This window comes from Coenobita brevimanus, chromosome 93 (assembly GCF_032717465.1).
Source record: "Coenobita brevimanus isolate Jiangsu-jjx chromosome 93, ASM3271746v2, whole genome shotgun sequence".
Lineage (NCBI taxonomy): Eukaryota > Metazoa > Arthropoda > Malacostraca > Decapoda > Coenobitidae > Coenobita > Coenobita brevimanus.
In genome coordinates, this window is record NC_137046.1 from 63,190,874 (window position 1) to 63,262,962 (window position 72,089).

At 41.1% G+C, this 72,089-nt stretch overlaps 6 protein-coding genes and 4 pseudogenes across 6 annotated transcripts; 9 read left to right on the forward strand and 1 right to left on the reverse strand.

The window, feature by feature from the left end:
* Positions 1–7,811: 7,811 nt before the first annotated feature.
* On the forward strand, positions 7,812–9,539 carry LOC145412466 (cuticle protein CP14.6-like; annotated as a pseudogene).
* Positions 9,540–13,455: 3,916 nt separating this feature from the next.
* LOC145412467 (cuticle protein AMP1A pseudogene) lies at positions 13,456–15,135 on the forward strand (annotated as a pseudogene).
* A 3,578-nt stretch (positions 15,136–18,713) lies between these two features.
* LOC145412468 (cuticle protein AMP1A pseudogene) lies at positions 18,714–20,268 on the reverse strand (annotated as a pseudogene).
* Positions 20,269–22,630: 2,362 nt separating this feature from the next.
* Positions 22,631–24,079, forward strand: LOC145412469 (cuticle protein AMP1A pseudogene; annotated as a pseudogene).
* An 8,202-nt stretch (positions 24,080–32,281) lies between these two features.
* Positions 32,282–35,248, forward strand: LOC145412470 (cuticle protein CP14.6-like). The gene is made up of 3 exons (XM_080282351.1): positions 32,282–32,290; positions 33,958–34,193; positions 35,035–35,248. Exons 1-3 carry the CDS (start codon positions 32,282–32,284, stop codon positions 35,246–35,248), a joined length of 459 nt encoding a protein of 152 aa, XP_080138477.1.
* Positions 35,249–38,532: 3,284 nt separating this feature from the next.
* On the forward strand, positions 38,533–40,059 carry LOC145412471 (cuticle protein CP14.6-like). The gene is made up of 3 exons (XM_080282352.1): positions 38,533–38,541; positions 39,000–39,235; positions 39,870–40,059. Exons 1-3 carry the CDS (start codon positions 38,533–38,535, stop codon positions 40,057–40,059), a joined length of 435 nt encoding a protein of 144 aa, XP_080138478.1.
* Positions 40,060–45,883: 5,824 nt separating this feature from the next.
* Positions 45,884–47,522, forward strand: LOC145412618 (cuticle protein AMP1A-like). The gene is made up of 3 exons (XM_080282536.1): positions 45,884–45,892; positions 46,401–46,630; positions 47,333–47,522. Exons 1-3 carry the CDS (start codon positions 45,884–45,886, stop codon positions 47,520–47,522), a joined length of 429 nt encoding a protein of 142 aa, XP_080138662.1.
* Positions 47,523–51,584: 4,062 nt separating this feature from the next.
* LOC145412472 (cuticle protein CP14.6-like) lies at positions 51,585–52,930 on the forward strand. The gene is made up of 2 exons (XM_080282353.1): positions 51,585–51,850; positions 52,717–52,930. The coding sequence occupies exons 1-2, from the start codon at positions 51,585–51,587 to the stop codon at positions 52,928–52,930; spliced, it is 480 nt and encodes a 159-aa protein (XP_080138479.1).
* Positions 52,931–63,113: 10,183 nt separating this feature from the next.
* On the forward strand, positions 63,114–64,338 carry LOC145412473 (larval cuticle protein III/IV-like). Its single transcript, XM_080282354.1, has 3 exons — positions 63,114–63,122; positions 63,584–63,798; positions 64,143–64,338. The coding sequence occupies exons 1-3, from the start codon at positions 63,114–63,116 to the stop codon at positions 64,336–64,338; spliced, it is 420 nt and encodes a 139-aa protein (XP_080138480.1).
* Positions 64,339–67,560: 3,222 nt separating this feature from the next.
* On the forward strand, positions 67,561–69,120 carry LOC145412474 (cuticle protein CP14.6-like). Its single transcript, XM_080282355.1, has 3 exons — positions 67,561–67,569; positions 68,281–68,492; positions 68,925–69,120. Exons 1-3 carry the CDS (start codon positions 67,561–67,563, stop codon positions 69,118–69,120), a joined length of 417 nt encoding a protein of 138 aa, XP_080138481.1.
* Positions 69,121–72,089: the final 2,969 nt, after the last annotated feature.

Consider the following 72,089-nt stretch of genomic DNA (forward strand, 5'->3'; position numbering starts at 1 on the left):
TCATCCTGTGGTTCATTTTTGCTCCAGGGCTATAGAATTCGATGCATTTACGCTTCAACATTATATATAAATCGCAGTATAATATTCTGCGTAATTTTCACCCTGCTGAGTCAAAGCAGGAAATTATCACTGTCAGAATATATATGCTTTAAAACTGCTAATGCCTACATAACATATGCAGCATATGCAGTGTTTACCTCTCCCATAATTCAAAGCACAGACGTAAAACAATAGTGATATATGACCTCACAAAGGGCTATATTCATGAGTTCGGAAGCCGGCCTCACCCAGCTATTGCGTGTCTCGCGGCTGCATCTCTATAAACTGTCTGCCATTATGCTATCAGGCGAATCGTCGAACGCAGGCACTCCTACTATGAACATGAATCTCCATATACTTTAGATAAATATGTGGTATCATTTTCTATACATACAAGATCGTCTTGTTTAGCATATTCTGGCCGGAGAGGGACGCCCTCATGTGGTGGCAGATATATTCCTCAAATCTCTCCCTATATCGCAAAAGGGTGATGGTGGACTGTCAGGGAAGGGAAATTTCAGCCTGCAGTTCACCGGGTTCACGTTTCAGTTAACTCTAGTGCTACAGCTGCTACTGCTGCTGTTATTAGCTGGTTCCAGACGATTCTAGTTGGCTGGAAAGAGACTTTTTGAACTGGAGGGAGTTAAAAACAGCTTTCTGTAATCGTCAGATCCAGAGTGTTCTACCCAGTTACAAGTAAAATCGTCTGGGGTTAGCAAGAGTAAGGTGGGAGAGTCACCCACCCCTTGGCCTGAATAAGGCTTAAACCCCTCACTGCCTGCGTATTCTCTACGCTGAATAATTATCGTTTGGAAGCAGGAAGAGCAAATTATAAAATACGTCCTCGGGTTGACAGGGTTAAATAAGCTGTGTGTGTGTGTGTGTGTGTGTGTGTGTGTGTGTGTGTGTGTGTGTGTGTGTGTGTGTGTGTTGGTATGGGCTGGTAGAAACGGCTGGACACTTCTCCCACTTGGTCTTATGAATATATTAGAGACGTATATTCATAGGTTACCGGTATGTGGTAACATATGTCACTGTTGTGTATCAAGTTTCTATTGCACTGCAAATATTTCTTTGTGCATTATTGAGCAACTGAACCTTTACATGAAGCTACACCCACACTCACAGGCACACACACATACGTACTTACACACACATTTATATATATATAATCTCATCAGCCGTTTGAGTGTCCACTGCAGGACAGGCCTATCCCGACCGAAATGGGGATGATACAGCCAATGTATCTCTACCAAGTGGCTTGTGGTGTCTGGTAGAGACTGTATGTAGGATGAGAAGTTCCTGTAAGTGTAACTGTTGTGTTGGAGTGGCTTTGGATGTGTGAGTAGTCTGTGAACCAAATATAATCAGCTCGCGCAAGCAGACTGGGTGCAAACATACTTTACAGTATGAGACACTGGTTCAACCACAGCACCCCCTGTGTCCGCCAATGCAGTACGTGGCCTGAAGAACTCTCCCAAAGTTTATTACCCTGGCAGGGCGCGAACCCTCGTTCTTCAGTGTACGAAAACGCACACAGTAGCACTGTACCACAGAGGCTCCTATCTATCTATCTATCTATCTATCTATCTATCTATCTATATATATATATATATATATATATATAAATATATAGTCAATAATTTAGCGATACTTGTTCCTTTATCTTGAGCACCATTCTTGGAGGGTTGTTATCGAGGCTAAACTGATTAATAATATGCAGTAATATTCATGCGATCATAATTTAGGCGCCAGTAAAGGTGATAATGAGGAGGTGATTTTAGCAGGTTAAGAGAATATCATATAATATTTTGGCCAGCAACCTATATTAGCCGGTTCAACCCCAGTTAATCTTTTTGTAGTGCTGTTGATGGACGCCTTCACGTCGCGGCATGGGTATGACTGGGCGGCGCCACTGCCCTGCTATACAAACATCCCTCAACTCCCTCCCTCTTCCCAAGAAGGAAGATGGTGGACTGTAGATAAAGGGCAACTTAAGCCTGTTGTCCATTGGGTTCACGCTTCAGATAAGCTTGAAGCTAAAACAGTAACAAAGTCTTTTTGTATATTTAATCTTGCTCCCTCCAGGCGATTTAAATTTGGCTTAGAGAGACTTATCGAACTGAATGATTTTCACATAAACGTTTTATCTGCAATGACAACCATACGTTTTCCTTCGCTGAACTGATTCGTATAGAAATGATAACAATAAACTGAAAAAGACGCCCCACACTGAAGAGGTGAACAAGAAAATAGGAGAAAGGGTCATGCATGGGTGAACAGGGTGTTTCGAGAGCCTTCTGAGAAACTTAAGGTTATTCTAGAGCTCGATTTCAGTTAAAAAAAAAAAAAAGGCTATTTGAACACGAGTCTACTTCTCTTTGGTTAAAGAACCACACTTACCCATGATTTTATGGGTTCATTAAGAGGGAGACAATTATCTTCCATAACTGTAGTTCCAGAGAAGCTGAGAATGGATCCAGGCAGATATAGCATTTTTTAAAAATGGACCTACATTAACCGAAATTTTAAAACACATCCCCTGGGACACCCTATATAGCTATGCATTCCGCTGGCTAGGTCCTAAATTGTACTGTTGAGTGAACGAGGTCAAAGGGAAGGAGGGGGGGGTGGGAAGGGAACAAGCTGCTTCCACCAGTCTAACAAGTTCGAGAATTAAACACGGGTTATACCAGTTTCAAGTTGGATGTGCTAAGCGATGCAGCACCGGATGTGTCAAGCAGAATCACCGTGACGAATCAAAGGGAACGTGGATATGAATGAATTGCTGGAAAAGCTGTCCACCTTAATTTGGTCTAAAATTGCCATTGTTATCTTGAATACGATGCTGTAACGAGATTAATAATGGAATATGATGTTGGTTAATTAGTGATATGGAAGGTATGCACAGCCGTAATATTGCCTTGCTCTACCATTGAGCCGGGGGAAAAAAAAAAAATATCAGAATACGATGGTAGGCACGAAATAGTTACATGGATGGGAAGTAGGGTTGTACTACTGTTTCGTTCTGCCACTGAACTATGGGAAAATAGGGTGCAAAAGGAGGAAAAATTTTAAAGATAATTTGAGGAAGTATGGACTATGGTGCTGTTAATGAAGAAGTGTTTAAAAGAAAGAAAAAAAACTAGAGCAGTTAGTACTGCCTTATTCTGCCACTGAGATAAAGGAATCAACTGCAAAATGACGAAAATCTCCGTCAGGTTACGGCAGACGACCGGACTAGTTTTTTGTGTTCTGTGACTTTGGGCGTATATTACAATGAGGAAGCGTTGTCATCATCATCCACATCTTACCGCTTCACAGGTGCGTTTTCTCCAGCATTTTATTCTAGCAAACGCCAAACAATTTTATTCTGTTGAGAGTGAATCAATGAAGCATGAAAGTATTAGTCCTGTCACCATTATACTCTCTCATGGTCATGTAATATCTGAAGTCCCGTTCACGCTAATGCTAGATGATTTTATTCTTGTGCGATTCATATGAGCCTGAAAGTGTTAGGCTAATACTGTCATCATTAACCTTATCACTATCAGGAAAATAAGTATTAAATTCCAGCTAATACTGGACGGTTGTATTCAGATGATAGTGAGACAGAGGAGCATCAACTTCGTAATATCTCTCCCTGTTCTTGAAACCAATCTTTGGGTGGGAAAGATTCAGAATGATGGTGATGATTACGACTTTTTTAAGACATACTCCATCACCACTGCTGCAGTCGTGGTGTACCCATCAATCAGTCTTAACCTTTTACTGTCCAGAACTCTTTTGCAAGAGCTGATCAATACTCTCAAGTCTTTCATGTATGAACTGGTCAACTTTGGATCTGTCCTACTCATCATATTTTCCCATGCCTATGATCTCTTGTCTTTTAAACGCAATGTGTCTCGCAATGGACCAATATTTATTTTGGCCCTCTTTTGCGTATTTTCCCTGCAGGCTTTTAGCCTTTGAATATTTCATTTTGCATATTAAGGAAGATATACCTCAGCCCCACGCCCTCCCCACGACGAATTCCTTCAGTCTGAAAATGTATTTTCATTTTCTCTCGCTATCTGAAGATATAATTGCTTAACGTGGAATTCTTTTAGTAAAAGTGTTGATGAAAAATACCTCCTGAACTGGACATAATCGTCTGCAGACACAGAGAACAAAACACAAAATGAGTTATCGGCATGGAGTGGTTAATCCCTGATCCCGTTCAATGCCGTAACTTCTTATGATCTCTCTCTTGCTTATCCCGTTAGCCTTGTCCGTGACCGTGGCCCAGCGGGCGTTCTTAACCTTGTCCGTAAACAGTTATATTTACTCACTCTGGTTACGGTACACATGGCACTGACAACTGCCAAGTCTGGCTTTTCCCTAACGCTGTGCAGAATGAGAGTATGTTACGAGGGGGAGGTGGGAACTCGTGCGTGCGTGCGTGTATGTATGTGTGTGTGTGTGTGTGTGTGTGTGTGTGTGTGTGTGTGTGTGTGTGTGTGTGTGTGTGTGTGTGTGTGTGTGTGTGTGTGTGTGTGTGTGTGTGTGTGTGTGTGTGTGTGTGTGTGTGTGTGTGTGTGTGTGTGTGTGTGTGTGTGTGTGTGTGTGTGTTCAAGTCGAATAAATATGCCCACATGTGGTCTTTGTTAGGTTTCACAGGGAAAGATATAAAGACAAATTCATGATTATAGGAACAGGCAAAGGTCGAGGATGCGAGGATACAATCACAACAATCTATCCACCTGGCCCTTCATCGTCAGACGCCTCCATCCCGTAAGGGGTGGCTACGAACGAATCGCCTCTGTGTCACCTGTCCATCGCCAACTCACACCCTCTCTTTCAGATACTTCTCCACCCCATCCCTTCATCTCAACCTCGGCCTCCCCACCCCCTTTCACTTCACTCACGTATATTATCTGTCCTATTCAGTCCCCTACTCTCCATCCTCACAACAAGTAAAGCCCGAAAACGTATGAACGCTGGTCAGGTCCGTCGTAGAGGAGGTAACAGATGGACAACTCGAGTAATGGAGAGGCAACCCAGATATGGAGTGAGAGGCAATGGTAGACAGAAGACGAGATGAGATTAAAATATTTGCTGGAACTTGATGGAAAGAACAGGTAAGAACTGAAAAAAGACGACAGAGGCCTTTGTTCTGGACTAACTCATGATGATGATGATGGATATTGTGTCTGTTGAGAAAATACAGCAGTCGTGGTAGATGGGGACACTCACCATCCACTCACTCGATGTAGTGTTGCCTTCAGGTGACTCTACATTGAGTGACAAGCAAAATGGTTTCCTGCCTCCCAGGGAACCATTTATTAGGTTAGATGGTTATTATTTAACCAACTGACGCCTGGTGGTCTCGTGAGTTAAGATGCTCCAACCGAATGGGACCCGCTAGGTTAAATAAGCTGTGTGTGTGTGTGTGTGTGTGTGTGTGTGTGTGTGTGTGTGTGTGTGTGTGTGTGTGTGTGTGTGTGTGTGTGTGTGTGTGTGTGTGTGTGTGTGTGACAATCGTACTTCCTGTGCAAAAGCTGGTAAAATGACTATACAGTATATAATTTCATACAGGATTTCTTTTCCTGCCGCATTAAATTAACCTTTACAGGAATACTATTTGCTGTAGCATTGAAATTTGAAATTCTTACTTTCCTCTTTCTGTGTGTGTGTGTGTGTGTGTGTGTGTGTGTGTTGCAGATCAAGTAATTATCTATTGGGATATTTTGTTATAACAAAACCTCTCACGGTCAGTACAGCTCCAGTATCTTAATCCAACTAACTCTGTACCCCTCTCTTGGACGGAACAACTCTAGTTCTCGACTCCAGCCATAGCCAGACGATTTTGCTTAGCTTAGAGTGAATCATGGAGGCCTGAAACAATAGTATCGCCATTAACACTCTCATTGTGGAGATGAATTTAACATCGTATTCCAGTGTTAATGCCTTGATATTTTGTTTCTTCTCAGTTCAGTGAGTCACTGGACAAGGAGAGTGTTACTGTAGATAGTTGTAGTACACTTTGGAATTAATGATACGAAACATTTATTCCATCAAAACATTCCATTAACCCACTGACCGTTTCGATTTCTTTCAACTAAAGAAAAGATTCTGCCGTTTGTGTAAAGTCCTCGGTGCAACAAAATGGACGATTAGAAGTAACTGGGGAAGCCTCTGAGTGCTAGGACTCCTTTCAATGAAACAAAACCTTCTGGTGTTAGCCTAAATGAAACAAAGGAGAAACGGTAGTGCACCAACCCCAGCATCAGTTGACTCTTTCGCCCCGGAGACGTATTTTTTCAATCTGGTCAAGCTATCGCCAGTCAATTAGATTCAGGCTACAGTAAAGGTTCTTCTGAGAGGGACAGATATAGCCATCAACATCATCATTAACAAAGGTCCGTCCCGTGTTTAATAAAGCCACATGGTACAGGAACAGTAATAATACAATAATATAACAAAATCGTACTGAAGTAATTAAGCTGCCCACACTAAACAGTATTGCTTTCAGAGTTTTATCATCTCGGATACCTTGGCATTTCTAACTTACCCCCTCTTTTGCCTTGATGCTATCTAGCTATAAATAAACTACTTTCACAGCCGTACGCTTCACCTTGAGAAAACAACAGTTAGAAGCGCTTGAAAGGGAGCACCTGACTGCGACTAAGACGCTCCGGTGACCTTGATCTTTAAGGTTAGAGTCTGAGCGGCTGGAGATTCCAGAATACTTATTCATTCATCATTCATTCCACACATTACACCTCTGAGGTCTCATCTACCTTACTGATGTAAACTATGTCGATATGTACCCCTTCACTCCAGCGATATTTTAAATTTCTTTCCTGCTGTCTCCCAGCAAGAAAGACTCAGAATTAAATAATTTATATGAAGCCATCCCCTGTTCTTTCGCTGATAGAGAGCTTCTAAAATCTGAAAGAAAAAAAAAAAATCAACTTTGTATTGCGGGAATAAAACTGGAAAATGCGTAATCAGCATGGCCTTAAACCGATAAAAATAAAATACATGAAAATATTATGGTGTAATACGCAAAATATATCCCTGATAAGAGGTGTTCCGAGGCCTCCTGCTCACCTTAGTTTGGGAAAAGTTAGGACGTATAGGAAGGAAAAAGCTTCGATTTAAGCCTATTAACTGCACGACGGACTAAAAAAAGACAGTCTATCAATGTATACTAAAGTTCAGTCTTCCCCTAGGGACCCCAGTAGTTGGTTTACATCCAGGTTCCAATTTTTACTTCCAGATGAATAGGGACAAAGGGAAACTATTTATTTTACAATCGTCTTTGGAATGCCTGTAATCGCTAGACGTAATCATCCTGCCTCCCAAATTACCAAATATAGTCAGGAATGAAAAAGAGGGAACATTTATCTACTATCACCATTTCAGGCTTCAAAAATTATCACCAAAAACTGCGAGATATTTAATACCGTCGCCTTTATCATTTTCACAGTTGACCATCAAAGTCTGACTGGAACGATAACCGAAGTCATATACTTCTTACTGCCAGCCGGACATGCTAACTTCTGCTCCACAGGGCCCACTTTCGCTCCCCCACCCCCCCTTGTCCGGTCCTTGACCTATAGTGCTGAGGTCAGAGGCGCAATTTTGCTTAATGAGAGACAGGTAGCACTTCACTTACATGCAAAAAACACTGTAAAAAGCAGCAAAGACTCTTGCATCCGAGACCTTAACTAAATAAAAGGAAGCTCGTAACACTGCTAAACACACCCACAACAGCATCAACATACATGAAATTCGTACGTATACTTTTAAGATAATACTCATCCTTATGCTAACATGAGCTACAATTGCCGTGCCTCCCTTACATGCTGAGTTGTACAGAAACTGGTTAACATTAAATTATTATCTTACTCATGAAGAAGTGCTACAGGAAGGATGCAGAACCCTAGAAATTCTCAATTTCCGCCACTGAGCAGAGCAAAAGAAGCTAAAACGGACGAAAATGGGAGCTAAGTTAAGGAGAAAGAACTATAGCAGGCTGAAAACCAGTGAGGTTGGCTGTGGTCATTCCCAACACTACGATGATATATTACGTATTTTATTCTGGCTCATGAACAGATTTTTATACAAGTTTGAAAGACCTCCAGTACTGAATGGGTTAATAAAGACTGCATCCAGCTTATTCAGTTCCAAAACGACCATAAAAGTAACTAAAGTCGTCTGAAGCTAGCAAATATAAGACAATACTACTGTATGCGTGACTTGATTGAAGGAATTAAATGGGATTAGTATAAAACTTGAACACTTGTGAGCTATAGTTTTGCTCAACCTCTAGCCACGTCCCTGACTGAAAAGAAGTGCCAAGGCGTCACACTGAAAGATGACCTGTTTTTCTAGACGGCACAAGTAACAGTATCACTGTGAACTCGTTCCTCGTTTAATCTCTAATTTCTCCGATTACCACCTAAAAACTGGAGAACAGGGCTTCGTTCCGTGTGATATCTTCATCGCGATTCCCAGCCAGGAGCAAGGGTAGAGGATGAGTCACTCTGTCTTATATTTAGACCTTTTTCAATGCTAACCCCTGTGTGGAGTGCAGTTCTCACTTGTTGTGAGTTCACACACATACGACTCTCTCTTTCAAAGGGTGGAGTCAGGTTTTCATTTCATTAACTCCTCTCCTGTTACTGACTGTCTAACCTCTTCCTATTCGCCAGTGTGCATCTCCCCCCTCTCCACTCTCTCAAGCTGGATCAACGTTGCTGCATTAAAGAGATTACTATTAATGGTTTTTGGCACAGGTTATCTTCGCCATCATGGCCGCCGTGGCCGCCGCCGCCCCCGACTACGGACGACCTCGCTACGACAGTGCGTCCCATGAATCTGGCGAGATCCTCAGGATTGACTTCGATATTCAGGACGACGGAACATACACCCTCGGCGTGGAGACCAGCAACGGCATCGTCGCTTCCCAATCCGGTCAACCCACCGGCCCCGATGACTGTTGCCAAGACTGGATACTTCTCGTAACTATTCAATGCTGGAGTGGCTAGTGTTGTCTAGCGGATTAGAGTGCACGGTACAGACCAAAGGGTACAGTGTTCGATCCCATCTATCGACTAGTGGATGATGTAAGGAATGACATCTACTCACAAAGGGCTACATACTCCACTAACAGCAATCAAAATAAAAGTCCACCCAAAATGGGTGTGCTACTGAGGAATACTGTATCACTGTCTTGCATGCTTGAACACAAGGTACGATTCCTGGGTGACACAAACACACACTTTCCGCCCTACAGCTGGACTGCCCCAGATGGCACCCCCGTCCACGTGAAGTTCGTGGCTGACGAGACCGGCTACCATCCCGAATCTGACCACCTGCCCGTGGCTCCTGAGTTCCCCCACCCAATCCCCGAATTTGTTCTGGCCCAGATCGCTAAAGCAGCAGAGGAGGACCGTCACCGCTCCAGCGAAGAAGTCTCCAGCAGATATGGCCCTCCACACTACAATTAAGTAAATTAGAGTAGTCTGGATACTTAGTCGATGATTATTAATGAGATTCTGTGAGGTGTATGAAACTAGCTAAGTTATTTATTTATATTCGTGCGGCATGCTACTCAGTAAATAAAGATACTGCAAAACACTTCTCGAAAATACTACGACCCTAATAACATTCGTCATCGAGACCTTATGATTAGGAAAGAAAATGTACTACTTGGAGTTATTATTTTTAAAATCAAAGGAACACTCTGCCCCGATAAAAACAAATGAGTGAAATATCAAATACTTTGTTCCAGTTCTTTAACATGTTTTTAAGGAATAGCACTGTATCTTATGACTGATACTAGCAAAGCAAACTCGACTACTGAAAAAGAATAATGGTGAATTAATAACCGGCTTACAGAACGTAAATAAAGTGTTTCAGTTAATAAGAATAAGATTGCATGTTATATGCTGGTGAAGTACCACAAGCTTCAGTTTTTGGTCCCATTCTGTTATTAATTAATATTAATGATACTAACACTAATGATCCAAAATTCACACCCAGCTGACGTTATAGGGAACAAAACATTAGAGTAATGACGGCCATTAGAGAGTTATATGAGACAGGCTAACCTTTATTAACTGAAGATTTGCCTAAGATATTAAAAAGAAAACACACGAACCCAAGTATAGTGCTGAGGTGCATTAGCTCATTTGCATAGATTAAGGTCATAATGGCAGAAGCACATACTTATGAGGCCCTTAGAACATAAGCTATATTTCAATTAGTCACTTGTTGCATTTCAGGTATCACAGTTTTTAATATATTATGTAAATGTTCTATTCTCCTACAACCAGACGACTTTATTCAACGTAGGAATGAACTCTCGTATTGCAGGTTTTAATGAAAGCTATATCCTTCTCCTCTGCTTCGAAAAGTCTCTCAGTTGAATAAAACCACTTGGAAGTGACAGGAATGCAACGAAAATAAATCCTCTGGCTAGGGATTTAAAAGGGATAGGCAAATGAGAGATATGACCTGATGGAGAGAGATGTGGTGTGGAAAAAAAAAAAAAACTAAGTTCATTAGTGCGCATAAAATTATCCAGCGATAACTAGAGTATCTAAGACGTCACTGCATAAAGAATTAACCCCTTCAACACGGTGACTTTATATTTTGCTTTTGCTACCTGCAGATGGTTTTATTCAACGTAGGAAAGACTTCTTGCAACTGAAGAAGTTATAAAGGCTATGCCCAACTATCTTTCCAAAGTTGAATAAAATCGTTTGAAAATATCAATAATAAAATACAAAAGAAAAAAAAAAAGTCCTCTACCTGAAGGATTTAACGAAGACTGTTTCTTGTCTCTTCATTAAGAAGGGTCTTCCCTAAGCTGCATTATTATCGTCTGAAGGCAGCAAGAATAACGGGTGGGGAGAAGGGGGGAGTGGAAACCTTCAAACGCCTTCAACAGGAAAGATCATCTGTCGTTTGAAGGTAGCAGGGATAAACAAAGACGTCGTAGCTAAGGGTTGTGCTGAAGGCTCTTTCTAACCCCTTACTGCAAGGTGTGGTGCTGGAGTTGGTGGCACCAACGTGACCAGGTGGTGAAACAGCCCAGTTATACAAAAATCTGTCTCATCCATGTCCCAACAAAGGAGGATGGTGGACTGCAAAAGAAGCGTAACTCAGTCTGCAGTCCACTGGGTTCACATTCAAATGAGTTTGAGATTAAACTTCTACTACTACTGCTACTACTACTACTACTACTACTACAACGACTCCGAGTAGTGACTGCTAAGTTGTAATTTATCTTCATAATTTAGTAGGACTGTGTATGACTGACCACAGTACGACGAGTCATTGCAAAGTTGAGTTACCGGTTTACTGTCTGGCCGTATAATGAAAAAATGACATTGCACTGCCTCACTAATGGAATCTTTCATATTCTAAATACCACAGAATAACAGTACCAGGAACAATGCAAAAAATGTGTCGCCGCATAAAAGGTGCTAAAGAAGACTAATGAGGTGGTATGGATGTGGGACAGTTAAAAATATACAGTAGTTGTCGGAATAGATGTTGATGGCAGGAATGAGGGGGAGACCAAGAATAAGAAGGAAGAAGAACAAGGCTTAATATATAACCTACCGACTGTACACTACAAGGGTCATTAAAGCATTTTTTTTTTCATTATCTTCTCCTACAACACGATTCGCGGCAGTCGTCTTACATCTAGGTCCCCAACTGCACCGCTGGGTGAAAAGGAACGCAGGGAAAAATCATGATAAAGCAACAGAGAACATGATAAATGAGGCTTAGACAAATGGGAAGAAGTGGTGATGAGTTGGTTACTGATAACGTGCTTAATCCCCAGTCCTCCTCAATTATCCCTTTCTGACGTATAACCTGTTTTACTGAATAATTCTTGCTGCCTCCAGACCATTTTAGTAAACATTTGGGAGACATCATGTAGCAAAGAGGTTGAGTTACATCTAATCTCCCCAGCTTGAAAAGTTTCTCCTGAACTTAATAATAATAATAATAATAATATTAATAATAGCAATAATAATCTGTCACCGCACTGAAGGGATGAAGGGTGTTTTATAGTACCTCTTCCTAACCAGTTCATTTCTGTATCTGATTCGTTAATATATTCTTGCCCGCTGTTTATGCAGTCACTATCGATATGAGGGAGATATGATTAACAAATAAAAGAATATCACTCTGCACTACAAAAAATAATTTGCAAAAGGAGAGATGCAACGAAGACTCCTAAGCTTATGAAAATACAGATTTTGGCGATATTTTTGTGGAGGTCACGCTGGATGAACTTTGGAACTGGACATTTAATAGAAGGCAAAAATTGATAGATATTTGCCTAGGTACACCCTCTGGACATCCACAGTTCATTTTAGGTGTAAAGCACATGACGTACTTTGTCTACCTTTTTTCTTCTTTCGGCGTTACAATGGCCATTGCTCGCAAACTGCTTGCTTGCCTCTCTCATCCATGAGGGCGGGCGCACAGTACCCGTCTAGCAACGTATTCTTACCCTTTTTCTGTCCAGCTCTTCAATGCTAGAGTTAATCGGTACCCTCGGCTCTTCATGCACGTTCAGTAACAGATCAGCTCGGGCACTATCTTCCCCTTTCCGTCTTTCCTACTATCTATGACTTACATTCTTTAAAACGCATGAGTCCATGCATCTCAAAGTGAACAGATAATGAATGAGGCTTTTTTTTTTTTTTGTTAAATTTTCTTTGGAAGCGACAAATTTGAAGACTCCTAACTTCTGAAACTTTCTTTTTTCAGTAAAACATAGGAAAGTGCATAAAGTACCCATAATAGGTCGCCCAAGTGGCAGGCAATGCCTTACTGGAAATAATGAACCAAATTTTCGGTGACAAGAGGCTAGCTGAACAAGACTGCTTCTCGGTAGTCTGTATACATTAGCCAAATAAGCTGTGTTCTAAATCAGTTGATCTGTACATAATCAGAACTGGAGCGCACTAACCTGACTCCAAGCAGAACTGCCCTTGATCTACAACCTTACGGAGGTCAAGGGTGAGACAAATAATAGTCATGCCGGCCAACCATCAAAAGCAGAAAAAGTGGAAGACATCTGGGGCGGTGTTTATAAAGATTCATAGCCAGATCCTACGACAAACACGTCTCAGTAACAGCTTTGTCAGGAATAACATTGTTTAATCAGAGGTTACACTTCGATTTCACCTTTCGTTTATTTGGAAAGTGTTTGGGAGCTCAATAAATCAAGATAAATGCAAACACTAGCACACTTATACATAACCTAGGCTAATGGGATTTTATAAATACGGTCACTGATGCAGAGGCTGGCTGGCAACTGAAACTAGCCAGATATAAAAGTCGGTCCGAGACGCTAAGCCTCACAACATATTTGGGTGATTTGCTCGTCGCATCCTCACACCACCAACACCACCGAGCAACATGAAATTTGTGAGTGACGCATTTTGATCTTCGGTTGTTGAATGATGTGGCATACCTATAAGCTAAGGTGTATTTTATATATATATATATATATATATATATATATATATATATATATATATATATATATATATATATATATATATATATATATATATATATATATACGGCATATTTAGATAGAAACATAGATAGACAGATAGACTGACAGACAGATTTCGTACAGGTGGTATCACGGGCGAAATTTCGTTGAGAATCCCCAGCCTTCATCTTATCTTTGTCTTTTAAAGCCCTCATTATCTCATATAAAGGTAAATTTTATATTATTCAACATCCATCGGCTGGCACGCAAGTATCGGCGAAGTGTTAATAACGATAGTACAAGAGGAAACCAAAAGCCACGACGCTGTAACGTATGGTAACATAAGCTAATTTGTGTACAGGTAATCGTCCCGATACCTGTAATGGAATGGTTGTTTTGTTTAGATTATGTGAGGGCAAAATGATGCCAGTATTAACACAAACTCCTTTAACTCAGTCTCAGCTGAATATAATCGTTTGGTGTTCATTATTAGTAGAATACACACGTTACCTCAATCAGGTTAGTGGGTAATGGTACTTGTATTAATACGACGAAGCTCCTACCACTCACTCTCAACTGAGGAGATTCGCTAGCGTTAACTGTAATAGCCTGCATGTACTATACTCGTACATGAGTTGTCCTGAAAGACGGCGTAATGGTGGTAGTATTAACATGCTACGGTTCCTACGACTCATCCTCATGTGAAAACATTAGTTTTGCGTTACCTGACTGAGAATACCCCTTCATGTCTCGACCCTGTGAGACTGACGTTCATGATTCTTTTTATAGGTGATCATCGCCGTTCTGGCCGCCGTGGCAGCCGCCGCCCCCGACCACGGTGCCCGACCTCAATACGGCACCTACGGCAGCGAGTCCAGTGAATCGGGCGAGATCCTCAGGCACGACTTCGATATTCAGGACGACGGAACTTACACCCTCGGCGTGGAGACCAGCAACGGCATTGTTGTCTCCCAGTCTGGCGACCCAAGCGGCCCAGAAGGCTCAGTTGTCAAGAGTGGATCTTTCTCGTGAGTGTCTGTCTTATTTTTTACCATATGTCAATATGTTTTATGGCTGGCCAAAGCCTGGTTCTATTGTCTCTTTTCCTCTAACTCAGTAGCAGGGAAAAAAAAAAAATTCGGCTCTATATCACTACCATTGTACTTCCTTGTTAGTACCATCATACATTAGTGACAGTTTCATGTTAAAGTTCAGATTTGAAGATGGGCTTAAAGTCACAGCAATTTTAGGGTAGGTTCAATTGGACATAAAAATTGTATTGTGTTCTTAACAAATATTATTGATTAGGTATGCAGAAGTATTTAATCATTCCATTTAACATGCTCTTCCTTCCCTGCAGCTGGACTTCCCCTGACGGCACTCCCGTCCATGTGAGGTTCGTAGCTGACGAGAACGGCTACCAGCCTGAGTCTGACCTCCTGCCTGTGGCTCCTGAGTTCCCCCACCCAATCCCCGACTTCGTGCTGGCCCAGATCGCTAAGGCCGCGGAGGAGGACCGTCAACGCTCCAGGGAAAGTCCATCTGGCAGCTACGGGGCTCCACGATATGACTAAGTTACTGTTTATGACTGGGAACCTGAACTGTTGATCCTCTAGGAAAGTCTGTGCAATGTGTGACTGGGATTATATTAATAAATTATTTGTGTGTGTGTTGTGAATAAATATACTGAAAACTTCACATTATTTTTTCAATGTGATCCGGTGGAAACCTATTGTCCTTCAAATATCACATTAAAAGAGAAGCAGGCTTAGCTTGATCCCTATTGGCTGCATAAGAGATGTTAAAACAGATTATAAATTTTTGCTAAGTCTGACTCTACTCCTGGAACAAAATCTACAATGGCAAATGTTACATCTAGGTTTCCAATTACATTACTGGGGAACTGGGGCTTAAAAAAAAAAAAAAATCCACCAGCTATCCACGGCCGCAAATTGACGTCGGGTCCTTTCATTAGCGAGGTGGACGTGCTACTCAGTGTACAGTGGTCGCCAAAAATCTTGTCACCTCTCCTGCTTTTCTCTCCATGTACTTGGAAAACCACGTGGTGAATCCGAAACAGCCAACACCAAGGGCTTTCTTGCATCACAGATCAGTGTCGTCAGTATCAGTTGCCGAGGATTCGCCACACTGATTTTTAAAGTTCAAGGAAAGAAAAACAGGAGAGGAGACAGAACTTTTGATGCTGCCTGTACCACTTGCTCCCATTGCCTGAAAACAACCCTCAGGACCCTTTCTTACTGGGTCAGCGTTCTAACTGTCATAGAAGACCTCGCATGGCCTTTTTTAGCGATTTATTTAGCATATTACCTCAACATTCTCTTGCCTGTCATTTACAGCACGTATTACCGACACAGTCTGCCTATGGAACATACAAGAGGATACTGAGGTGTAATGTGCAGATTAGGCCGCTAGGGGAGAGGTGCTACGAAATCTTCGATACCATTTAGAATTCGGTTTTATATCCGTATTTACATAACATCACGGTCACAGGCCTTATGTCACCTGCAACTTTAACCTCACAGGGAACTGTTAATATTATGAGAAGGATGAATGCTTTAATTCCTTCCCCATTTGGCTATTTTTTTTTTTTTTTCCGCTGCTGCCTCCAGCTGATTATATTCAGCTTAGAAACTCTGTAGCGGGAAGGTAAATCCCCTGAATCTAAGTAAGGTTCATTTTGTTTTTGTTTTTAGCTACTTACAGACGATTTTTCATAAATCAGGGAAAGCCGCTCGTATCTAAAGGGTCTGTCAAGGCTAACCCTTCTAGGTTTGTGCTTAATAAAATCTTTAGCAGACGACAAGAATGGAAAAAAAAAAAAAATCCGTAGGTTTGGTGAGTCACTGGACGCTGTATATGACTCCTCCAATTCAAACAAAATATCTCCGAAGCTGATTATATTACCCGGAGATAACAACATTCATAACAGGCATCGCCGTATTCAAGAGGCTAATTCTCTTCGACAAGGAGAGTATGTTCTCACCCATGTTTGTTTGTGTGTCTGTTAGCAGGATTATTCAAAAACTAAACGAGAGTTCTGGACCAAATTTGGTGGGCAGACAGCCTATGTCCCTGAAAAATCGACTAACTTTTTCAACGGATCCAGATCGTATTGTTTGTCTGTTATCAGGATTACTCAAAAACTAGAAGAGAGATTTGGACCAAATTTCGTGGGTACATAGCTCATGTCCCAGTGAACAATCTATTAACTTTTGGGACCGAACTGGATCGATTTACAGATTCTGGATCCGGAAACACTTTTTGCGAATTCCTAATCAGTGATGAGAAAACCTTAAGAATAGTTTGGAAATTCCGCTGCCCTTGTCGGAGAGATGCGCTCCACTGAGTGCCCCTCTGGTTATGACTGTATCTGACCTCTTTAATTAGCAAGTCCCTCTTCACGTGAAAAGAAATCTGTTAGGAAATAGCACGAATAAACTGGTAAGGAAGAGATACTGAGAATCCTCCTTTACCGATGAGAATGCCATCCCCCATGAATGAAGTGATATTGATGGTCACATAGGAGAGTTCAGGGTACTTTTTATTCAGCGACTTACTCTGCCTACTTTATCTTAACAATTTCCTGTGTCTTATATCGTTTCAGTATCGACAAGTTTGTATCAATGCCACACAAGGATACTGAACTATATCGTGTAGAATGAATCGCCCAAGATGAGGTGTTGTGAAATCTCTAAACTTACGTATAAAGTGACACTATGGTGTGGTCGCGTTCCACTGCGTAACTGACAGGGAAAAAACCCAATAAACATTCTCCGAGAATACGATACGCAATAGTCAGTTCCAATTTCAGTTAAGCTGCTAACAATGGTTCAGTGACCCGAGTCTGTTCTGAATGTGTGGACTGCAAACTTAAGCTGCCCTTCTGCGGTCCACTATCCTCCTTTCTGGGGATAGGGAAGTAGTTAAGGGAATTATGCAACAGGTAATGGAGCCGCTTGGTTATACAGTGCCACCACATGAAGGCATCCATCAAGGTTTACCAGAGAATCGGCTCCATTTCTTCCTTCTGTTCAGCTTATAGATGTTATCCCCTTCATTCCGATGAATTTATTTCTTTAATTTTTGAACCATCAAACGACTTTGCTCACCTTCGGAGAGACTTATCAAACTGGAGGTGTTAAATATGGCCTTCATTAATCTCTTTACTTCCCAGTTGTTTTTTCGAACTGAATGAAATCGTTTGGTAACAGCAAAGAATGAAACAAAAACTAACTCATCGGAGGGAAGCGCTTAATAATCTTTCTACATAATCGCGTCACTCTGACTATCGTTTCCTTTTTTGACACATATTGTAAACTACCTGATAAATACTGACAAGGCCAAATTGCGGGTCAGATGCAGGTTAGATTACCTGGCTAACCTTTCTGTGATACTGTTACACTAGGAAATATGCTGTTAAAGGGTTAAAAACTTATTAATTTTTAGTAATATTGTATCCAAATGAAAAAGCAGTCCGTATAAATACAGAGTAACCCAAAACTATGCTATGTAATTCATACATTCAAGACGAAGGACCTATGCACGCTCCCTTGAACTGCATTACATGAATATCCCCCAGCCTACCCAAAGATATGAATTCCAATGGACCACATGGGGTAGGTGCATCTTAACCAGTAGACCTATAAATGTTCAATTGTTGGATGTGTGGTTACTACCCAGCGTACAGAATGCCATCCTGGGCTGCAAGAAATGCCGCTCTCTGTAGAATCACCTGAAGGTAGCACAATATTCAGCCAGTGGATGCTGGGGAACAATATTGCTCTTCGGGAATTTTAAAAAGTCAATTTGCCGATTTTTTCGAGCCGAGCTTCCTGTGACGGTGTGAATGAACCTAGCGTAAGGACATTTACACTTCAATTAACATAAATCATATTTTCCGAGGATGGAAGGATTTTACATATACAGTGGCAACGAAGGGTAGTATAGCTAAATAAAAAATATTTCGAGAACCGGAGACCTCCTGGTGATGCATATTAAAAGAACGGAAAAATCTAAATATATCTTTACTCACAGTTCACAAATAAATAAATCATGTACAATACCACAGACATACGCCATACAGACACACCTAGAAAATCAACAGTTCAGGTTCCCTATTACTCTCAATTGTTTAATCGTATCGTGGAGTTCCGTAACTGCCAGAGGGACGTTCCCTGGAGCGGTGACTGTCCTCCTCCGCTGCCTTAGCGATCTGTTCCAGCACGAAGTCGGGAATTGGGTGGGGGAACTCGGGAGCTACGGGCAGGAGGTCAGACTCAGGCTGGTAGCCGTTCTCGTCAGCCACGAACGTCACGCGGACGGGAGTGCCGTCAGGGGCAGTCCAGCTGTAGAGAGTGGAGGGCATGTTACTTTTAACCCTGATCATTTGCCAACAGATGTATACGAGTATTCTGTCCACTTTACCTTGACTTAAATTTTTATTGAATGCTTAGCTGCATCAAGATTCTTACGTTAGAAAATTATGTGGGTCAGGAAGAAGTTTTGTGGAAAGATGTAGAACCATATTATAGTCTTTTTTTTTTCTGCCATTGTGCTAAGGGAAAAGGCTCATGAGACTGGCTTTGACTACCCGTGCTATATGCTGACATAAGTAAAACAGACACTCACGAGAAGGATCCACTCTTGACAACAGAGCCTTCAGGGCCACTTGGGTCGCCGGACTGGGAGACGACGATGCCGTTGCTGGTCTCCACGCCGAGGGTGTAAGTTCCGTCGTCCTGAATATCGAAGTCGTGTGTGAGGATCTCGCCTGATTCACTGGACGAGCTGTCGTAGCTACCGTAGCGAGGTCGAGCTCCGTGGTCGGGGGCGGCGGCGGCCACGGCGACCAGGGCAGCGATAATCACCTGAATATAGACCCGCTGAAATATACTTCACTTACTAGCACTCGAAAATTTAATAGATATGCTGTAGGAATATGGAAGTTTGGATCAACACCGAATCTTTTTACACTGAATGGAACACTTCATTTTCACTCGCATATTCGAATGCAGTCACTCATGCTGTTATTAATGTTGTAGCCCAGATTCCTCTGGATGCAAACACGGTGAACTAAAGGATTGAGTTGCTGATCTCTTTTTCGGTCCACCGTCTTTCTTTTGGGGATAAGGAGGGAGCTGAGGGATGTTTGTACAACATGGCAGCAAAGCCGCCTCGATAATGTATATCTGTGCCACTATGGGAAAATGTCCCTCTCCAGCACCACAGTTAATCATGAAAATTATAAATAAGTGGATATGTTATAGGTACTTGGAGTTCCGATTCATCACCATATTCTAATAAGACATACACGGAGAGAAATATGTCAGTCTAACCCTTATCACTAGCATGATGTCATTTTCTAGTTTATTCTTGCTACCTTCAGGCTATATCACTCACTTCAGGAGAACCCTCTGATACTGAATGGAGGATGTACCCAACCCCTTCAGTTTGAAAATATTCTATTTTAAGCTAACTCAAACCATCCGGCACTAGTAAGAATTAACTAGGCTACTAATGACGTCTTCGAGTTGTAGATACTACACAGAGCTTCGAAACATCAATGGATCGCAGTATAGCTAATGCTCAATGGTACAATCCAGCTTCATCCATATTACTTGATATAGTATGTTATGATATTCACATAAACAGACTACTTTACCTAAGGTACCACGTACAAACTTCATGATGCTCTGTGTGTTGGTGTGTGTGTGTCGGTGGCAGTGTGAACCACCTTATATATCGGCCTAGCGCCACGCTTCCAGACGTCAACATAATTGCAACTTTTTGCTGACCATTGTGTCGTTGTACAGTACCTGCCAATTCGACAACTTGACTCTAGAGATCAAGGTTAGCTCATCTTGAGTGTCACCGGTGCTCTCACTAACTTGTACATAAGTAAAGTGATCTTTATATATTGTTTAACTGATCATTTGAGAATATTCTTAGTGTGTGATTCTGATTTGCATAATCCGTAGCTCAGTGTTTTAATGTGTGGCAAGATAGCCTCGACTTGGTACAATCTGGCTAGTTATCTGTAATTATTCTTTTGCTTTAGAACACCCATTTATTTAATAACAGGAGTGATATCTGCTGCAAGGTGTAACTGAAGCCTTATGATAGTAGTTATTACGTGGCACTTACGTCAAGACACTTCAGGTTTGAAAATCATGCCATTGGCCGTGCACAGCTCTGTCTGCCAGAGCACTGTAGCAAGCATGATACTTGCAACATACTTGGCGCCTGATTTCCTATAACTGTAACTTTAACTGTAACAACTTTCACGACCAGTGTAATGACCAACTACCATATCTACTGTTTGAACAATTCACATTACTGTGAAATTTGGTTTAATTTTACATCACCAACAGTTACTATAACAACAACTACACCAACAACAACAGTAAGGTTAACAACAACAATAATTACAGTAGTAGTAGCAGGAGGAGGAGGAGGAGAGGAAGCAGTAGTTGTAATTATGATGATGATGATGATGATGATAATGATGGTGATGATGCTGATGATGATGACGATGATGATGATTATTAATAATAATAATAATAATAATAATGCAACTACCAAACCGCTCGTACATATCAAGATTAAGAAAGCTTAAGGAGCTTGGAAATACAAAAATCACATGTAATTGTTATAATTCTATATACGTGTGGAACGCAAGAGGAATATTACTGCTGTGTGAGGATGCCTTCTTTACCATCCTTTTATTAAATTCACAGTATATTAAAAAAGGCATACCTATTAAAACGTCAATGGTACTTTTGTATTCGGTATGCAAGTTCCATCAATTCACAGAACCATTTCAGCGGAAAAAGTATGATATTTTGGAGAATATATCTCACTGAAAACAATGATTGACTTTATCTATTTATCCACCTATCTGTCTATCTGTGAAATAAATTTTACTCTAAATAACGTTCAAAAAATTCTTTATACATGCAGTGGACTTTGATGTATCAGTTTACTTATAATACTGAAAGTAAAATCTTCGTCTGCTGGTTTTAGCCCCCTTGATCCGGTGACGCATTTCTACTCTATTTGTTGTCTCAAAACGTTTATATTCATTGGATAGACTCTTAGGACTAGAGGGGGGAAGGGGTAGATAAAACCATCATCAGCTACACATGTGCCAAAGGATTTTCCCAAATTGAAGAAAATCGTCTGGTGGTAACCTTATTAAAGACGTCATTGTGGATAAGCGGTTTACTCTTGGAGGACACAGTAGTACTTCTAAGCCAGACGATATCGTTTTGTGTGGCGATTTCCACCTTATTCCCCAAGAAGGGAATGGAGGACCGCCGGAGGGCAGATTCAGCCAACAATACACCGAGTTCATATTTCAGATGAACCTGGTGGTACAATAATTCCTAGTACCGTTAATAAGAGACTGTTCCTATTTAAACAGCAGGAGTAAACTACGAAGGATGTAGTTTAGGTCCCAGGGATCAGGTAGTAAACGGCTGATCCAGGACAATAAATATTCAGTAATAAGTGGCCAAATTATACTCGTCGCGCGTTTACTCTAACTTGACAAAGACTCCTAACCCCCATCTGCTAAGTTGATGGCCAAGTGAAGCCAGACTGAAGGGTCGATTTAATTAACAAAAGAGACTAATTCCTTCGTCATAAGTAAGGCTCATCGAATTTCATGCAACTACAACATAGTATCCAAGTTTAAGGAGAGGTCCAGTTCCGTCAGATGAAAACAAGCGGACTGTGGTAGAAGATATCATGACATACTTTAAGACATTGGCTTGACGGATGATGCAAATTATAATCACACACTACAAAGTTACGCGCAGGATCGTTTCAATTAAACCCAACACCAATGACACAAGATGAGCCGACCTTGATCTGGTGAGTCAAGAGGTCGTGCTGGCAGGTACAAAGATTAACGATGTAGTGTCCAGCAAAAAGTTGTAAATAATTGCTAGGTTGACGGCTGGACACGTGGGGCTAGGCCGATGTATATAAAAGCTGGATCACAAGTGCTACTGACACACACACACCTACCAGCAGCTCAAGTGCAACATGAAGTTTGTACGTTGTTCCTTTGAGCTTGTCTTGTGAATATCATGAATTACGGCATATCCTTAAGTACAAGTGGAAATTGGTGCCTGAGAGGGATGCCTTCACATGATGGAACTGCTATAACTGGGCGGCTTCACTGCTTGGTTATACAAAGGTTCCTCATTCCTTTCCCTATCCCATGAAAGAAGCGTGGTGCCCTACAGGATACAGACGACTTAAGCCTACAGCCCACAGGGTTTACATCTAGATGAATCGGGGGCTGCAGCTGCTTACAGCTACCACTCTGAGTGGAAATCACGTGCTGCACTGAGTAAATGTATTCGTATATCGTGATAATTCGAAGGTCCATATATATAAAAATTAATTTGTTTACCCATATCACGGTCATCTGTATCCTGTAATACGGATGAAACTAAGGGTTCTTCAATGAGTGCATATCATATTAAGATCTGGGGATAATTCAAAATTTAAAACTACATATACCTAAAGAATTCCTGTGCTAATGTAATTTCAACCAAACTTGGTCCAGATTTTTGGTCTTACGTGGTTTATTTCACGTAACTCAATGACAGAAAAAGATAAGGCTATGGCTCGAAATGCTTTTCACAGCACACCTTAGCGACAAGCAACACAATCTACCATTAATCAATTGTTACAGCTGGGCATTCAAAATAGAGGCATGGCAGCTATAGGTCAATTTATGATGTGATTAAAGTGGCTGAAGTATGTGTCATCTGGTTTGTGTACAGCTGATTATCGCCGTTGTGGCTGCCGTGGCCTCCGCCGCCCCCGACCACGGTGCCCGACCTCAATACGGCGTCTACGGCAGCGAGTCCAGTGAATCGGGCGAGATCCTCAGGCACGACTTTGATATTCAGGACGACGGAACTTACACCCTCGGCGTGGAGACCAGCAACGGCATTGTTGTCTCCCAGTCCGGCGACCCAAGTGGCCCTGAAGGCTCTGTTGTCAAGAGTGGATCCTTCTCGTGAGTGTCTCTCTCAGGTTATAAGTATTGTTAGCTTTAACACCTGTTAGGGATGTGAGATGGAATCGGGATTTGAATATTGTGTGCATGACTGTGTAGGTCATTTTCCTGGGCATGGTGCTGAAAGTTTTGCCACTTTTGCACATCTTTCCTTGTTTCTTGGCACCAGATCTCCGCAACTTTAAATGATTATAGTTAATACTCTTGGTCTGGTGTTCTGGTGTACTAACAGCCTTTCTCCTAACAGCTGGACTGCCCCTGACGGAACTCCCGTCCACGTAAGCTTTGTTGCTGACGAGAACGGCTACCAACCTGAGTCTGACCTCCTGCCCGTGGCTCCCGAGTTCCCCCACCCAATCCCCGACTTCGTGCTGGCCCAAATCGCTAAGGCTGCGGAGGAAGACCGTCACAGCTCAAGCGAACGTCCCTCTGCCAGCTACGGTCTTCCACGTTATGACTAATCTTTCAAACACTACCTCGGTGGCATGGTGGTAATAGTCTCGGCTCAGTGAAAGAACATGTGTTTATGAATTACGGTTCCAATCAAAGATGGGCCCAGAGTTTTCTTTTTTCTACCACGTGAATGGCGCCACGGACGTAGAATGGTATCCCGCAAGTTAAATTACCTTGACTACGATAGCCTAGCCTCTTGCCCTCATACACCCAGGGTGTAGGTTCTGAAAGGGGTAATATAAGATTTTCTGTTACCTTTTTCTCAATTGGAAATATCTAATCACTGACTTATACTGAATGGTTATATAGTACAATGTATAAATGTATGTATTTATTGAATAATTTATAAAAACAATAAAAATGCTCATGATTACACTGCCTTTCTTGTACACTTTCAGTCAGTATTAAGTTTCACATTGGAAGACATTTAGACAATAATACAGGAGAATAATCATGACAAATATGGGCCAATTTAATTGTTATTAGGCAACTAAAAATGCAGAAAAAAACATTACTCTGCGACACAACTCACGGTTTACCAGTCACATTTTAACTTTAGACTTTCCATGACATTACCTATGGATATGAAGTGCACATTTAGTTGTGGTGCGACCAGAGGGAGGGCTGGGGTGGAACTAGCCGATTCTGAAATATGGCTAGTCATCCCACATTTCCAAGGAAATACCCCCAGACCCTTAATAAGTTCTCTGTGGGCCATCCCATAATCAGGTTTGGCCACCCTTCAATCATCCCATGTTTCAAATCCTAGAGAACGGTCAAAGGTCATGGTAACACGACGTGATCAACTGAAACATTTTTATCATCACGATTAAATTTTGTGGAAGGGTTCAGGGTAAGGCAAGGATAAAGGTATTCAATTTTGAGAGGAGTTAGTTAAATGCTAAGGTCCCAGGTAGGGGTCAAATGTCAAGGTCACAGGGCTAAGCCAACTGAAGCAGTTTTGATCCGAGCTGGACCAAACCTAATTTAATGCTCACACACGAATGAAGTTATTCGATTTTAAGAGCGAAACGATATAAGGTCAAGGTCACAGGTCAAACTCATATTTTCGGTCGTCCACCAATTCCGTGGGGGGGGGGGGACGGGTACTGCACTCTCTGTGTGCATATAATGGAATATAGTTTACTGTCATTGTGGCTATACTCTCGTTATTCTAATTTGGCCTAAAACTGCAACGTCTCTCTTGAATGCTTTGGAAATTACGTGCCGCCGTAGTGTTGTCGTTTTTGTCACTGAGCCATGCGAAGCAAGTTGCAAAAGGATACGAGTCTGAGCCAACTTATGGTGAGAGAACGATGTTGTAACAAAACCTGTTAAAGCGTCTCAATCCGTTATTTATGATGACATCTTTATAATTTTTTTTTAACTACTACCAAGAGAGTGATGTATTAGTTTCGGGGCTAATGAAGCTTGAATCTTATCTTTTAGGTTTTGAAATGTCTATTTTAAGGCAAGAAAATCGGTTGTAGATAGTAATATTAAGATGTTATTTTTTGTGCAAAAAAACCCAATGGCTAAAAGCCCCCAAAACAAAGCTGATCTTTCGAAGAAAACCTAATGAGGGAAAGAACTAATATCGCTGGTCGCCCTAGACTGCAAGTACACCTTTTGAAAATTTTGCTGTCAAATACATACAGCTTTAGACAAAACTACTGTTTTTCTGGATTTAATGGCTGTTCTGGGAAAGTAACTAACTAGAGATAACCTTGAAGAGGCTATGTGTGGCATTCTCCTCCATTACTACTCTCGTTCAATAGACACTAAATTAAATGCATGGCGATGACATATATAATTTACCCTCTCAATCTTCACGGAATTGTATTCAGATCAAAGTAGACATTTTAGATTAAAGGTTTTATATACAGGTAGTCTTCATTAACACATTCTCTATCAGTTTGTTCTAAACTGAATAAAATCGTCTGCAGATAAAGATCAAAGACTTTTAGGTTGTACCCTTACACTGAATAGAATCGTCTAGAGACTGTGAGAATAAATTTAGAAAAGGAGGTCATCTGATTAAAAAGATTCAAATAACACGCGACAAAGTTTTCTTGTGAGGGGTGGGGGAATCAATTAGAGCCAAGTGCGTGTTGGAATGAGCGCCTGTGACCGCCAAGATAGGTTGATCTTGATCTGGAGTGCGAAGTAGCTGGAGTGGCAAGAATGGCGATTAAAGACGCAGTGTTGTGCAAAAACCTGGAAATAATTGCTGTGTTGACAGCAGGACACGTGATGCCAGGCCGATATATAAGGTGATTCACTACTGCCACTGACACACTCATTAGCAGCACAGAACAACATGAAGTTTGTACGTGGTACCTCAGAGCTTAGACGAGTGAATATCCTATACTCTTTTCACTTAATCTCGACTAAAATTGCCGTTCCTCTATTTTGAATTTTAAGTACCATCGATAAAACAACATTACTTTAGAAGATAATACTGTTCACAAAAAAAAAAAAAGCTAAGAAGATGAAGTACATACGTCGCATTATCTTTTTCAACCACTAAGCCACGTGAAATAACCTGCATAATTATAAACTGGCTCAAGTTAAGACGAAAAGAGTATAGTTAACGATGTCTTAAAGTAAGGGAGAGCTGAAAGTTTCATACAGTATAATGTAATACAAGAACAGGCCTATTTGGGCAGGTTTGTCCTCACTTCGGTTGGGGGTTGGTTGGTTCCGAGCCTTTGGCAAATGTTTTTTTGGAAAATCAGCAACGACTCCACCTTTATTTGCGGTTTTACAGGACAGACGTTCCTACGACAGTTCGCCCTATTACAGGACGTTCCTATTTCTCCACGATACGATTTAGTTTGATAGATAAAAGCTCTTGGTCCTTGTTGGCTGATGACATGTTCAGCGTTTGATTGAATTATCTGAGTTCTTTATTATCTAGGGTTTGTTTTAAATAAATATAACAGAGTCAGATTAAAAATCAATGGCCAGCAGTATGAAGAAACCTTTGCATTCTTCAATTCACTGACGCATATTCTAGTTTGTTCTTGGTTTCTTAAGACGATTATTTTGAACTTTCTACAATACTTCACCAGTGTACAGCTTAATGAAAGCAATATTTAACCCCTCCAGTTCGAAAAGTCTCTCGATTTGAATATCGTCTACAGATTTAAGAATGAACTAAAATATACGGCACGGGCTTGAAGAGGTTCAACAGTATTGTGATGATCTTCAAAAGTAGCAGCGTTTCCAACGTCTCCTCCTCACTCATAAATCTTTTTAACTGTTCCTATCACTCGAAAGGAGGATGTTGGCCTGCCGGAGAATGACAACTTCAGGCTGCAGTCCACAGGGTTCACGTCCAGATGTGCCTGGGGACACAACAACAACAACAACAACAACAAAACGACTTTCTTAGCATCCTTTCTTCTTAACTATATTGTCTAAGCAAACTCCATTCTACCCTGCAAGTTACAGGTTTCTGTACTCCACGTCTTTCACAGTCTCCACAGTCTTATCCTATTTAGCCTAAATCTATTCTTGACAATCCCACTTCCACTGCTCTCATTCTGCTCATAAACCCCTTGAATCTGGTGACGTCTTCGTATTATATTCTAACTTCTATTTCTAGACGATTTCGTTCAGGCAGGTTGCGGATCCTAGTTGTGAAGAGACTAGTTAAGGATTCACCTAACTCCTTCAGTGTGAAAAGTCTCTCCAGAGCTGAATAATATTGCCTGGAGATTGCAAGGATGAAATAATGATTACGTTCCCAATAACTAGGGAGTTAATCTTTATGCCGCACAGATATATGGACAGACAGATATTGCAGATAGATAGATAAGACAGACAAACAGATGGATAGACGAATGAATAGACAGATGGACAGATGGATGGATAGATAGATAGGGACAGCTAGACAGATGGACCGATGGACGGATGGATGGAATTATATGAGAGAGAGAGAGAGAGAGAGAGAGAAATAGACAGATAGACAGAGACAGATGGATGGATACACTGATAGTATATAGACAGATAGATTGATAGGGACAGAAAAACAGCTTGAAAGATTGATACACAGACATACAGACACACAGTCGCTTTTCTATTTTAGGATCAGGACCGCCATCAACAAAACCCTGTGAAGACGTACGTCATCTCTGGAAGTTTCGCATTCCTTCTGTGAAAGATGAGAGAGAGAGAGAGAGAGAGAGAGAGAGAGAGAGAGACTTGTTTCATATATCTGACTGACACACACACACACACGAACATATCTTTATACGTTTGAATTTATTGTCTCATGACTTGTGATTCCAGCTCTCATTCTTATAACTGTTGGCAAGAATTCAGCTAAAAAGTACGTCACGGTATTAAAGAGGCTTACCGCTTCAGCCAGAGGACGTCATTTTTTTACTCCTAATAAACATTTTTTATTTTTTTATTTTTTTGCATAGGACTGACATTTTGAACTCAGAACGAGGGATTTACCAAAAGATATTTATAAAGTTGTCTGGATGTGGCACGAATAAAATCAAACTGAAACCTGGAGTCAGTAGGCCAGACACCACAATTGTCAAGTCATTTATGGAACACCTCCCTGCGAGCATAAGAAGTGGTTGGCCTGCATGCCGTGATTCAGAATGCGTTCCGTAAAGGTGTGAAGGTCAAACACTCCTAATACTCATCAAATGACCGTCAAATATTAGTATTACGCTTTTTCCTTCGGTATCTGTTTTTAAATCCTCTTAAGGCGCTGAAGAGGGACTCGTTCACGTGATGGCACCGATATAACTAGGCAACTTCTCTCCCCGGTTACACCATCTCCCGAAAGGAGGATTATGGACTGCAAGATAAGGGCAACTTCGAGCGTCACCAAGTTCACGTTTTAGGTGAGCCAGGGACTGCAACTACCACTTCATTCTCTTGTATATGAATGATAGTGGAGTGAGTTGGAGGGGGGGACGGCAAGATGGCAGTGGATAGGGTGACACAGGCGATTTTTCTGTGGCCAGCTTCTCCGGGATTAAGGCGTCTGGCGTGTTTTAATTATTTATTCCTTCCTATTTCCATACGGTTCTGTTCAACTTAGGAAGAAGATCTCGCCATGAAGGGGTTATAGAAGGCCGTATCTAGCCCCTCTAATTCGAAAAATCACTCCAAAACTACATAAAAATAGAAGGACAAGAACGAAATGGAAAGACATCATCGGACTATAGGTTTTAATATCCACTTAGTCTGTTTTAATTACATATTAATTCATCAAAACAATTTCATCCAGAATAAGATAAATGTTTTCAAATTATAGGGGTAAGATTTATCCTTCGTCAATACTTTCACTACTATACGCTTTTCCAAGGTGAATAATATCAAATGAAGGTAATAAGTTTAAGTAAAAATATTACGTCACAGGAGTTAAAAGGCAAGGTCCAGCGCTGAGTGCATTAACCTCTTCACTACAAGAGGTTTGTGTAAGTTTAATATCATTTTTTTGACGGCAGAAAGAATATAATAAAACCACCACCTCCATTATCATCATCATCATCATCATCATCATCAATATTAGCATAGTCACTGTCCTCCTCCTCCTGCTCCTCCTGCTCCTCCTCCTCCTCCTCCTCCTCCACCACCACCTCCTCCTCCTCCTCCTCCTCCTCCACCACCACCTCCTCCTCCTCCTCCTCCTCCTCATCATCATCATCATCATCATCATTATCACGGAATTAACTTCTCCATTTTGAGAAATGAACCATAAGCTAAATAAGGTCTTTGAAAGTAGCAAAAAGAAGAATGACGCCATAGTAAATTCATTTATCCGAACACCTGAATGAAATTCGTCTGACAATAGCAAGATAACATTCAACTCCTTCACTCTCATGACATATTAGTTTAGCTTATTCTTGACACTTCAGGACAGTTTTATTTACCTAGGGAACATCTCTCGTACTGAAAGGGATTAATGAAAGCTCTATACAACACTTTAACTTTGCAAAAACCTCTCCTATAATCTTTTTTACTCTAACTTAGCCTAAAGCTGTCTCTCTCTATCCTGGTGACTTGTAGTAATATATTAACACAATGATGCTGGTCACAAAGAAGTGTTGTGAAGAGGACAAAGAGCTTTAGCAATATCTTTTCCTGCCACTGAGCCCCATGAAATAAGGTACAAAATGACGGAAATCTAGACCAAGATAAAAAGAAGGAAATATGGACAGAATAAAAGCATCTGTGACAGCAAATATAAAATGTAAAGTCGGTCTTAGGGCTGAAAGAGTCTTTCGCGTCAGCATACTCAGTGGCCCAGACTTACACACCATCTTGCATCATAGCGGTCACCCTTGTCGTGTCTGTAACCTAGTTTCTCATATCCCCTTAATATTTCAACAAGTGGATGGAACAGGGTACTTGCACCGCTTTTAGATAAGGTTGAAGATTAATGATAATATATTGGAAGGGTATGTATGCTTAAGAGCGACCAAGAGTGTCTCCTTTCGCCACAATATCACGTTTGATTTATAAAACTCTGGCAGTGACGCCACTTCTAGTTATTGGACCTTGTGAGCATTTTTTATTTTCATCGCTTGTAATCAAATTTTCATTTTATATTTTACTGTTTGCTGAAGTCATAAGAAAATGGGATTTTGACTGCATGACACGTACCTTATTACACCGAGGTATACGCCAACGTGGAGGGTGTTTTGTGTGTGGGGAGGGAGGGGGCGGTGTGTGTGTGTGTGTGTGTGTGTGTGTGTGTGTGTGTGTGTGTGTGGACAGTATAACTCAGTTTTGAACCCATTTGGATCAAACTTTGGGGAAGGGTTGAGGGTCAGCCAATAGTTTAATATATTGCTTTTGAGAATCATAGGTCAATCCCCAAGGGCAAAGGGGAAGGCCAACTCAGTTTCAGTTCGATTTATATCAGGCTTGGAAAGGATGGGGGCCAGACAGGGATGAACCATGTCAAATTTTAACAAAAGTCAAAGAACAGGGTCATAAGATAAGGCTTAAAGTTTGGTCTTACGATTCAAACACTTTTGATTCGATTTTGACAAAACTTGATGGAGGAAAGTAGGGATGGCCAAGGGTGAAGTGATTCGAATTTGAGAATAGGTCAGAGGTCACTGTCAACTCAAAGGTTAAAAAAGTTTATTCGATTTGGACCAAATCTGATGTAAGTGTTGAGGGTTAGGCAAGGATGAAGCAATTATTACTTTTTTTCTAGAACAATCGGAGTCACAGGGCGATATAAAACGGTGGGATCAATTGTAAGGCCTGGATGTTTCACTCGCTGCATGTCCCTTCCTGTTTTTAATTTAATTCCCGGAACTAAGGGCTCCTTGTACTGTACCTTCCCTGCTAATGTTAACATCGGCTCGTGTACACTGCATCCACTACACGACTCCACCCCCCCGCCAAAAAAAAAGACACACACACACACACACACACACACACACACACACACACACACACACACACACACACAAATAAGCACTATCACTGAGTGTCTGGGATCTGGGCGTTAACAGTTGCTTATTATCGTGGATTCCAAGCTGGAAACATCGCACATGGAACACTCATATCATTGCTATGCTTCTTTTCTAGTTTAATCATTTCGTGTTTTAAAATGATGTTCATACCTACCAGAGCAGCAATGATAGGATTACATACTATAAAGCGCTGGTGAATTAAGATAATGAATAAGGCCACCGTTTTAAACCTTGTAGACGGGAAAAAGCATGATGTCTTTTTGTTCGCATTGTGCACAAATAATTTCTTATTCACGACGAATAACCCTTAAACCCTTCAATCCAATGGCCGTTTTATTATATTTTGTTCTTGTTATCTATAGGAGATTTTGCGGTGCTAAAAACCCTATCTTTGGGAAATGGCTGATAAGGTACGTACCCAACCCATACATTCTGAAGTCTCTCTTAAGGTGAATAAAGACATTTAAAGGCAGAGAAAAACGGTTTCGGGGTGAAGGGGTGAATGTAACTGTCACAGACTATGGCAATAACTGTATCTGTCTACAAGATGAGCCTACCCTTGACCTGAGATGCTGTAAGGCAAGGTGTGGCAAGAGCTCCACCAGCCTACTGGACCAGACGCAGGCATGCAAAAAGTGGAATATAATTGTAGCAAACACTGCCTGGCAACCGCTACTTTTGCTGATATATAAGCTGCTCCATTTGTGATACTCGAAGCAAACCCTCGCAACAACACCGAGTAGCAACATGAAGCTTGTACGTGTTATCCTTTTATCACACATTGTCATCCCACTGAGACCGGGGGCTTTTTTTTTTTAATTACATCCTTGTCATATCTAGGCAATTTTAACTAGTTTTGGATAGATTTTTTTGAACTGGATGGGATAGATATAGCCTTAATAAACATCTTAAGCACGTGAGGCATTCCCTAAATAAATAAAATTGGTAGCATCAAACAATTAACTAAAAAATATCACCCAAATTCAAGGGCTTATATGGGTAGATGTAAAATTGCTGAATGTAAAATTTTTCCGGTTAAATTCTGGCAGATATATTCGGTACAGGTCAAGTAAAAGGAAAACGGAAAATCGACGATATATCATTTATTGTCTAGGAGGATGGGATTTCGTAAAACATAATTTTTTTACCTTCAGAACCACCACTCACTCCATAGGCATTAGTCCCAGACTTTCTTCTTTTACCAGCAATATAAAGATTAATTAGCTGGGTAAATTTAGTTCTAGGCCCTTTGAACAGGTAGCTTTTTCCATAGTTAATCCAAACGATATTATGTGTATTTAGAACACGAAAAACATCCGCTTAATTTCCTCAGTATGAAGACGTATTTTTCGTAAATTTTCTTCTTACTAACGCCATATTTCATTCATTCATTCATTCATTGCCTCCCTGACTACAAGTATTAGAAACAATCTCCTCAATAGACAATTTCCTGTTATTCCTTTTAAGTTTATGCCAGACGATATTATTCAGTTTATGAGACACTGCTCTGACCGAAAAGCTTGATATGCAGCGTATTTTCTGATTCATATGATAAATTACTGCAGCCCGACACACTCTAAAAGTCACACAAGAACAGATGAAAGAGTCTGGTAACTAGAGTTTAATTCTCAGACCAGCCAGAATATTGGGCAAAGTTTTTTTTTTCCTTTTCTCTATTCACCCGAGTAAAACTGAAGACCTGGATATAAATTCGATTGCTACGTGTTGTGTTCTAGAGAAAAACACTGAGGCTTAGAAAAGAAAACTGTTGCCTGCATTACTGACCATCGTGTAGTTAATAGTCATTACAGGCGTACCCTTACTGCTACATGAGCCTTCGTGGCAGTTTTTTTTTATTATTTTTTTTTTTTTTTAGGTATATGAGGAAGGGAGGATGAGTTGGGGGGAGGGTAGTCAAATGGTGGGTGACAGAGCGACTTGGAGGCGTTTTGTCTGCGGCCACCCTTTGCGGGATTAGGGCGTCGGGCTATAGACAGATAGACAGATAGACTTTTCCCACCTAATAATATTTTGTACGTTCCTATGTATGTTTCAAATATCGATATAATTTTTATCAGTAACTTGTAATAGGATATTAATAATTAATAGGGGAAAGCAAACTGCTGAAGAAGTGGTATTATGGTCTCATTAATTTCACCAGTAAGAATATGGCTCCAAGAGTCGTATTTTCAGTGGGACATGGTGCTTCGTTGCACCTCGTTTTCAGCGGTTTTTATTGCATAATCCTAAGCGTTATCACGTATATTATTCATATAAATTTTAATATGGGTACAGTTTGCATCAGTATCCAGCCCGAGGATATTGAGGTGTAATGTGCGGAAGAAATGGTTACGAAAGACATGATACGAAATCTCCCAGGCCATTCAGAACATGGTTAATTTTAAGACTTCCCCTGAACACAGGTCATTCTCTTCGCCCTCCTTGCTGTGGCCGTCGCCGCCCCCGATCATGGCGCCCCCCGTCGCTACTCGTATGGCAGCGGGCCACGCGAATCGGGCGAGATCATCAGACACGACTTCAACATCGAGGACGACGGCACCTACATCCTCGGCGTTGAGACCAGCAACGGTATCGTCGCCTCCCAGTCCGGTGCCCCCTCTGGTCCTGGCAATGCCGTAGAAAGCTCTGGTTACTTCAGGTTAGTGTCTGTCGCACTCCAGCTTTGATAGCATCACCACTTACGTTTAAGCTATTTAACACACACACACACACACACACACACACACACACACACACACACGAAATGCAATTAGCATTCACCTTGTAATTATTCTTAAAGGGAAAGACACAAGTTTAATCACAGGGTAAATATATGCATTATTGGCTGTTTTCTCTCCTATTTTTCTCCTTTATGTCATGCATCAATAATGTTTGTTTTTTTAACTGCTATCTGTGTGTCATAAGCTCAAAAACAAAAACAAAATATTAATATTTTCTTTGTTTTTCTACACTGTCAAATATAATGTACGTATATTGCTAGCCTTGCAGATGAAAGCTATGCTTGGATTCACAACAATCTAGACTTATATAAAAAAAAATCATGAGCTTTCCATCGGTGAACTTTGAGCCTTGTTAAAAGCAGAAATTTTAAATATAAAACTTGAAACTTCAAAACCTGGCAGTCTTACACCTAAACCTGCAGTTTCTGGTGTGTCTCTTTTTACCCCAGCTGGGAGTACAAAGTTGCCAACTGTATCATTTTGTGGCTTATCTCTCCCAATATGAAGCATTATAATATGACGCCAACTGCCTGAAAAACTTCCCAATTAGAATATCACGAATTTGACACATCCCCAGCTTCACCGCAAAGTGGACCCTGAAAATATTTGATAAAACTTACTCAAATTCCGTGATGGGGGTAGGCATGAATTCCAGGCAAAGATGCATTTAATTTCATTCGGAAGTGAAAATTTCGCAGCCTCTCACGCATGGATTTTTTATGTTGTAAGATTAATATAATGTAACACCACACCGTACAGCTGGACTGCCCCTGACGGCACTCCCGTCCACGTGAAGTTCGTTGCTGACGAGAATGGTTACCAGCCTGAGTCTGACCACTTGCCCGTTGCTCCCGAGTTCCCCCACCCAATCCCCGACTTCGTGCTGGCCCAGATCGCTAAGGCCGCGGAGGAGGACCGTCACCGCTCCAGGGAACGTCCCTCTGGCAGCTACGGAACCCCTCGCTACGATTAAATACTTTACTAAGATGGCCTATATCTAATTCTATTCCTGCTTACTTTCAGAGGCTTTGATTCAGGTTACCAGATATTTTTTGGGACAGGAGATAGACAGAGCCCTCACTAACCCCTTCAGTACGAGAAGCCTTCCTAACTCCAACGATATTGTCTGGAAGTTGCAAGACTAAAAGAGATTCAACGGGGCTGAAGAGCCAACAGCTTGCTTCCCCTTACCCCGTGACTCCCGAATGTATAACAAACTCATACGCTATTATTCGACAGGAATGTGTGGTGTGAATGTGGTTATTTATTTTTATTTTTTTATGTAGTTTTTGTTTTGAATAAAAATATGTGAAACTGAACTTCTACGTTGTTTTTCACGTATCATAGCAATACATCCTTTTTTTTGGGGGGCGGGGGGTAAAATATTTAGAATATTGAAAATGTTGCACAGCATTGCACCATAAACAAAATAACAAATTTACACATTTGCGGATAAACCTCGAAGGATCTCATAAGACTCGGAATCGGATATAGTGCCGTATTCTGGAAGACACATGAGGCTTCGTGGCACCTCTTCATTGTTGATTTATTTTTTATGTTGATTATCTTTGCATTTCGTACTATCTGTGGCGTTCAAGTATGGACAAAATCTAAATTAATAACACAAAAGAGTATTGAAATGTGCAGAATAAATCGATGAGGAAAAGATGCTTCAGAATCCCAAATATCCACTTAAAATACGACCCATATTCTGACGCAAACTATAATGTCGTGTAAATAGGGAGTAGAAATTGAAATATGAACACCCTTTTCACTGGGTCATGTTTTTCAGCGACAGACGTAATGTAAGTGTCAGTGAGTAACGTTAGCCTCTGCCAAGAACGTGGCCTAATGAATTCCTAGTTTTACCTGACCAGCACGATTGGGCAATCAGAATCATGTTTACATCCAGCTCCAACTTCAATGTGACGATGTCCCTAGTCAACTCTCCCGATTGTATCCTATTGGCTAGCAAAGAGAATAAACTTTACTTCTATCAAGCTCTTTTAATTTTAGTACCTCATTATATTTAATTGCTTAATTAGTCAATATGGCCTCCTTTGACCTGTTGTGTTAAAATGTATTCAGCTACTCCCCACTATAGAGGTACTTAATATATTACCAGAGAAACGTAGTAGCACGACTGAACCTGGACGTTTTGTGTGTTTCATTAACGTTACCAATACTGTATAATGAAATACCTGTACTGTTTATTCGGATTTATAAAAGAACTTGTTTGCGGCTACGAACCTGAATTTATTTGTATGTTAAGTTACCTAGCTGTTTTCGATTGTTTTAGTTGCCTAATAATAATAATAATAATAATAATAATAATAATAATAATATTATTATTATTATTATTACTGAGATTGAGGGGGTGACGGTCAAGGAAACCAAAGATGAGATAAAGGGAATGGTATATAAATATACGGAAGGGGGTGGTATGAGTTGGAGGAAGAGCGGCCTGATGTAGGACTGGGTGACATGGAGCCGTTTTGATTGTAGTCATCCTCTCCGGGATAAAAATGTCTAAAGACAGACTGACAGATTACCAAAATCGTATAATCTATGTGTTCGGTGTACACCTTAATCCTATTACTTCTGTACATTTTATGGAAACGTATCAACACAGATCATGTACAGTAATTCTTTTAATAATTCTACCCCAGCTTACAGTCCAGATAAGAGCATTACGCAAGCTAAGATAGTGCGAGGTGCTCCGGGGGAAAAATTACTGACAACCTGACCTGACCTTTATAATGAGTAACGCAATCACTAGGCTGGGCAAGAAAGCACTGGGCATTGTACAGACAACCAAATAACCAGCCTCATTTCAATGGTCGCTGTTCTTGTTATGATGGAATCCAAGAAAGTTTTCTTTACTTTGTTTCGCCCAAATAAAAGTCATCCCACTGAACGGTTAAAGGATAATTGGGTTAGTCGTAAATGAATGGCACTGGTCAGTTCCTGTCGATTTACTTTCATTAGACAGAACTGGCCTACTCCCTCGGCTTGAATACTGAGTTGTAGCTGCATAAAATTCGATGAGTCTGAGTTTGGAGGTAAGATTCTCTTTGGTTACTACTCAAATAAACTCTTATTAGCCATCAACCAAGCTGAAAGGGGTTTGGAATCTTTGTCAGATTAGAATACACATACTATAATGAAAAAATATATAATTTTTGAATAAGTAAGAAGCACTCAAAACTGAATACATACAAAACTTATTCCTTCCAAAGAAAAATGGACAAATAGATGCTAAATTCAAGATCCGTCCCCTTCGAATTCATGTGCAAAGCGATCGAAATCTTAATTTAACTTTTCCTCATTGCCCTCCTTTTCACTAGCCCTCTCTACTGATCCTCTAGGTAGTAAAGTTTCAATGACTTTCTAGGCATAGCAAGCATGTTACAGGAAACTGACTGAATGAGGTATGTTTGGAGGAGCAGAAAGGATGCGACCTCCTTTTAGCTTGAAGTTAACGGATTGGCTGACAGGTGTATGTGAAGCCCAACTAAAATAAAAATATAAAAATAATATAGCTATGTTCAGCCAGTAAAGTCTGCGAAGAGAAGCCACAATTTACGGGGACTGAATATGTGGCTCATTTTACCTTTGTTCTTTCTCTTTCCTGTTTCTGTATCCTAACTCACCCCAACGTCAGAAGGGAAAGAGAATCAGGATGGTGAAAATTTATATGACTGCTGAAAACTAGTTACAGTCTTGAGATGACAGGGCTACAGCTGAACAGCATACATTAGCTTTTTAAATGCATGTCTCTCTGGATGTTGTTACTCCTCACCCTGCCCTTGTGTGGGAAAGGAGGTCCGGATGGTCATGATGATGATGATTATCTGACTTATTTCTTCTCAGCCGATATGGTACAACAGACAAAGAGCACAACTTTTGCTCCATCAGACTTCTTTTTTTCCGGTAAGTTGCTTTCACTATATTACAAGTCACTAAAACCTTGATCCCAAAGTAACGGAGTGACGGTGACTGAATGAGAGCACCTGTGACTTACTACAAGGTTAGACGACCTTGACCAGGTGTGGAAACAGTTGGTCAAAGACTGCATGCAAAAGGAAAAAAATCGAACACGATGCAAAAAAAAAGATTTACCACATCCTATTCGTCTGTGCAACTCCTACTACACACACACACACACACACACACACACACACACACTCAAGCTCATAATATATAAGGTGGCTCATAAGTGTTACAGAGGCACAGAACAACTACATCTCCAGCAGTATGAAGCTCGTTAGTAGATTCCCGTTTATTGCAGCTTATTCAGGTTTTTAGTCATGAAGTAACTGATGCGCTTTAATCACCGAAAGTGAGATGAGAGATAATTATGTGGGACAGTGTACAGAAAAAGTGGACTATACAGGTACTAATAAAATTGAATATATTATATTCTGCAGTTTTATTAGTACCTTACTATCCATTAAATTGTTTACACTTCTCACATACGGTAATTGTCGCTTTGAAGGAAACTGTCAATGCACAGACAACTACAGGATGTGATAAGAAAAGAAAGAGCTCTGTTGACCATACTGATGAAAAAGAGAACGCTAAAAGAAAGCCAAATCCTCAGATTTTGTGACAATACGTCAATTGACGCACGTGACGAAGACTGGGCATATCTAGAAGAGATGATGCAAAGTTTCCAAATCCACTTAAAATATGACTAATCTTAAGCTGTCCTTTCCATACAGGTCTTCCTCTTCGTCCTCCTTGCCGTGGCCGTCGCCGCCCCCGACCACGGCGCCCCGCGTCGCTACTCGTATGGCAGCGACTCACACGAGTCTGGCGAGATTATCAGACACGACTTCAACATCGAGGACGACGGCACCTACATCCTCGGCGTTGAGACCAGCAACGGTATCGTCACCTCCCAGTCCGGTGCCCCCTCTGGCCCTGGCGATGCCGTCGAAAGCTCTGGTTACTTCAGGTGATTATCCTCCCCCCTCCCTATTTTTTTTTCTCAAACCTCAGCTAGCTTTGCTGGGAATGGGTAGCGCCCAGCTTTTCTCTATGGAAGAGGAGGAGGAGGAGGAGGAGGAAGAGGAAGTATTTCTAATTAAAGCATTATAGAAAAAGGTCTATGTGTACCTATGGTACAATTACGGAAATCGTTTAAGAGCTAATTGTGGATTTATTTCAATTCTTGTTTGAGTCTCATGCTATGGAAAGATGTTGTTAAATTCTGCTGTGATTGTTAGATTTATATCAACCTCACATTGTACAAAAATTTAAAAAGGGGGGGGGGAATGAATCACTTGTGATATAAAACTATAGTCAAAACTTTTTTAAAGGAAATAGGTAATTGCTATTCGGGATCATATCAATTATGAAAACATTATATGAATTTGTACCTAAGCACGGCGCAAAACATAACACCAAAGGTTCCTGAAAGATTTACCGTAATTGATTCTTATTTTTCGTAAGCTCAATTCATAAAAAGGAAAAATAATAAAATTCCATTCCAAATCGTAAGAAATAAGCAATACTGAACAAACATGTAACATATATAAAATAAAGGTTCCCCATTCACGCAAAATATAAAATCCACTTCCACCTTGCAGCTGGACTGCCCCTGATGGCACCCCCGTACAAGTGAAGTTCGTGGCTGACGAGAACGGCTACCAGCCTGAATCTGACCACCTGCCCGTGGCTCCCGAGTTCCCCCACCCAATCCCCGACTTCGTGCTGGCCCAGATCGCTAAGGCCGCAGAGGAGGACCGTCACCGCTCAAGGGAGACTTATTATGACTAAAGAACCAGCGGCGGTGTTCTAGTTAACAGGACATTTCCTAAAGGATATTTCGTAATGCCTCTTCTTATGCGATACATTTTTCACTTTTCAGTTTTACATTCCCTCGTATGTTAATGTTGCACGCTAGGCAGACATGAGTAATAGTTGTTGTAGCCCCAGGTTCATATGGAACGTGAACCAGGTGGACTGCAGGCTGGAGCTATACTTCTGTGGCGGCTCCCATTCCTCCTTTCAGGGGATAGAGTAGGAGCTAAGGGATGTTTGTTTAACTTGGCACCATCACATGAAGGCGTCTCTCTCCAGTCTTATAAGAGAGTATTGGGGTGTAATACAGAAAATGGATCGCTTTGGAAGATGTGCTAATAAGTCTCCACACCATCGAGAATACTAGTGCAGAGGCCTGCTTCTGAGCCACTGACTTCGAGAACACATAAAATACTATATACTGACCATCGACAACAATGTGTGGTATGAACGTGATTATTTATTCTTATTTACTTTTTAGAGTCCTTCATTGTTATTAATAAAGATATTTGTAGCTGAATTCTTTTGTTTTGTACATTACATTTTTTTGTCAAGCGGAAAAACAAAAATGATGGGATACATTTTCGTATAAACATATTTAAAAGTGTACATCGTTGCGGATATCCCTCTTATACTTCCGTTACTAAGCTGGAATATGATCCAGTACCAGCGATGAGAGGTGTGGGACGCTACCAGCATAATGCTGCTCTATAACACACACACACACACACACACACACACACACACACACAGAACACTGATACAAGTCTTCATTTTGTGAGATTCTGGCTACTACTTTCCTCCATCAAGTGATACGGGCAGAAGCTGAACAGAACCATTTGCTCGTATTTAATCACCCTCACACTGATGAATTGCATTCTTGCTCCCTCGAGGCAATTCTACTCATCTTCAATCTTCAAAATGGTATCAAGCAGTGAAAAAGTTAATGGAGGTTGTATGTAACTTCTCCAGTTCGAAAAGTATGTCCTAAGCCGAACAACACTGTCCGGCAGTAGGACGGATGATATCAGAGTAAATCATTTGAGTGAAAGGGTTAAAGAGGTGGGGCGAAGGAGTACGCTAATCTTCAAGCTCTGGGTCTTTTAATGGAAAAGATATTAGCATTAGATATGAGTAGCCTGCATGCCACGTTACACGATATATGTAGCAATTAAGAAGAGAAACAAAATACATCTTCCCGTAATCATGGGTTTAATAAACGAAGGTAGAAAATTGGGGGCTTCCTTATCCATCTGTAACCTCGATTTTTTACTGCCTTACCTAGAAGACGTTATTACTATTATTTTTACTGGGGATGGGGTACCTCAAGACGATTGTTTTTTAGTTTACAGAAGATTTTTGGTAGCGATGGAATTAACACTTTCATCTCTACGATATTTTTTAGTTAATTTTTCCTACCACCAGATAGTTTCTTTCCCTTACGTGAGGCTTTTCGAACCTGTCCAGTATCAGAGACCGTTTCTAAGAGGAAGTCGTCTTGTAATAAAGGATTATTGAAGGCAATGTCTAACCCCTCCACTTCGAAAACTCTCTTCAAAGCTCAAGTTTGTCTGGAGAGAGGAAAAAAAATACATAATCGCACTGAAGGGGTTAAAACAGAGATGCGGCATGGATGAAGAACATATCGCAAGCCTTTATTAGTTTTTTTCCAGGGTCATATACTCATCGAATCGAGCTGGGTGGAGCACATTTAATAGCAACGTGCACGATATAAGCTGTTTGCGGAGGCTAAGGACTGAGTGTAAGTCTGCAGTTTATTACATTGTTTAAATCAGCTGGTGGTCTTGTGATATTCGATTCTCGGGTCGTCCGCGAGACTATTGTGCAAGATCTGCCTCATAAATAGAATATGATGTTTAGGTTTTACCCCTTCAGCACAAGGACGTATATTTCCTTCTGCTCTAGCCACTCTCAGACTATTTTGTTCAGCATAGGGAATATTTTTTTTTTTAACTGCAGGTGTTAGGTATAGCCTCACATAATCTCTCTCAACTAGAGGTGTTTCCAAAGTTGAATAAAATATTTGGTTCATAGTAGGAGTACAATGGAAAATACGTCATCGGACGGAAGGGGACAAATGCTGAACACGGTACGCTAAGCGAGGATACAGTGTGTTTGGCTTCGTTATAGAGTTGCTGGTTATTATTCTGTAATATGAATTTCTTTTTATTTCTCGGAGGCAGTGGCCTATCCCAAGGCCCAGTAGTCTTCCTACACCTCCACTGTCACCACTTTGGCACTAACACCCACCGTCCATATTGAATACATACTAGGGCTGTCTCATACAAGACTGGTGTATTGGTATTAGCTGGGGTAATTTTACGACATGTCGGCGGGCCTTGTAGTAGATCAAGAAAGTCTGCTTTTATGACATTCAAATCATTAAACTGTTCCCTGCCCCAGCCGGGATTCGAATCTGGGTCCATTAGGACTGCAGACCGCCTCTCTACCGATTCAGCCACCGCTAATCGTATCTAATCAATCAGCCGACTAATCGTATCTAAGAGTCTTGGGAGTTTAATAATGTCCGTCATTAATTAGTGCCACGTCTAACTGGTAGCCTTACTCTTTTCATTAGGATGACGGATTACTTTTGCTTATTCTACATATCTCTAGACGATTTTATTAATCTTCTGAGTGATTTGTAGTAGCGAAGGGATTAATGAAGGTTCTATCTAATCCTTCCAGTCAATGTCTATCTTGATCTACATAAAATTTGGAAATAGCATGAATAACTAGAGAGGCCTCAGTGGAGTGCTTCTCTCCAACAAAGACAACGTAATTTCCTAACCACTCTTCATTATGGGTTAGGGTTTCTCATCAATGATTAGAGTTTCGCAAAAAGTGTTTTCTGGATCCAGAATCTGAAATTGGATCCGGATCTGTCCCAAAGTTAATCGATTGTTCTCTGGGTCGAAATCTCTTTTAGTTTTTGAGTAACCCTGCAACAAACAAATTAACAAATTAACAAACAAGCAAGGGTGAAAACATACTCCCCTTGTTGGAGAGAACCACTGACGCTGACTGAAAGGCTGACCCCATCAATCCAATGATCTATTTTACTGACATTCCCTCTACTTTCAGGCGATTATGAGCGGCACTGGGAAGACCTCTTGAAATAAATGGATAAAGAATGGATCTGTCTTACATATCTTATTCAAAAAGCTTCCCCCTGATCCAGACATGGGATGAACAAGATATGAAAATAGGTCATCGAACTGAAGCAGTAAATTATGCTCACCAAGTGTTGAAAGAAAATGGGGAATGAGGCTTCTGGAGCAGTGAAGGGAACCTGGTCTTGCGAGGAGGTGGGGCAAGACTGGTGTAGTGGCCAGGGAAATAAGGACCGTATTATTAATCCCTTCAACCCGGTGATGCATTTTTAGTGTAATCCTACCTACCACCAGATGACTGTGTTAAGATAAGGAAGTCTTCTCGCACTGAAAGAGCTAATAAAGGCTGTACCTACTTCTCTGGTTCCAAAAGTCTCTCCCTAAGCTGAGAATGATCGTTTGGAGATTGCACGAATATAATAGAAAATGCGTCATCAGACTGACGGGATTTAGACTGCGTGCACGAAGGAGTAGCTAAACCCCTACTTGTCGAAGGACATACGTGGGACACCTATAATTATTAGACCTGATTAGCCTGCATCCCATATTACGGAGTACAATTAGCAATGATAAAAGGGAAGTCAAACACGTTCTATCATCGTCACGTGCTCTGGGGGACTGCCCATACCTTCCCGTACTGTTTTAATAATATATTATAATCGAAATCCAAACAGTGGAGAGAACGTTCCGTAAGTGTGCTGTGAAAAGACCCTGCCATATCATTCAGGGCTTGGTAACGTGAACCCGAACTGTGGGCTAAACAGTAGCTCCTGCAGTCCATTTTCCTCCTTATGGGGAACAGAGATTGAGTTGAAAGGTGACACCGCGTGAAGGCATCCCTCTAAACATCTATGGAGACTGGCGAGGCTGGCATACACTAATATTCAATCACTTTATCCGATGTGCACCATATTCGAATCCTGCTTACTTTACTTGCACGAGCGGAGTGGCTTACAATCCATGTGTGTGTGTGTGTGTGTGTGTGTGTGTGTGTGTGTGTGTGTGAAGATGCAACGGAATAAGAAAATTAACACATCATCATGACCAAGTCGTTTTGGTTTTGTTTATGTGAAGGTGGTAGGTGGAGGCGCTCACCATCCACACACTCGATGTAGTGCTGCTTTCAGTGTCTGCCTTTTCCTCTCTTCCTTCCCTTAATTCTTTCCTCTTCCTTCTGCCTAAAGGTGACTTTACTTTCCCTCTTCTGTCTTTCCTTCATTCTTTCCTTTTCCTTCTGCCTAATGGGTGACTCGACACTGAGTGACAAACCAAATGGTTTCCTGTACACCAGGAAACCATTTACTAAGCTGGGTGGTAACCATATAACCAAATTACGGCTCCGGGTGGTATAGTGGGCAATTAAGGTGGTCCAATCGGATTGAGACAGTGTAGGTTTATATCCAAGAGGTGGTTGAGGTTTATTGCTCACATAATGCCACTCAGGGATGAATGAGGCTGGTCACTCTCATCTTAAATGTCAGGACCAACTTGCCTAACCCCGGGCTTCTACGCTCTTCATAGGGCAACGTAGGATTGGCTTGTGGATGGGTGGATGGATCTAGATCTTTTGAGATAACTTTTATACGTAGCTCCTGTCACAGGCTCTCATGACTCACTCCCAGCTGAAGGAAAATCACTTGCCGTTATATCTAAAAGAAAATAAGAGATGTTCCGATCGTCAGAATTTTTTACTAGCTTCATATTATTGCACAGCGAGACAACATGTGATCTGTGACTTCATAAAAAAATATTTACCATTTTACTTTGAAGAGCAAATCATAAGGGCTTCGTAGCATTTCTGTTTGCTTGCATTATCATCATCATCATCATCATCATCAACAGCTGCAGCAGCATTATCATTATCTCTTTTATTTTTTTCACTTTCTTATTGGATGAGGTAGTATCCAGAAACATAGTATCCAGAAACAGGGAAAGAGAAAGCACGAAATTAAGAATACAACCAGCAGCATTCCCAGTGAAACGGACAAGACAACTATGTGCACATCATTCGTATCCCAGGAGCCCTGACTCAGAAAATCACATGGGCTGACTAACTGAGCATTTTGTTTTTTAGTATTATTCTTTACGATACGCATCAAATACGCTTGTCAGCACTGTGTTGCTTTTCCTCGTTCACATTAGGAATCAAGCCTTTCCATTTCAACACTACATCACTGATTCATAACATTCCTTGGACAATAAGAAGCCACTCCTAGGCTGAGCAGAATCGTATGGCAGTTGCAAAAATAAAGTGGTTAAGATTGCTGTCGCCACCAGAGGGTAACTGGAGATTTTAAACTCTTAGACGACAAGAGACGCCTTCCAAGTTGAATATAATCATTTTGTTTAATGGGTGTTTTTCTTGTCCTCTATTTTTTCCTAATATAATAGGCACATCCTTTCACTACATTACGTGTCGCAATAATCTTGAACCCAAAGTAACGCGGGTGGCGGAGACTGAATGAGCGCACCTGTAACTTACAACATGATAAAGCGACCTTGACCAGGTGTGGAAACAGTTTGTCTCGGACGGGATAAAAAAAAATGAACAAGAAATTAAACCGTATCCTGGCCGACCTGGCAACTCCCCCCATGCTCACTAACGGACGCATATAAGGTGGGTCGCGAGTTTTAGGGATGCACACACCCACTACACTACCAACAGTATGAAGCTTGTTAGTATCCCCTCTCAGAAGAGAGATGCTGTGTATTTCTTTGGAGTACTGCCTTTTTAATAACTATAACCTGTTTAAGTCAACGAAAGTGAGGACAAACATATTCAGTATAATATCATTTCATCAGTATAAACGTAACTTAGTTTGAAAAAATACGTAATATTTGGTGGAAAAATATTAAATTAAAAATAACTAAGCTTAGTACCAAAATACACTGGCATGAGACAACAGAAAGAACGTTAGGGTCCGGATTATTAAAACTGACATTTCTAAGGGAAAGGCAGACATGAAGTTTTTTACATTACCATTAAAACCGATGACGACGAAAAAGGATTTTTATATTTCGATCCTGACTCTACTATGTAATATGGGGTGCAATAAAGCCTAGTTTAATAGGCATTTTAAAATAAGCGCCATAAGAATGGGATGCATCTTCCTGTGCTCAGTTTTAATAATACGTTGTAAGGTTTGTTGTTATTTCTATTCTTCATGTAAACACTCTACACAGGTCATCTACTTCGCCCTGACCGCCGTGGCCGTCGCCGCCCCCGACCATGGCGCCCCACGTCGCTACGGTAGTGGGTCACACGAGTCGGGCGAGATCATCAGACACGACTTCCACATCCAGGACGATGGCACTTACGTTCTCGGTGTAGAGACCAGCAACGGTATCGTTGTCTCCCAGTCCGGTGCTCCCTCTGGCCCACAAAATGCCGTTGAAAGCTCCGGATATTTTAGGTAAATGTCTTCCAATACTCACATTTGTTGAAGGTACAGTATTATACATACAAGGTATTAAGTATCTGATGGAATCTATGCTACTTGTGTTAAACATTGTCAAGATTCATTTTACAATGACGCCAGTGATGCCTCGGATTCATATAATTTGTTGTGGAACCAAAAGGTTTCAGGTGATTCGTATGATATTCTAATGACACATGCTGAGAGGTAACTTGCGCAAAACGAAACATTCGGCACTCTGTAATCTTTCCCGGAACCATTTGAAATACGGAAGAAGATGCTAACTCAGGTGTTATGCTTTGCCGGATTTTCTGTTTTAAATATGGAACTAGCATAGGGAAGTAAATGAAACAGCGCTTCCCAGCACGTTCTTAAATCGTACTGCCAATGAATACTGGTTCAAAGCACATGAATGATAATGTATTTACTGAATTCTTTTCTTTTCTTACAGTGCAGAAGAGTAATTATAGGTCTCGTATTTTCTGTCTGTTCTGGAGTTAAAGACACAGAGCAAACACTTTGGAAACCAGTGATGTATAAAGTATGGTAGTTGTAATATTATTTTAGGGAAAGAAATGGGGCAAGAATGAAAATATTCTCCAGGAGGTGAAAAACGGATGTTAAAGTTCCCTCCCAAATAATTACATGGGAGAACATGAAAGTAATTAGATTAAAATAACGTATACTCTCCCCCTTCAGTTGGACCGCCCCGGACGGCACCCCTGTACACGTCAAATTCGTGGCTGACGAGAACGGCTACCAGCCTGAATCTGACCACCTGCCCGTGGCTCCCGAGTTCCCCCACCCAATCCCCGACTTCGTGCTGGCCCAGATCGCTAAGGCCGCAGAGGAGGACCGTCACCGCTCCAGGGAGACTTACTACGACTAAAGAGCCAGTACTTCCTCATCCCCAGTGACTTGGTAGAAGAGTAACAGTAGGTCGTATTTAGAGTGACTGACGATTTAGTTGCACCTCCTCCTTAGTGCTGTATTCTGCACATTTCCTCTTCTTTGTTGTTGATGCAAACTATGTCGCCATTAAAACCAGATAAATAATAAAAAAGGGAATATGGAGGTGGAATATGCATGGTCAATCGCTAAGTAAAATGTGCAACGAAGCCTTCCATACCACTTAAAACTCGGCCCATATTCACAAGTTGCTTTGGATCAAGAGTGTGTGTTGTGAAATGTGATTACTGTATTTATTGTTGAGAAGTTATCGTGTTCTGAATAAAATGATTAAATTGCAGTCTCCTGCATTTGCTCTTTACCAAATTCTCGCACTCTCAGTAATACGTATAAATCTATGATGTGACAATCCGTCCAGGGCACTGGTTCTCTATGCTGCTTCTTCAGTCACCCACTTCCACTCTCCTCGCCTGCTATCAGTGCACCCCAAAAATTTATATATTTTACTGAGATATAGACAAAGAAAGATAGATAACGAGATAGATTGATAGACAGACTTACTGACTGATAAAGACAGATATAAACATATACATAATTATGTGTATATATATATATATATATATATATATATATATATATATATATATATATATATATATACACATACAGTAAATATATATGTATGTATTATACACATACTCGTAGAGAGAGAGAGAGAGAGAGAGAGAGAGAGAGAGAGAGAGAATAAACGAGATGATGTAATCCAGAGAGAGAGGATGAGGGGGGAGGGGGATGTTCCCGTTACGGCTGAAGAGTTAAAAAAAAGAGTATCTACTAACTGTGTCCGGCTTCTGTGACTCACTCTAAGTTGAATAATATCGTCTCGCGTTAGGTGGAACAGATATCAGGCTTGTTCTGAGTAGGGGATGGTTAATGGTGAAGGTGATAATGCTTAGGCTGCTATGAGTCACTCTCAGCTGAATGAAATCGCTTGACATTAGCTGGGGCAGAATAATATAGCTGTCCCGGCCAGAAGAGCCTTAATATATCTTAAATATTTTTGGTTCATGACAGCATGTTTAGCTCTTTTTATATATTTTCTCAGCCTGACTGAGAATCATGGGCGGGAAAGGGATGAGCCCCCTTAGCCCTCTTTTGGATCAGCCACTATGTAAGGCACGATTCAATCCGCCCATTTTGTCCAGACTACTGTCATTAAAATCTATCATCTATCCTTTATTATAGGAACATAGGACCCCGGGAATAATATCCTCAGTTCAGTCATTTAATGTGAGAGAACTCAGACGCCCTCTCCTGAGTGGTACTACATGAGGAATAAATCCCAACCACCCCTTGGATCCTTTTGAGTTGGAAAGCCAGCTAAACCACAAGGCTTCTACTGTTTGTCTTGTATTGTTTCTATCCAGCGTAGTCAATAGTCTCATGACTTCAAGGAAATCATTTGAAACATCTCTCAGCTTACCATAACCTGAATGTAGCACTACAAGAACTATTCAATATACCAACCCATTAACCTTTACAATGACACTCCTTACTCAGACGTTCTTTCACCTACGCATACTTTGAACTCCCACCAAGCTCAGCATTTCTGGTGAAGTGTAATTCCGAGCAAAAATTAATTATATCTCTTGTGCAATTCACAGGAAAAAAAAAAAAGGCCTTCCTGTTTTTCTTCAGTTTTCACAATGACAGACCTAGATGCTTAGATCTGCGCCAAATTCAGTATTCTAGGGGAGAATTGGGACCTAGAAAAATTACTTATCTGCCTTGAAAACCCTCGTACAGACGATAAGTAAAAAAATCCCCATTCTTTCTAAATATTAAAGATTCTTCCTCATCCTTCACGATAACGTTCCTTACTCATTATGCTCATTCATCCAGGTTAAATCTTGGAACTTACACCAAATTCACCATTTTAGGAAGGTTTATTATCTGTCTTAAAAACCTTCTTGTAGCCAATAGGTTAAAAATTCTGATCTTTCAACGCATAAAAAAAAAAATCCCCCAACCTTTAGAATGCCATTCCTTAGTCGTTATGGTTGTTTCTCGAAAGAACTTAATACTTGGAACTCGCACCAAATTCAGTGCTATTCTTTGGGATTTATATACTTTGTGCACCTCACCGATGACACTAATACACTACTAGTATCTTGTACAATACCTACCCGTTACATCAACCGTTAGAATTGTTTAGCATACGACAGTCCACTTTTTCTCCGTAAAGATTTCGTCAGCAAGTGTACGATACCGAGTGCTTTCACATAAATATCCTAAACTGCAGCCTTGACTCGATAGCGTGTAGGCGTGGGAGGCTGACTGGAGGTCAGTTCCTTCAATCCGATGACCTATTTTTGGATAAGGGAAATTTCCTGCTGTGGTCATATCCATTTGTCTCTCACTAACAATTTCTGGATGTGAGGTTTTATTCTTGCAGACTTCAGAGACTTCAGATTTTATTTTTCATCCTAACATAGATAAAAGCGTGGAAATAATTGCCTAAATTACTAGAATTGGACTGACCATGAGAGGGTTAATGGTTATTGTATTAATTCTCTCAGGTTTCAGTGATTCGTTGCCAGATAAATAAAATCACCTGCCATCAACTGTAACAGAACACTCCAGTTTCTCTAACAAAGAGAGAGTTAATGGTACCGATATTAAAATTTTCATACTCCTTTTTGGCTCACTCTCAGATGACTAAAATTACATCAAGCTAGCTTGAAGAGAATAGTTGAGATTACAGACCATGTGAGGGTTAAGGCTACATCTAACTCCTCCAGTTAGAAAAGTTTTCCTTAAGCTGAAAGGAAGCGTATAGAGACAGTATAAATAAAGCAAACAACACAGTGCTAAGTGACGAAGGCCTTCACTTATATGGCATTAGTTTGGGTACATTTTTGTCATCTTCTGACGATTTCATTCACCTCAGGCTAAACAACTCGAATGGAGAGGTCACGTCCAGCTTTCATTAACCTCTCCACTACCACATTCCTTTCAAAAGTGGAAAATAATGCATTAAAGGCAGAAAGAATTTAGCCAGCTCATGACTAAGTAGATGACGAAACACATAATGAGAATCTCTATACTCTCTTCTGATATGCAGACAAAAAACCTGAGCCTATCTGTTATACTGGGTGTGTGGCAACTGGTCCATGTGTATATATACAGTATCTGTAAAGCAGTACCCGGAGTGATCGTCACATTCACACACTCAAAATATTGAGCATTATGAAGGCGGTAAGTGTTTCTCCCGGGTCTAAAGTCTTTGCTATGAAAGCTGAGTGTGCTAAGGTTTACGCAAGTCCCTAGATAATGACCTTAAGTGGACACCAGATATATCAATGCCCAGAGAGTGATCGTCGCACTCACACTCACAGTATCGAGCATAAGGATGTTGGTATTTGAATTCAGTAATTTTCTTTCCTGGTCAGCCAAGCAGACTAATAAGTAGTCCAGCCTAGAGTTAGTCGGAATGACACCAGTAGGCTAGCCTAGATTTCATCAGAGTGACATCTCCGTAAAGCAGTGGAGATACATTTTGCATCTTGGGCTTTTACGTTTCAACGGTACAATGGCACAACATTTTTTGCTGTAGTGGAACTGCATTTTGCATCTTGCAACAGCAGTTTCATGCTGCTGAATCACGTATTCCGTCATACACGGGAATCTAATTATTAAGTATGACTGGAGGTTCTTGCATCGTGCAACAGAAATATACAATTTTCATTGTGCAGTTAGCGGAATATTATACCACATAAGCAGCAGCAACACATACAAAGAAATGTTAATCAATGTGTTAACATTTTTATGGTTGGAATAACTCTTAGTATTATATTGTAGCTAAAGCCACACGATATACTCAGCTGAAGTTTAGGTGTTACTTATTTCTTGAGCCCTGCACTGTTGTCCATTATTTACTGAATTTGTCTTCTTTTTTTTTTTTATTGTGAGTTAACATTCACACAATGAAAATGTGCAAATTTCAGTCAAAACGCCAATAAAAAAAAATGCAAGAGTTCCCATGACAGTCAGCAAAAATAACAGCCAGGTTTTCCAGGCACTTGTTGCAACCCTGGCTGCTTTGGCCGTCGCTGCTCCCGGCTACAGTTCCCCACCTCGCTACGGCAGTAGGTCCAGTAAGGATGCCAGAATCATCAAACACGACTTTATCACTGAAGATGATGGCACTTATGTACTTGGCGTTGAGACCAGCAACGGTATTGTCACCTCCCAGTCTGGTGCCCCATCTGGCCCCAAACACGCTGTTGAAAGTTCAGGATATTTCAGGTGAATATTGACTTAAGATAACTCAGCAGTCAGTGACATTCCAACTGGTTTTCTGCAAACCCAGGAGACCACATACTTCAGTGTTTGGTAACCAGGTAGCCAAATAATGGATGCCTGGTGGTTTAGTGAAATCAGGTGCTCCAAACGGCTGTGGTGCTCGAGGATTTACATCTGGAGAATAGTAGCGTTTATTGCTTGTATTGTACGACTGCAGCTCAGGGGAAGAGGGATTCATAATTCTCTCCGCAAATGCCTGACTGAGTAGCTTAGCTCTGGGACCCTACGCTCATATTATGGTAATAAGGATTCAGTGACTGCATTTTCTTGGTAACATTTGCGTCTCGGTCCTCTGTGTATGTAATTAGTCAAATCTGAAACGGCATTCATCATTCTGCTCTTCCCACTACTTATGAGCTTCACCATTTCAAAACAAAATATGGTCAGACATCTTTAAATGAACAGATTTTAAAATTGACATTTTCTTTATGTTTTTTGTAAAGGATAACTTTTCAGGCCCACAGCCCATTCCTAGAAAGAACATACCGTCTTGGACAGTACTCTCTGGCCTACGTTTCATCATACCAATTATAATATATGTTCTGAGCGGCCTTCTTGTGAATTAAAAGGGAGAGCATGACCGGCTGAAAACAGGTTAATTTATAGGCTTAGATATTAACTGGACATCACTGTTACGTTGAAGAAATTACAATATTTACTGTATTGACAGAGTCCAATGAGTATTGACCATGACAGTTCATTCCATTTGCATACAAATACTAGCTACCTAGTCGTCTTTGTTTCCCTTCCACCCATTTCATTCACTACGTATTATGTAAACAATCACAAAAAATCCTCTCCTAATACAGCTGGACTGCCCCTGACGGCACCGACGTCCACGTGAAATTCGTAGCTGATGCGAACGGCTACCAGCCTGAATCTGACCACCTGCCCGTCGCTCCCGAGTTCCCCCACCCAATCCCCGACTTCGTGCTGGCCCAGATCGCTAAGGCCGCAGAGGAGGACCGCCATCGCTCCAGCAGTCGTCCCTCTGACAGTTACGGACCTCCTCGCTATGATTAATTAGTTCACTGAGGTAGGGGTTGGGGAGCGCTGGAGAGGGACGCCTTCGATGGCAGAGATATAACTGAGTAGTTCCAGTGCCAGGTTATACAGTCGCCCCTCAGCATCATCCGTATCCACCGAAAAGCGCCTGGAGGACAGCAAGAGAAGGACAACGCAACTTCAGCCTCCAGTCCACAGAGTTCATATCCAGATAAACCTGGGGCCACTACAAGAACAACTGAAATAACGCATTTCTATATTATATTCCTGCTGTCAGTATGCACTTATTTAATCCCACTGACAAGAAACAACCATGGATCTGATTCACGCATGGACTCACAGTTTCTCTCGTAACTCAGGATGTTGCTTGCGAGAAATACAAAGATACGGGAAGATCTGCTCTCTCCTTGCTTGTGAATCCCTCCACAAAGTTTTGCCTCTCCCACAAACACTTATGGAAGTCTATCACCGCCACTTCTCCACAGAACTTCCATAAACCAAGGAATAACTGACATGGCGGTAATATCAGACTTTTGATGGTTGGGTCACAGGTATATTATTTAGTGGTTGAGTTAAGTGTGTTATACGTTGAGTTAAAGGTTGCAGATCTCTGCGTTTTGGAGATTTGTTGATTTAGCAATTCATCCACAATTCTTCAAAACTGGAGAAGATTTCACTCAGACTCAGAGTGGTGGACTTTACTAAATCGTGACGCGATGTAACTGTGACACCCCTATTCAGTCCCATATTTACTGCCATGTTACTTATCTTCATCTTTGTCTGCAGAAAAGTGGCGGTGTTATGCTTCTAAAAACACTGCAAATTATCTTGTACGAATGATCAGTGGTGCTTAGTGCGATGGGTGTGTGATAATCTACCTGTACTTTATTCGTGTGAATTTACTGCTTTACATGTTTCTGAATAAAGAAACTTTAGTCTTCCATATTATCTTAATTTCGAACCCTTGTCTTTTCATTGATATGAAAAGGCCGATATTTGTTTTCTGGTCAGTTTTACGGCGTGAAACAGAAGGCCCCAGTGAATATGTTAAAGGATCACTTGATTATTTCTTGCTAGTGGGTGGATTCATTTGACATTTGCATTTTTCATATAAAGAAAGTTATGCATGCATGAGGACAAAAATAAAGTACAACACTTTCGATATCAGGCACAAATGAGGACGGAGCAGACTGTTCACACTGCAGTGGCTTCTTATCGTAGCTTCTCCACAAAACTGACCGTATGGACGCAGACGTATCTGACAGATTTTAAACAGAGTAAGGATGAGAACAAAAAAGTGAAAATACAGACGGATCCCCGAATGCGTCTCCTGGCAACTAGGCAACTGGCAAAGCAATATTATCACGAGCACTTGAAGAAAACTTTGACTAATGCGTATCGACTTTAGAGGAGTAATAATATTCGGCAGTCAATTCCTGCTACAGTATCAATCTTCCCCTGGAGTAAGTTCCGGAATGGTCACTGTAACATCTCGGTCCCCAATTGTGGTGCCGGATGAACAAGGACAACGACGAAAAAAAAATAAAAATATATGTAGCGTTTGTGGGCAACACTCCCGTATATCGATGAAGAATTTAGAACAAAAAGGATCGTCGTCTCTCCTAAGCAAAACAAAAATGTCTGGTAGTAACAATAACTACGTAACGCATCTTAGTTTATATTATCTGAAACCAGCAGATAATACAGCTGTGAGAAAGCTATCATCATCATCATATTTTCCACTGAATGATGGGACATGTAAGATTCAGAAACAGGTAGAGAGAAAGTATGAGAAAGAGAGAACTATCGGCGCCTTGCTTGATGTATCATGTGTAATGGACAGCTCCAGATCACGCAAGGAACTGGTTTAGCTGCAGAAGGAATGTCTCGATAAAACTGGTATGGTTGGTTAAATTGCAATCACTGATGAGATTTTCCGTATGTTCATTCTTTCAATCTGATAACGTGTTTTGCAGGTTCTTCTGGCTGTCTCCAGGCGACTTTCTTCCGCTCAGGGGAGACTATTCGAACAGGAGGGTTAGATATGCCCCTTCAGTGAGAGATCTTTCCCATGTTGAAGAAAATCATCTGAGGCACCAAGAACAGGCTAAAGTACTGAAATAAGTAATCGGAATGAAAGGCTTAATCCCCTCATAGACCAATCCGTTATGCAGGTGTTAAGTCCAAGTATTGAGAGAGAGAGAGAGAGAGAGAGAGACAGCAGTTATTACAGAACATGCATTTATTACCTCTGTCAGCGAAGTTGGAGGAGGTCATGTGTCTGTGTACAAGATATCTGAAATAACTGTTATCGGGTTTCAATATTATCTGGTGGATATGTCGGTAGGTTGTCATGCAAGAGTTTATTAGATTTTGAGGTGAGTCCGAATCAGTATGCAGAATTGGACCATACATTTCACTGGTGTCTACGAAGGTATGCGATTTCCGAGATTCAGTAAGAGGGCATACTATGTAGAACTGATTGATTTACTATGTTAGACCCTAAAAGTATTCGTATGGTGGGAAAGAATCATTTTAAATTTTATTGGCGCTGGCGGAGGTATGAGCTTTCTGTGTGCTTTCAAGTTACTCATTTTGATCAATTAGAGCTACATATGGATCTCTCTCTCTCTCTCTCTCTCTCTCTCTCTCTCTCTTTATTACTACAGAGGTGTAACAGTTCAACCCGACGTGAACTCTTTAGGTCAAATCGAGACGAGAAAATTTCTAGTCAAGTGGATAGTGATGTGATTCGAGTTTGATTCCACGGTAGGGAAAAAAACAATTTAAATATTAGAATTTCACTGCAATAGGCTTTACTGATCATCCACAGGAGTCAATGGAATATCATAAAAATATCCTCGCAATTATCATCACACCAACAGCGCATGGATTCAGTATGGACGGAGGGTATTGGCAACGAAGTAGTGATATGTAATGGTATGCAGCACCTACAAGAGGTAGACTGTTTGACCTCAGGAAACGGACTGCTAATTCTTTGCCCAAGGTCGGACGCAAAAGGAAAATAAAATCTTATTTAGTACCACGACATATTTTTCTCCTTTTTTCTTCCTTGCTACCTGCAGAGGATATTATTTCACTCTAGAAAAATTTCGAACGAGAGTGATTAAATACAGCTTTTATATATCCCTTCAGAGAGCTTTCCAAATCTGAATTAAAACGTCTAGAGGTAAAAAAAAAAAAAATAATCGGTCTGAATCCAAAAATACATCTTCAGCGTTATCGGTGTGAAAGTATTTAAAAACTTGGGTAAAACGAGACGTGAAATTATAAAGCTAATATACTCGCACCGTATCATTAACCAACCAATCGCTTTGTTTTTTTTTTTCCCGTGATATCTGCGCAAATCACTGTAACTATAATACATGGAAACTATGAACTTTTAACACTGAAACCCCGGGGATGACCTGCCAATTTTGTTGTGACTAACGCTAAGTGACTTTACTCGCCGTTGGGAAACTTCAACCTTTGATAATATCGACAGAAGGAAAGGAAACGCTAAATATCCCAAACGCTTTCGTATATTCACTTTGCTCTCCAGTGATATGAATGCACGAAAGAGCTCGGCATAGTTAGTTTTTCCTTTTCACTGTGACTATCAGCATATCTATCCATGTAGCATCTGTGGCTATATGCATACATACATACATACTTACATACATATAGATAGATAGATAGATAAACTGACAGATCCGTAGCTAAAGAGATAGATATAAGGCCGAGTCAACCAAACACAAGAAAATGCATACGTATCATGTGATCGTGTGACCCGGTGAGGCTTATTGGGAGTGCGTGAGAAGAAGACGGCTTTGACCGAGAATGTGCGAGGGGTCAGATGTGGAAATAGCTTAATTACAGTCTTGACACGGTGCACTATAATGAGAAAAAAAAAAAAACACTACGGATGAGTGGCAAATATTAGAGCGCTTGTATATATAAAGGAAGGTTAAACACGTCGAGCACAGAGCTAAGAGAGAGACAGAGACAGAGATCACGGTACAATATGAAGATTGTGCGTATTCTTTTGGTGTCCTGTTATTTGCACTGTTTCACTGAGTGCGCTGGTAGGAGAAGTGGTCTCCAAAAGGACTCGAGTTTGAATCACGGTTAATGAAGGGACCAGTTTGATGCTCTGAATTTCTCTTAAACATTTTTGTTCGCAATCTTCCACAAGTACCAACGACATTTTATAAATATATTCCCCTTAATACCATCACGCTGATCCTGAATGAAATTGTCTAATATTTACTATGACGGTGGGCACTGGCACCAACGTGGAGACATGAGAAGATATGTGAAATGTAGGAAGGACTCCTTGACTTAAGGAAAAGGATGCAGATATATTCCCAGGGTCAGGCAAATTAAATGAATAAATAAACAAGTAAACAAAAAATTGCAACTCGACGAAACCAAGCTGAATTCCTGTGCAGGCCAGGTTGTTCGGCTCAGTCTTTTCCACTTGGTTCGTTGAGTGCAAGTTAGCACATCCTGGTCGCTACTGGAAGAACCTGAGCTCGATTAACGGGCCGGTCAGACTGGTGAACTTGGTTTGTTTTCCTCCATTCTCTGAGGCCCAGGAGTTCTCTTATATGCTAAACCTACACATTATGACACCACCAAGGGGCAAATACCTATCGTCTATACACACAACGAGCACCAATAGTCGTGTCGCGGTTTTGTCCGAAGATTAAATGTAACTTGTGAAACATTATGAACAGTCCGTATGACAGACGGCGGAATATACCAGACGTTTAGCCCGTCGTCTTTTGTTTTCACCAAATTTCACGACAAGACTATTGGCGCTTACTGTACATATTGTTACAAGGTAAAAAACTGTTCCCCTTAATGATTCTCGTGCAGATGGATGGCATAAATCAAGACAGCATTCTTTTCCTACCACAGTTTTTGCGAGCCCTAGACAGTGTCGCCTTCGAAGGGTTAGGAAATCGCGCAATTCTCTCTCTCTCTCTCTCTCTCTCTCTCTCTCTCTCTCTGTCTCTCTCTCTTCATCTAATTTACCGTAATGGCATACTAAGGCGTTTGCTGGGTTGATTCATTTTGTATACTGCAAAGACACGTTATCATCATCATCATCATAAAACAACAACAATAATGATACTGTAATAATAATAATAATAATAATAATAATAATAATAATAATAATAATAATAACAATAATAATCATATCATAATTATCATCGCAACCAGAGGAAAAGGTAGAAACAGGGAGCTCAGTTTCAGCCAGAGAACGTGATTAAGTTTTAATCTTGCTATCATGTTAGGGTACCGGTATCATTTTCTTACTGCAAAGATTACATAAAGACTTCAATAACCCTGATCTATGTTGAATATGCGCGCGCGCGCGTGTGCGTATGCGTGTGTGTGTGTGTGTGTGTGTGTGTGTGTGTGTGTGTGTGTGTGTGTGTGTGTGTTTAACTTTAATCTGGCCTAGATTTTCATTCATTTTTACCTTTTTGCAGTATTTCAGTGGAAGGAAAAATACAATACTACCGCTCAGCATCGATTCCTAGCGTCTCTTCTTGACTAGCATCACATTCCAAAGTTAATCAATTGTTTTAGCTCAGCATTCAAGATGGAGAGATTGCAATTTGCAGCTTACAGTAAAAAGAGCAGAACAGCAAGAATAAGTTGCAAAAATGCGTAATCGTGTTGAAGTAACCAGCATATACCTCTGTGCTCGAAATTCCTAGCTTCATCCGAAGGGCTAGACCAAATGAGGTCATGATAATGATCCGGTCCATATATATTATTATGTGTCATTCCCTTACTATAAACGGAGACTTAGATGATTAACTCAATTACCACCGTATACTGCTTAAGTACTGTAATACACCGAAGGCAACAATTGGGTGTGTGTTCACTGTAGCTGCTGTTGTTACTGTTGCAACCCTAGGTTCATTTGAACGTGAACTTGGTGGACTACAGGCTGAGGTTGCCCTTCTGCAACCTACCATCCTCCTTTCGAGGGAACGAGAGGGAGTAAAGGGAAGTTTTATATCCGACCAGCAGGTTTTATCGGTGCTACCAGGGGCAGGCATTCTTTTTCAGAATATTATCGGCCGCTTAATAATGACTCTCAAGCTCGTACGTTTTATCTTTATCTTATTCTAGCTGACTCCAGGCAATTTAATTAATCTGGAACTGAGTCAGTGAAGCCTGATAATGTATATACTGTAGCTCTTAACTCTCATGGTCGGAGCAACTCTATTATAATTCCAACTCAAGTTACATGATATTCTTCAGATGAAAGTGAGTCAAAGCTGCATGAGTCGTAGGAGTCTTTTCGAACTGGATGTGGTTTGATTTAGCCTCTGTTATCCCTCTCGGTAGGAAAAGAATCTCCCGGTCAGAATAAAATCGTATGAGAGTAACGAGAACAAACTACAAATTACGTTATCGTACTTTAGGGATTATGACACGTCGATGGGTCTTGTAGAAGAGCAGTGCAGTCTGTTCAGCGAAATTCAAATAACTTGAATGATATCGAACTTACGGTCTTTAAAATCGGGTCACTTATCCAAGCACTGACGTCCCTTATTTAGGCCTGTCGGTCAATGCATGTTTATGAACAGCTTTCTCGCCTGATTTATTAGCGTAATATTTTACTAGTGTGGCCTCATGGAGCGAATGGATAGCGAGGCATTAACTAAGAGCGTCTATGATGTGAATTATTTGGAAGGAGAAGGAGAGGTTGACTAAGGACATGGGAGAGAGATATGGCATGAGAATGTATGAGGGAGACTTGGGTGTGATGGATGACGGGATTACACTCCTTACTTTAACTTGGCCAAAAACTACTCTCTCCATCCTGAATGATCATTAATAACAATATAGTAGATTAACACTAGAATATGATGGTACTCACGAAGAGCCGTTACTGAAAATGTGTAAACCCACAGCATTGTCTTCATATTCTGCCAGTGAACTACGTGCAAAGGCCTGGAAAACGACAAACATCTGGGCCAAAATACGGTCAAAGAAAAGAGATTTATTTCTTTAAAGACGATTCTGAGGTCTTATAGAAGTGATGGAAGAACTCTAATAATAGTTTTAACTCCTTCTGTTCAATGATACAGTTTATATATTTATTTCTGCTACCTCGCGAAGGTTTTATTCAGCTTTGCAGAGCTGTCCTGTGGTGACAAGATAAGACTGGCATCTAACCTCTAAGGTCGAAAAAGTCGATTAATAAAGTTGCAAGGATATTTCAAGAACACAGTGAGTGATACGCTATCGAACTGGAGAAATAAAGGAAATTACATCGTAACATTGTGCCCAGCAACCCGGCTCTTATACCTGGCAGCCAATATCTTACTTGACTTAATACCTACGGAGATAAAGTAGTAGCAAGGATATCATCAGAAGCCATAAATTCTTCAGCAGATTTGTAGCCTGTTGGTGTTTCGTGTACCTGAAGTTCGTATTTCGCAATGGCTTTTCATTCACAAACTAATCTGGACATAACGCTGCAAGAATCGAACTTGGATTATTTCATTTGCGAGCTAGACGTGCTAAGCAATGCACCAGCGGCTTCCCCTTTGCAACTGATACATTTCCGGTTTTGATATGCCAAGTTACAAAGCACGAACATAAATATGCCTGGGAATCATGCCGTGGAGTTACCCCTAATGGGATGGCAATAAGTAGATTAAGGGACAAGATAGTTACTTCAGGTAACAATAAGTAATCTTTATATATTTCATTTCTGTCTGGTGCCCATTACACTTATTTCAGTGGTATACCTGATCCAAAGATAATTATACAAATAATATTATGCGCTTAGCTTGACGCAGTGCTGATGAAAACTCTCTCTCTCTCTCTTAGCTAATGCGATAAACAACATGTTTGAGCTTATCTTGACAAAGCAGCCTACGTATATTACAACTAAGTCGTGCTGCAGCTCTCTCTCTCTCTCTCTCTCTCTCTCTCTCCCTCTTAGCCAATGCGATAAACAACTTGCTTGAGTTTATCTTGACACAGTACTTACATTACAACTAAGTCGTGCTCTCTCTCTCTCTCTCTCTCTCTCTCTCTCTCTCTCTCTCTCTCTCCCTCCCTCCCTCCCTCCCTCCCTCTCTCTCTCTTAATTCTTTGGTACTCTTCAATCATCTGCTATTGCACACACACACACACACACACACTACCTCGTCCAGACCCGCCCTTAACACTTTCCCCCGCAGACCCAGCAGGTAATCCATCTGGTTACCACACACACACACACACACACACACACACACACACACACACACACACACACACACACACACACACACACACACACACACACACCTTTCAATAATGTGCAGTTACCATCTATGCTTCTCTTCTACTGCCTCGAAAATGTATCAAAAGCTAATAATTCTGAGCCACCTAACCTTGCGTATTCGAGTAGGTTGAAAGGGTTGGAATTTCGCCTCAATATCTCCGAGTCCCAAATGTAGAGAAAAATCTTGACTGCAGCTGTATACAACCAGGGTCTGTCAGCTTCTGGTATACTGCAGGAATGGACTCTTGACCGAGATGTAAACCAGTCTTCAGTACTCAGGACAAGGGTCGTATTCTTAGTGGTTCTGGAAATTTCGTAACACCTCTTTCTTTGTGAATTATTGTGCGTATTGCAAGTGCTTATCCTCTAGTGTATTACTGACGCAAACTATGTCAGTACTGAAACCACATAAAGAGCATATGAGAAAATGTTAAGTTTCGATATAGAAAAAAAATCGCAATGCAAAATGTGCTACGAATCCTTCGATGCCACTTAGCGCACGATCATGAACTGGACTGGCGTGACCGACGAGGAAACCACCTGGCCATTACCGAAGACTACAACACGCAACCGTTGATCTTACAATCTAGGTCTCTATTTCAGTTATAAGTGCGAACCTGCTTGGGTAAAGAAACCCTTCCTACAAATTTCGTGTTCATGTGGAAAAAGAGATGACGCTTTATATGAGAGGGGCCAGTACAATAAAGAGACTGCAACTGTTCCCCGTAAATAGGATGTGGGCGCTTTTCTGATGAACAGACTTTTCATTTAATGAAACAGAATGAACCTAAGGCTGAGAACCTCCAAAGCTTGTCTCTTCTGTACAAATCTAGCACATAAGAAAGCTAAACGCAATATCTTTTCATTTTGAGATTCCTGAGCAAATTTAAGAATGAAAGATAAAGGTAATGGGGAAGATGGACTGAGGTAGACAATTCTAGACTTGACTAGCAGCATATATACACGGAAGACAGAGTAGAGTCGAGGATTAATAATCGCGCAACCCCCAAAGCGTACAGAACTGGTTAACCCCAAGATGGCTCTGTCGTATGGGGAAGACATGGGAGAAGTTTTTTGGAATCCTGGCTTCATATGACACCAATAAAATCTAGCTTGAATGAGTTACGCCCTACGACACACCCGTCAGCACGGCCACTTTTTGACCACAGAAGAAAGGAGTCACTAGACATCACTGACAGCACACTTGATGGGGCTTAAGAACCCTTGCATTATTGTTATCAAGGAGAGTCATTCCTACCTCATAATCAAGGCTCATCGAATTAACCACTACAAAGGCTCGTATTCTCTTGAGTTAAGGAGGCTCTCAAGCACCTTTTTTTTAGCGACTGATACTCGTATTATGGACTACACTTTGCTACTCTTTTGTATACTGTTCATATATTTTCACTTCCATGATAGAGTGCATAAATAACACAAAGTAATGGTTGACTGGCTATATGTAGAAATAAACCACTAAGGAAGAGATGTCAGGGAATCTCCTTAACCGATGAGAATATGGGCTAAAAATGTCGAAACTGTAGCAATGGCCAAGTTCCTCTCGGTGAAAACTAACGGACCCTAGTAACCAAGGACTCTCTTTCTCACCTCACAACTAATCCTCACCGACTTTCGTGTAACCACTTCTTAGTATTCAAGGTGTGGGAGTGGTCCAGTTTCGTCAAATAAAAACAAACCGACCCCATAGTAGAGTGATCTTGACCGAGTGTCTGGAGGTCGCGCTGGCAAAAAGCATTGCGGGAGAGACATGCCCAGGTACATCCATGGCAAAAAGGTGACGAAATTTTGTAGCAAAGGGTAACTGGCAACTTGTACTAGGCCCCTATATAGGTTGGTCCCTCACTAGTTCGTACACACTTCGTCACACCGAGCAACATGAAGCTTGTAAGTTTCGGTTTACCTATCTATCTATCTACCTATCTATCCTTCCATACACTGGTCCTTTAATTCTGGAATGGGGTGGTCACACGCAAATCGCCTCCATGTCATCCTGTCCTTCCTCTAACACCAACCTTACTCATTTATCTCTCCATCCCATCCCACCATCTTATCTTTGGTTTCCCCCTCCCCTCTCCCCTTCCAAAACACTCAATCTTCTGTTCAAACTCTTTCTCTCTCTCTCCTAATGGCCAAACCAGCTCAAGGTACCTCCCCCAGCACCTTCTTATTCTCACAGCTGGATTTGCTCAGGAATATTCCTTAATTAGAACTCGACAGGCTATCAGGAATGAGCTTAAAGGTGGGAAAAGGAGAGATAGACCCAAGAAGGATATGGTAAATGAATGTGTGCGAAAGCTGAGAAGACTCAAAATAACGCAATCCTTCAATTTTCGTCCTCTGCACAGATCCTCATCGCCGCCCTCGCCGCCGTGGTCGCAGCAGCCCCTAGCTACGACAATGGTTCCAGTGAAGAAGAGGCAAAGATCCTTCAACATGACTTCAACATCGAGGATGACGGCACTTACGTCCTCGGCGTCGAGACCAGCAACGGCATCGTAGCCTCCCAGTCCGGTGCCCCCTCTGGCCCGGACTATGCTGTTGAAAAATCCGGATACTTCTCGTAAGTTATCCTCTCCATAAGGTATTATTTACAGACTAATCCATATACTGAGCCACTTTGCAAGCTCTCGCCTGTTGATGGAAGGGCTCATTCTGTTGAGGTGAGTGTGGGAGTAGGATAACGACGCATGCTGAAACAATCCAACCACTAACAGTCAATGAACCAATGATTAGCATTCAATTTTCTACGCAAGACAGACATTAGTTACATAAATTAGCAGCAGGGTGAAATATAAGAATCACCCTCTCTAACCACCCTGGTATATGCTTGGGTAATGTTAGTTCCGTAAAATGCCAATACCAAGTAATATAATGAAAACAACACATGATTCCCCTCTACCACAGCTGGACTGCCCCTGATGGTACTCCCGTCCACGTGAAGTTCGTGGCTGACGAGAACGGCTACCAGCCTGAGTCTGACCTCCTGCCCGTGGCTCCCGAGTTCCCCCACCCAATCCCAGACTTCGTGCTGGCCCAGATCGCTAAGGCCGCAGAAGAGGACAGGAACCGAGACTCCAATGAGAGTTACAGCTACGAGTAACTGGACCACGTGAATTGAGCAGTATGATTTGGTGCTCAAGTTCCCAATATGTGTGTTGAGCGAATGCATGTCTTTTCTATTTATTTCTGCTATGAATAAACAAATCTCTGAGTCAGTCTCTCCTTTTTCTATATCCTCCAAAGGAGTTTTTTTTTTCTTTTTTTTTTGTGTGTGTTTTCCGTCCACCCCTGAAATGATTTTTGAAAGGATTTTTACACAAAAGTTTACACGGTCTAGTGAATATTATAATCAGTCTTGCCTGATTTCTTTTTCATCGTTTATCCGTTGATATCACTGATTACTGGTTTTCTGCGTGTTTAAGTTACTATAATAATAATAAAAAAAATATTAAAAGAGGAGACTATGAGTACCTCTCTGCATATCGAAAAAAAAAATGTGTTCTCGGCTTTGTAAATGAAAAAAGGTTCCACGGCTATAAATTTTAAGAATCTGCCTATAACTTTTGCAATGGTGTTTTGTTTTTGTTTATGTGACCAACACTACTTGATGAAAAAAAAATAAAAATAAAAATAATCTGGCAAATATTGACATCAGAGGCAGCAGAATCTTACTTGTATGCTTTGACCATGGAGGGACTTAAAAATTGTTTAATTTTGTGCTCCATATGTCCCACTTTGGTGACTTAAAATATAGCCTGAGGTATATTAAAAGTTTTGTCATTTAGGCAATTCATATACATTTTACGAGTCACATACGCTGTAAAAAATAAACAGACATTGAACGCATTTAAAATCTCTGTGGCGGAAGTGGCACTGTCTACCCTGCATCATATTTTACTTCTCGTAAAGTATTTACATGCTACATAATATTTGATTTTTTTGCCTCCACTGTTTACATGGTAATGTGAAGAGGCAGCCAAAGTGCCAGCGCTCCCCATACCAGCAGACTAGGCCGTCCCTGCAATACTCAAGACAGGGGGCACAATTTACGAAACGGTATTTCAACAATGGTATAGAATGAAGAAACTGGGGACGAAATTCCAAAAGTTCCTGACATTTGCTGAAGCCCTGGATGAAACAGAATGTGTCTGACCTTTCACGACCGCTGCTGACTGCCGTCTGTATTCTGAGGTGCTGAAAAATCATGTCTAACAATCATATGCGGTCCACAAATGTTCGTCAAAAATTTGAGGCTTGGATTCCACCTCACTATTTATGATTCATCCTGCTCACATCTATGTCGTATTTCATATTTCATCCTTGCATTAACAACATGGCTTTATTCAGCTTAGAATGAATATCAGTTAATGAAGATGATGAAGGATATACAGCAACCACTCCAACAAGTTCTGAAAGTTTCTCCTAAGACAAATAAAAATCGTTTGAAAATGACATGAAAACATAAAATACGGAACTGAACTGATATTGTTAAGCATACGGACGTGGAAGTTACAACTGGACGTTTGGACAGGGATAGAACGAAGAGCTTCAACTATGTGAGGGTGAGGCTACATGTAAGTCTTAATGTAAAATCAAGATAATTATGGTATGGGCAAGCATCGAATTTTAACGACGACGACGACGACGATGATGATAATGATGATGATAATGCACATGAGATGTGCGAGTTGAAGTATGGATAGGTATAGAAGTTGACAGTTATGTTAAGGCCCAATCTTTCCCCAGAATACGACCTGCAACAGTAGATGTTACCTCTAGGTTTCGAACTGTTCAGGTAGGTGAGCCGATATAAAGATGAAATAAAATGTGTCCAACAGTTTGACTAGCCCAAAAACTTGACGCAATTGGGTTCTTCCAGTTCCCAGCTGCATATGGTAACAATGCATCACCACCTCAACTATTTTTACCAACAAGAATACGGGACCCAAACTCGGAACCACAAGAGGGAAGATGTTCAGAGAAACCGGACTCCTTACCCCACTCCTTGTTAATTTCGTTAGTTTCATCTGTGTGTGTGTGTGTGTGTGTGTGTGTGTGTGTGTGTGTGTGTGTGTGTGTGTGTGTGTTTCTCCAATTTATTGTCAGAATTTTTTAGTTTAAAATCAACAACACATGTCTGAAAATGTTTACCGTGTTAATTTGACTCCAATAAAGAAGTTTTAACCTTATACTTACAAAAGAAACGATTGGCGTTTGCTGGAATATAATACAAGAGCTGTTCCAACCATGACAGTAATCAAGATATCCAGTACCTTGGCAAAGTTCCGTGTCTGAAATTACGCAAACGTCCAACAACCAACTGATTACCTGGTGCTTCTGAAAATACATAGGCCGGTGTTAATGTCGACATAATTTGCATCAAGATCATACAAGACGAAATGGAGGTGCAATGTGCAGAATAAATCTGCCAAGAGGAGTATTACGTAATCTCCAAAGCCACTTGGAATACGTCACCTGGTCCCTAGAGCATCTTAGAGCACAATCGGAGACAAAAGTTTGCTTAACAATTCACATCTTCCACTTGTCACTTTTCTCTGCTAGTATATATTTCAATGCTGAGAGTCTTGGTATATTCTCTGCTCATAGACGATTCGTTTTGATACGTTACTTTAAGAGAGCAGTAACCCAAGTATGAAGCAGATGAAATGAAACAGTAGACGAATTTACCGTCTTTTGATATCACAATACCGTTGCTTGTTCTGAGAATAATAATCGTACCCATATTTGGAAATGATGTTTACTGGACAAAAGAGGGTCCAAGTCAGGCCGAAACCCTTGTATCTCCCCGGAAAACAACGTTCCCACATGTGGGTATTGTCGTTAGTGGGGCCCCAGGCTCATTTGAACCTGAACCATGTGGACTGGAAGCTAAAGCTGCCCTCATTTGCAGTCCACTTTTCTCATTTTAGCGGAGAAGGAGAGAGTTGACTTCTGCACCCAGGCAGTGAAGCCGCCCGATCATGTCGGCACCACAACATGAAGGCGACCCTCTCCACCATCATATGTGGGCATGATTCTGCTGTACAAAACTCCAATACATTCCTTCCATACAGAAAATTACTTTCTATTATTGGACTGACCCCTGATAGCAAGACCGAGAGATCCCATAGTAGCCTGATCTTGACCGAGTCTTTAGAGGTCACTTGAGCAAAAAGCCTTACGGGAGAGACATGGCCGGTACACCCATGGCAAAAAGAGGAAGGAATTAAGCAGCAAAGAGTACCTGGCAACTTGAGCTAAGCCGCCATATATAACATGGGTCCTGACTCCTGTCCGTACAGTCAAAGTCATACCGAGAAACATGAAGCTTGTAAGTCATGTAGTTTTAGATGGCTTAGGTGTCTTCGTTGCACCTCTATATAAGCAATTTACTTTGCTTTATATACCTTAGTACTGTCTATAGTCTTTTTGTACCTCATTTCACGTATGGTACGTAAATGTCGGGATAATGCGATGCTAAGGCTCAACTCCCTTTTCATATCTTTGTGACTAGCATCATATTCTTATGATATTCTATTGCTAAAAGTTAGCATTCCAAATGAAGAGACTGCAATTTTAGGTCAGATTAGAGTAGAAAGAGCATAATATGTTATCGGTATCTTATTTTTTTTATACCGACATGCACTTGAAAGGATTGATAATGATTAGGCTGCCTTTCAGTTTTCATGACACGATCAGCAGCGTAGTAGAAATGTCAAACTTCTTTTATTTTCCCTTCATATAACTCAGTAAGGTGAAAAAAAAAAAAATGGGGGGCTATCTTACACCTTCACACACAGTTTTAATGAAATGGATGAAAAACTTGTAATCTTTTCAATCTGGTGATATACTCTGGGTCTGTTATTTTCATGCGATATTACTCAGCTCGGAATAGACTTGGTTTTGTGCTGAGGGAGATCGATAAAGCCTTACTTAACTCCTTCGCTGCTAGAGATTCTAATTCAGTTCAGCAAAATCCTTTGAAACAGAATAAGAAAATACTCCTCGGGACGAAAGAAGTTAACTCTCGTACTTTAAGCAGATCCTCGTCGCCGCCTTCGTCGCCGTGGCCGTGGCAGCGCCCACCTACGACAGTGGTTCCAGCGAAGAGGCCGCGATCATCAGACATGACTTCAACATCGAGGACGACGGCACTTACGTCCTCGGCGTCGAGACCAGTAACGGCATCGTAGCCTCCCAATCTGGTGCTCCCTCTGGCCCAGACTACGCTGTTGAAAAATCCGGATACTTCTCGTAAGTTTACATCTCCGTTAAACATCATGTACTGTACACATTCTTACGTATGACTACTATCAATCAAGTGGCTTTCTTGACTACCATCCTTGTCTCAGACTCAGAGACTTCATATCTTAGTTAAAGCCTATCCGATCAAACGCGAGCTTATAGGCTGCTCAGGGAGACTGACGAACAAGACAATATATGAGCTAGCTGCGCGCCTGTCTTGATTAAAAATATATATAATGAGCAGGGAAATTAACAGTAACGGAATTAAAAGCGCCTAGAAAATGTTTTTAACCAATTACACCAATGTGATTTTCTTTTCGATCAAAGCGATTGCATGATACAGGAATTTTAATTACTTTCAGTATGGATAATTACCCTTCCTTGTACCAAGTCCTTAGAGTACAGTGCAGTAACACAGCATATTAAATCTCTCTCCTACAGCTGGACTGCCCCTGATGGCACCCCCGTCCACGTGAAGTTCGTGGCTGACGAGAACGGCTACCAGCCTGAGTCTGACCTCCTGCCCGTGGCTCCCGAGTTCCCCCACCCAATCCCCGACTTTGTGCTGGAACAGATCGCGAAGGCAGCAGAGGAAGACAGGAACCGAGACTCCAACGAGAGTTACAGCTACGAGTAACTGAACCGCGTGTACTGAGCAGTTTGATTTAATGCTCAAGTTCTCAGTCTGTGTATTGAGTGAATGAGGGAATGTTGTTTCTATTTATTTTCGAGTGGCAATTACAGAAAATTCTGAAATTCTTTCTTGTCTAATTTATTCCCTGACTAAAAACATTATTTTCACTATTTACTGTTGGCAGTTTTTGTACACTGACCTAACAGCATAATATGAATATATATATATATATATATATATATATATATATAATATATATATATATATATATATATATATATATATACACACACACCTAGGCTGCTTTCCCCAAAGAAAGGGAGGCAGCTGAGACAGGACGACACACTCCAAATTTACTCATCCACTCACACACATTCATTCGCATCTTAGCCCCAAAGGGGAGAAGGGACAGATTCTCACAGCACCACACCGCACGAGGGTCAACTGCACAGTGCAATCAGTGACACCTGCAGCAGGCCCCGACAGCAGAGCTGGTTTACCCCTGCCACATCATAACAGACCCATCCCCTTACCCGCACCTGACCTGATCAGCTGATCAGACCAAATGCGGGAGAATATCCCCTTAATGGCTGCGTCATCATTTATTAATTCACAATTTCTCTCCATTTATTTCTGTCACGCACAGCCACTCTTCCTTGCTCAACAGACATCCCTCTCGCATCCAACGCTCTCTTCACACTGTTCATCCATCCTATTCGTGATCTTCCTCTCAGCCTTACACCTCTCACATCAGATCTAGTTATCTTTTTCACCAATCGCTCATTATCCAATCTAACCATATGCCAAAACCATCACAGCACCCTCTGCTCAACTCCATCAGCCATCTCCCGAACAACTTCAATTCTCCTTTGCACTTCATCATTTCTCACTCGATCCATACGCGTCACTCCACACACACTCCTCAGACACCTCATCTCCATTACATTAAAACTTTTCCTCACTGCTACATCCATATTCTATGTTTCAGCCCCATATAATGCAGTTGGTACCACAACACCCTCATACAGCCTTCTCTTTACATCCATTCTAAGCAAACGAAATCTAAACACTTTTTTCCTTCCTCCCTGTACCTTTCCTACTTCATTCATTCTAAACTTCACTTCTGCGTCTATTCTTCCATTCACAGCAACATGTGACCCTATATACTTAAAACACTCTACCTCCTCAAGCAACTCACCATTCAAAACTATATTTATCCTCCTACCATCTATTGACCTCGTACACTTCATCACTTTACCTTTATTCTCATTTACTTTCAATTTCCTCCTTTCACACACCCTTCCAAACTCCTCTACCAACTGTCTCAGTCTCTCCTCTGAATCAGCCACCAGTGCAGTATCAGCTGCAATATATATATATATATATATATATATATAGATATAGATATATAGATATATAGATATATATATAGATAGATAGATAGATAGATAGATAGATAGATAGAAATATACATATCCTCTTCATATGATGACTAATACAGTAGTAGTACTCTGTAGCAAAAAGCGGTTGCAACTAATATGGTCACCAGAAAATCTTGCCAGTTCACGAACACAAGTAGAGCAGGAAGCTCTGTCAGATGGTAATGTTTCCTCTAAAAGTGTGTCTTACTGAACTTAAGACGTTCACAGGAAATATCTGGCTGATTAATACAAATATGGACAAACAGTTTCGATTACATGATCTGAAACATTCTTTATAACTTCGACGATTTAATTCACCTGAGAGAGAGAGAGAGAGAGAGAGAGAGAGAGAGAGAGAGAGAGAGAGAGAGAGAGAGAGAGAGAGAGAGAGAGAGAGTATAGGATCCTGGGAATGTAAATACTATAACCAATAACCACTTAAGGTCGGGACAAATTCCTGCATGCACTCTTACGCCTGGCTATTTTATTCAGCTAACATTGAATCGCAGGCGCATAAAAGTTAAACCTGACATCGTGAAGGTGTGGACATGCTCCCAGTTTTTTGACACAGGATTAGATTTATTACTGAGGATAAGATGGATGGGTTGAATGGAGAAGTACCATATCTGAGAGCGGTAGTGTGAATAGGAAAAATGACACCCTGATGGAGGAGGAAAGGATGACATGGGGACTATTCGTTTGTCCCATTTCGTCCATCGATAGGCCAACTTCAGGATAAAAGTGTACAGGTAGATTGGAAACGAAAATATACACTCTGTTACCCGGATTTGGGCGTCTGGCTATAAGGAGACAGAAAGTAACAATTCACATTTCATCAATGACTTTATGGAGGATGAGGTTACATCCCCAATTAGACAGTTGTTAACATACAGGCTAACCGCATAACAGAACAGGTCATATTCTTTTAATATTACCTATGTACAATACAATACATTCCATTAAAAGCAGACATTCATTACGTGCAGCACTGTCTCAGGCTGTGTTGTCCCTCATCGCTCGCACTTAATACTATACTGAGTCCAGTCGAATTTCAAATCGAAAAATGGTTTAACATTTCTATCTTAGCGAGTCACACTACTGTTTGAGCACTATGACACCACTCTGGGAGTCTCTCATTACCACTACCGGGGAGTATCACAGTTTCAACAGGTGCTGGAGAGGGATGCCTTACCGTGGTGGCACGAACATTACTGAGCGGCTCTTTTGCCCGGTTTTACAAAAGTACCTCATCTCCCTCTCTATTTCCTACAGGAGGACTGTGGACTGCAGAAAGTAAACTTCAGCTTGCAGTCCACCGGGTTCACTTTCAGATGAGTCTGGGGTTGCAGGTAATACAACTGCCACCACCCAGGACTATCACAGTATAGTTTGACCTCACTGACAACACCCTGGAGAATGGGACGGGGTGGGGCGAGATAGGGGTCACATAAGACAGGCTCACTGACCCTGAAATTCGGGTCAGACCCCACCAATCCAGTCCCGAGGAGGTGCGGATGTGACCTTGTAAGAGACGGGGGTGTTGGGCAAGGA

Coding starts and splice junctions, on each gene's coding strand:
- LOC145412474 (XM_080282355.1), top strand. Junction 68,493..68,924: donor GAAAAATCCGGATACTTCTC/GTAAGTTTACAT, acceptor TCTCTCCTACAG/CTGGACTGCCCCTGATGGCA.
- LOC145412473 (XM_080282354.1), top strand. Junction 63,799..64,142: donor GAAAAATCCGGATACTTCTC/GTAAGTTATCCT, acceptor CCTCTACCACAG/CTGGACTGCCCCTGATGGTA.
- LOC145412618 (XM_080282536.1), top strand. Junction 46,631..47,332: donor GAAAGCTCCGGATATTTTAG/GTAAATGTCTTC, acceptor CTCCCCCTTCAG/TTGGACCGCCCCGGACGGCA.
- LOC145412470 (XM_080282351.1), top strand. Junction 34,194..35,034: donor GAAAGCTCTGGTTACTTCAG/GTTAGTGTCTGT, acceptor CACACCGTACAG/CTGGACTGCCCCTGACGGCA.
- LOC145412472 (XM_080282353.1), top strand. CDS start 51,585: ATGACAGTCAGCAAAAATAACAGCCAGGTTTTCCAGGCACTTGTTGCA. Junction 51,851..52,716: donor GAAAGTTCAGGATATTTCAG/GTGAATATTGAC, acceptor CTCCTAATACAG/CTGGACTGCCCCTGACGGCA.
- LOC145412471 (XM_080282352.1), top strand. Junction 39,236..39,869: donor GAAAGCTCTGGTTACTTCAG/GTGATTATCCTC, acceptor TCCACCTTGCAG/CTGGACTGCCCCTGATGGCA.